This window comes from Zingiber officinale, chromosome 2A, assembly GCF_018446385.1.
Source record: "Zingiber officinale cultivar Zhangliang chromosome 2A, Zo_v1.1, whole genome shotgun sequence".
NCBI lineage: Eukaryota > Viridiplantae > Streptophyta > Magnoliopsida > Zingiberales > Zingiberaceae > Zingiber > Zingiber officinale.
Window position 1 is genome coordinate 170,702,551 of NC_055988.1, and position 72,089 is coordinate 170,774,639.

Below are 72,089 nucleotides of genomic sequence, written 5' to 3' on the forward strand. Positions count from 1 at the left end.
TATACGCCAAGTTCACGAAATATGAATTTTGGCTAGATTAGGTGTCCTTCCCGGGTCACATCATCTCAAAGGATGGTATTATGGTAGATCCCAAGAAGATAGCAGTAAGTAACTGGAAGAGACCTAAGAACGCCAAAGAAATAGGTCATTTAGCAGATATTACGAGAAAGTTTGTAGAGGACTTCTCCGAGATAGCCTCCCCAGCGTGCTCTTACCGAAAGAGCAGAAATTTCGGTGGACGGAGGAGTGAGAGCGACAATGAGCTAAAAAGGAGATTGACCAGTGCTCCCATTTTGGCTCTACCAGACAACACCAGTAGCTTTGACATCTATAGTGATGCCTCTAAGTTGGGACTGGGAGCAGTATTGATGCACAACGGCAAGGTGATCGCCTATGCCTCCAGACAACTCAAGGATTATGAGAAGAATTACCCTACTCATGACCTTGAGCTTGCAGCAGTAGTGTTCGCTCTCAAAATTTGGAGACATTACTTATATGGAGCTCAGTGCAGAGTGTATACAGATCATCAGAGTCTGAAGTATTTCTTCACTCAGAAGGATTTGAATATGCGACAGCGCAGATGGTTAGAGCTGGACAAGGATTACGATATAGACATCCTCTACCACCCAGGGAAAGCAAATAGGGTAGCAGATGCACTTAGCAGAAAATCCAGTGCTACCTTATTATCTCTTACAGCCGTGTCACCGCCCCTACAGAAGGAGATTATAGATTTCGGTCTCGAACTCATCGTTGGACAGCTCTCTACTATGACCTTAGAGTCTACCTTGCTTGGTGATATTCAGTCAGCTCAGGACCAGGACCCTGAAATTCAAAAAATCAAACAAGGGCTAGCAGAATCAGAAGGTAGAGAATTCAGAGTATCCGATAGTGGGGTGTTGTATTTTGGTGACAGACTCTGTGTTCCAGATCAGGAGGAGCTACAGAGACGGATTTTAGATGAGGCTCACAAGACTCCCTATGCGATGCATCCAGGTTCCACCAAAATGTATCAAGACCTGAAGAACTATTTTTGGCGGCCTGGGATGAAGCGAGACATCGCCAGATATGTTAGCATCTGCCTCACCTGTCAGAGGGTCAAGGCAGAACATCAGCGACCAGGAGGAGTTCTGCAGCCTATACAGATTCCAGAATGGAAGTGGGAGGATATCTCTATGGATTTCATAGTGGGACTGCCCAGAACCACGAATGGTTTTGACGCCATCTGGGTAATAGTCGACAGGTTGACTAAATCAGCCCACTTCTTAGCTATCAAGATATCCTACTCCATGGAGAAGCTAGCTCAGTTGTATCTCCAGGAGATCGTCAGACTACATGGAGTCCCACGAACCATCATTTCGACAGAGACAATGATTCACATCACTTCTGGGAGTGTGTACAATCCGTTGGGCACTAAGTTAAAGTTCAGACAACATTCCATCCTCAGACGGATGGTCAAACGGAGCGAGTAAATCGGTACTCGAAGATATGCTCCGCATGTGCCCTAGACTTCAAGGAAGTTGGTGCAAATATCCGAGTTAGCGGAATTTGCATACAACAACAGCTATCGAGCCACTATCGGCATGGCACCCCACGAGGCTCTCTATGGGCGGAGGTGTAGATCTCGATCTACTGGTATGAGAGTGGTGAGCAGAAGAACTAGAACTCCAGACAGATCTAGTAGCAGATACCACAGCAGCTAGAGACAGCTCAGAGCCGCCAGAAGAGCTATGCTGATACACGGCGCAGACCCTTAGAGTTTTCAGTTGGGGATTCAGTGTTCCTCAGAGTAGCTCCCATGAAGGGAGTAATGCGTTTTGGGAAGAAGGGCAAGCTAAGTCCCAGGTATGTGGGACCATACCTTATCAGCAGAAGAGTGGGCAAGGTAGCATATGAGCTAGAGCTACCCCAGGAAATGTCAGCTATCCACAACGTATTTCATGTCTCTATGCTGAAGAAGCATACCCCAGATGCCACCCAGGTGCTTAAGCCTCAGTCGGTACATATCCGCGAAGACCTCAACTACGACAGTTGGCCTATTCAGATAATAGACCGAGCAGTTAAGAAATTGCGGAATAAGGAAGTACCATTAGTCAAAGTCATTTGGCATAGTCACACAGCAGAAGAGGCAACTTGGGAGACAGAAGCCAGCATGAGACAGAAGTACCCAGAATTATTCTAAGTTTGAGGACGAACTTTTTATAAGATATGGGGGATTGTAACGCCCGAAAATTCTCAAAACTATTTTAGGAATATTCTATGATTTTTCTGGAATTATTAGATATTTTTCTGAAATTTTTAGAGTATCGGAAGTAGCAAAAATAAATAGAAAAGTAAAATGGTTTAAGCGGGAATCGAACCCGGGACCTCTCGGGTCCACAAAACCTTTAGTTAGCCTTAGTAACCGGTGAACCCAGCAGGGCCGTGTTGAAAGAGAAGGGAAACATTTATATTTATATTTGAGTTGGGCCTAGTTACCCACTTAATATAAATTAAAAACTTAAGTTGGTTTGGGTTATTTTTTTAGTTTGGTTCGGCAACATCTCTTTCTCAAAAACCCTCACCGCCGAACACCCTCTCCTTCTCCTCTTCCTTCTCTCGGCGCCCAAACAAGCCAAAGCCAACCCTAGGGTTCCCTCCCTAGGGCCCTAAGAGCATCTTTCGGCAGCGATTCCAATACAAGAACGTTCCCCTCCGCGAGAAGAACGTGTTGGAGAGAGGAGATCATCGAAAGGATCGTCTCCACCGGAATTTTAGCGAATAGAGTTGTAAGAAAATTAGCGTACGAGGTAAGAAACCCCTCACCTGCAGTATAAGTAGCTCTCGTGTGTTTTCTTTTATGCATTAGATTAGTTTTATGGAATTTTGTCAGCATATAGTGTGTATTTTAACTCTTTTCACAGAATTAGGGATTAGTGAGCATCTCTAGATGGGCCGAGCACGTGTATCCTCTGTAGATAGGGGTTTGGACGCTGCTGGGTGCCTAGAGGTGGTCTCCCTGATCGAGAGGAGAGTTAGAGAGCGCCAAATGCTCGACAAAATGCCTAGCACAGCCTTATGATACAGTGGGCATTTAGTTGAATGCCATAGAACATGTTAATTAGCATGATCAGTTTTATTTCAGCTTTTATGAGACTAGATGTCCGAATGGGTAGGCTCCCACAGTCGCCTCTAGGTTCAGACAACCTAGTTCTAGGTTCAGATAACCTAGATTCAGCAAAATAGTATTAGCTATTACAGTATTTTACTTTCAGTGGCACTGTACTGGATTAGATATCCATTGGGTTGGGCTCCCATAGTCGTCCCTAGGTTTAGCTAACCTAGTAAACCCTACTAGATTTGGAACTTGCAATCCCGGGTCTAGTTAGGGATGTGCGCACAGCAAGTACAATTGCCGGGGCCCATCAGCAGCATATTTAATATTTTTACTTACTATATGTATATTGTTTTCAACCTTTCACAAATTAGTTCGTGAATTCAGTACAGTCCTAGCAGTAGCTCAGTATCAGCTTAGCTCAGTTTTTAGTATCAGCTTAGTTCTTCATTGATACCTTGTGATTGATATCATGTTCAGCTTTAGATATGCCATGATTGTATGCTTATATGCCATGCCATGTTTAGTTTATCCAGTATACTTAGCATATCCTTTCAAACAGCATGATTTAAAATCATATTTGCATCGTATGCATGTTTTAGTGAGGTAGATGGTTTCTTACTAAGCTTTTTAGCTTACAGATACTATTTTCCTTATACTGCAGATACAGGTAAAAGGAAAATGGACTAGCAGTGGAGGCTGGAGGTCAATGCAGATCAAGATGTGTGTGGAAGGAACTGGAATAAAGATCCTAGGGATCTAGTTTTATTTTATTATGCATTAGAACGTGTTCAGTATGCATTAGTACTTATAGCAAGCGTTATCTTATGTTTCTGTTAGTTAGCAAGAGAACAGTTTAAAACCTTGTTAGTTTTGGTTTCCATATGTTTACATGCCATGAATTAGTATTCTATGCCTTAATCATGTTTAGTATGGTAGCCATTACCTCGTAGAATGTTTCCTTTAGCTTTTATAGTGTTGTGTAATGGTTTTGGCACACATCAGTGCTGAAATCAGACCTTTGGGTCGAAATCAGAAACTCGGATCGATCAACCGATCGATTCGAGGGTCTTCAATCGATCAACTGATCGACTGGGCGATTCAGATCACGAACAGTGGGCGTCTGGATCGATCAGCCGATCGATCCAGCCAATTCCGTCGCGAACAGAGAGCTCTAGGATCGATCAATGTATCGATTGACCAGCTTGGATCGATCAGCCGATCGATCCAAGTTATCGTCCCGGGCACAGTAGCATGCTGGATCAATCACTGGATCGATCCAACCTATGTTCCGCATACAGTAGCCGGCTGAGTCGATCACTGGATCGATCCGACTATTCCAATCGATCCGTGGATCGATTGGGAGGTCTGATAACAGCTGGAAAACATATATTTCAGTTCCTTGACCATAGGGGATGTAGTATATGTTAGGTATACTTTAGATTACACTCCTTAGTACATGTAGCACCAAGAAATGTTAACAGCTTAGCAAAATTTTAATTAGTTCAGCTTCCGCATCTAGTTCTAGAGATGGTCCGGGAATAGTTTAGCACAGCATAATGTGACGATCGACCTTATAGCCTAGTTAGTAGAAGGTGGGTCGTTACAATTGTCTTGATACCTGACCTATGGTCTTCTTTTCCATTTCCCAAAGTGCCTGCATGACGGTCCTGATACCCGACATATGGTCTTCTTTTCCATTTCCCAAAGGGCACCATCTTCCCCGATTTTAGACAGAATTAAATTTGGCGTCGTCTGTGGGAACTTAGCTTGAATTTGAAACACAAAATGGAGGAGATTGGACGGTTCACTATAGTTACTTTGTTGCATGAAGATTTGGAGCTGCTAATAACCGTCCAAGCGCAGAGGCTTGTGCAACAACAACAAGTAGCAGCCGGGGGTATTTTGCCAAATGACCCGACTATGTCAATGATAGACCCTCATACCGAACGAGGAACCTAAGTGGAGGGCCTGACCGGGTTCCAATCGATTCCTCCCCTCCAACCAGATTCATGCAAGCACTTGCTCAACCGATCAACATTCTGCCTATGCACTCTATTGGAACGATACACACGTGAAAGGGGGGGGTGCGATTCACGTGATTTTCAAAAAGTTGTTTTGTCAGTTTTAAAATCACAAGTGTGCACAGTGGAAAATACGTATGAAATAAGAATTTAAAAGACATGAGAAAGACACAAGTAGTTTACTTGGTTCGGAGCCTTCGACGACTTCTACTCCAAGGCACAGGTCCGTGGACCTATCGACGGGTAATCCACTAATGGCCTCTTCCGGTACCTCTAGAAGAAGAAATCGAGTATAAAAGAAAGTTCGAACAAGTGCAACACACTGCACTTGTCCTTTTGTAGTAATCAAGTACACAAATGAAAGGTTACCAACACTCTAGAAATAGAAGTACAAGCACTCGTGTCTTGGTGTCAGTCTGCTGGCCATAATCGGAAGTTCTCGGAGTAGTTGTCGGGCGTAGCAACTTCGCAGCAGAGTAGTTGTGAATTTTTGTAGTAATTCTTTTAGTTCAATTATTTCATTTTTCAGTCTGAAATTATCCTCCTCAAGTTTTGCAACTTGAGTTGAAATTTCAGCTTAAATTGGTTTAGTTATTGAACTTGATTTTAATTGTTCATTAAGTTTGTTATTTTATTTTGTTAGTTAATTTATGCAATTTTTAGAGTTAGTTAATTTCTCATTTAAACATGTAATAATTTTAAAAAATCTTTTGCTTAAAGAAAAATATACCTCATCGGAACCTTCAGAAACAAGTGTGGACTCTGTTGGGGTTGTAAGGTTGCAAACATAGCCCCATATAGAAAACACATGAGAAAGATCATGAGTTTATAAGAGAAAGATATCTCCATTTGGTATGAGGCCTTTTGGGGAGAGTCCAAGAGCAAAACCATGAGGGCTTAGGCCCAAAGTGGACAATGTCATGCAATTGTGGAGATATCTAAATTCTTTTCGATCCTACAATTGGTATCAGAGCCTGGACTGCCAGAAGGTTTAACCGCCAACTGTGCACAAGAGCTGTGATCTGATTGAGCCATGTGGGTACAATATTGACCTTGAATAAAGAAAGTGAGGGCTCCTATGTTCGGATCAAGAGGACTAGACACCAGGCAGGAAGTCCTAATAGGTCAGATGGACCGAGGGGCAGGAAGACCTGGTGGGTCAAGGATCGGACGTGGGAAGCCCGTGGTCCTTTGTTTGAGGGGGGATTGTTGGGGTTGCAAGGTTGCAAACATAGTCCCACATTGAAAACACATGGGAAAGATCATAGGTTTATAAGAGAAAGATATCTCCATTTGGTATAAGGCCTTTTGGGGAGAGCCCAAGAGAAAAACCATGAGGACTTAGGCCCAAAGTGGATAATATCATGCAATTGTGGAGATATCTAAATTCTTTTCGATCCTACAGACTCATGGCTCAATTCAGGTTCGGACCCATCTTCCGATTCTAATTCGTAAGCCATCAGCGCGAGGTAGTTGGTGTGTTTCAATTCTCCACTTTCCGACTCATCTCCGGACGATTCATCCCACGTCACTTTGAAGACATTCTTTTTCTTCATATTCGGGTAGTCGGCCTTGTAGTGCCCTTTCTTGTTGCATCTGAAGTAGGTCACATTCTTGCTATTGGAATTGGAGGAGGAGTTGATCTTTTGCAGGTCCTTTTTGCTGAAATTCTTTTTTCTCCTGGTGAACATCTTTCTTACTAGGTTCACTAGGCATTCTTCATCCTCTGAGTCTTGGCCAGACTCAATTTCAGATTGAGGTTTGGTTCTGGACTATTCTTTTGATGTTCCTGCAATAAAAGCAATATCCTTCTCGATTTTGGCTTTAGTCTGTTCGTGCATCTCTAATTCACAAAATAACTCATCTAATTTTAATTTAGATAAGTTTCTTGAAATCTTATAGGCATCCATGATGGATGCCCATAGTGCATTTCGAGGAAACACGTTTAGAGCATACCTTATTAAGTCACGATTCTCTATCTGATGGCTGATGGTGTGAAGTCTGTTGAGGTTGTCTTTTATCCTTACATGTAATTGATTCACAAATTTTCCTTGCAACATTTTTATGTTAAATAATTTATTTAAATAAAGGTCCCTTTTTGTTACCTTCGCATCGTTTGTTTCCTCATGCAATTCGATGAGTTTATCCCACAACTCCTTTGCATTTTTGTGTGGGTCGACGCGGTTTAATTCTTCCTTTGTTAGCCCGCACTGAATTGTGTTGAAAACCTTGAAGTTGATCTGAGCCTTTTTCTTTATTTTTGGATTTCAATATTCCGGGTCCATTGGAATTCCGGCGTTGTCGACGGGAGCTTTGTAGCCTCTGGATGCTGAACCACTGGTCAAGGTCCGTTTTCAAGTATACCTCTATCGACTTTTTCTATTATGGGAAGTCATCACAGTTGAAGAGGGGAGGACGGACAGTGCTGTATCCTTTGTTTTACGCCATTTCGTAGTTGTAGATAGATAAAAAAAAGAGTGTCAAGACTTGGTCTTGGATTAACAGAGTTTGAGATATATATATAAAAATAGAAGAATTTGAGAGGTATTGTACTAATTTTGAGTTAAAACAAACGAGCAGAGAAAATCTGAATAGGTAAGTTTTACTGAAAATAAGAAAAACTGAAACCGTTTCCCCCCGGCTTGATTGGTGGTTGCACCACTTCAGAGTAGTACCGGCTATGATACCACTTGTTAGATCGATTCACACGTGAGAGTGGGGGGTGAATCACATGGTTTTCATAAACTCATTTTGTTGATTTTAAAATCACAAGTATGCGAAGTAGAAAATACGTATGAAATCAGATCATTTAAAAGACACGAGAAAGACACAAGAAGTTTACTTGGTTCAGAACCTTCGACGACTCATACACCAAGACCCAGGTCCCGTGGACCTATCAACGGGTCATCCACTAATGGCCTCTTCCGGTACCTCCAAAAGAGGAAATCGAGCACAAAAGAAAGTTTGAACAAGTGCAACACACCACACTTGTCCTTTTGCAGTAATCAAGTACACAAATGAAAGGTTATAGACACTCTAGAAATAGAAGTAGGAGCACTCGTGTCTCAGTGTCGGTCTGCTGGCCGCGATCAGAAGTTCTTGGAGCAGTTGTCGGGCATAGAAGCTTCGCAGCAGAGTCATAGCAAGAGCCTGGAGCAGTAGGAAGCTTAAACGGATGCTCAGTAGCTCATATATCAGTGTTATATCAATGTCTTCTCGAGACAACCTTATAAAAGGCATGGAAGGCGCCTTCCATAGCCATGGAAGGCACCTCCAATGAGGCAAATTAAATCTCGAACAGCCCGACACTTATCCATGACTTCGGCCAAAATTTATCCTGCGAAAGACGTACGCCTTCCATAGCCATAGAATGTGCCTTCTATGAACAGTACGAAGACGCCTTCACTGCTTGAGGCCACCTTCGGTACTGTTCATCCGAAGGCAATTTTTCTCCTTTTGTCTTACAAAACAACGTTAGTCCAAATAACTTAGAAAACAAATATTAGGATAAATAATAATTAATAAAGGATAGTAATTAGTTCATGTCCTCCTAGGACCAGGAACTAGTTAAGGTCTCAACTTAGGGATCCCAAATGGACCTAAACTGAATCGACACCTACTGTCCCTTCAACCGGGATACGTCCTCACTTGGTCATTCTCCTCCAGTGACTTACCTTAACTTACCAATTTGCCAGACATCCGGTCAGCCTGTTGACCTGTCTGGACTTCATGCCAACTATCTGGTCAGTCCGTTGACCTAGTTGGATTTCTTGCTAGATATCTGGTCACTCCATCGACCTATCTGGACTTCGTATCAGCTATCCGGTCGGCCCATCGATCTAGGTGAATTTCTTGCCAGATATCTGGTTAGCCTGTCGACTTATCTGAATTTCGTACTAGCCATCCAGTCCATCTGTCGACCTAGCTGAATTTCCTGCACACTTAATCAAGTGGTTAAATCACAACAAAACCTAACTTAACTTACTTGTTATTCATCAAAACCTGAGTTAGACCGTTAATGTAAATTGCACCAATGCGCTCATCCCCAGTCGTGTATCATCAAGCGTTGTTCCGCATACCCTTCTATGATATGAGCCAAGTGGAAAGGCCACAAGGCTCATCTTTTGAAAACACGCCCACTCGGGACATCTGAAAGGGGAAAGCTCCAATGGCTAGTAGCTCTTGCAAGCGAGTCAATATCCCATTCTCCTAGGAAATAATGGAGGACAAATTGCCAAACCACTTTTAACCCTTAACAATCGGTGAATACAGAGGAGCGACCAACCCAGAGGACCATCTACTCAAATTTAAAAATGATGCTATTCTTTATTAGTATACAGATGATGTCAAGTGTCAAATTTTCCTTACCTCTCTCTCTGGTTTGGTGCAAAGATGGTTCAACTGATTCCCGACCGAGTCCATTTGCTATTTTAAGGATTTTTGTAAGGCATTCCTTCATCACTTCGCCAGCAGTCACTGATACCACAAGACCACGCTTAGCCTATTTTCCCTCATGTAAGGGCCTAAGGAGGCGCTGAGAGCGTACGCTAAAAGGTTCAACTTGTAAGTACCCCATCTTGGTTTTGATGCGATCAACCAAGTCAAGTTAGGTTTTGCTATATTTGATATCTTGCGTCTGAGTGTGAAGGGACTTAGGAACACAAGAAGTCGAGCGAAAGATGCGGCAAACGAGAAGGATGACATGAGAATTGAGTCGACGGACTCGGTGCATCCGAGAGACGAGAAGCTGTGAGAAGGGTACGCTGGTGGAATGAGAAGAAGGCGTGTGACGCTTCTGAGGGATGAGAAATTAGAGCGGAAGCCTGCTCGAGGAGAAGACTGGAGTTGGGTTTAGGTTAGCTTAACTCTGGAAGGTCGGAGCATCACCCAAGTGACCAGAGTGGCCGGACAAAGAGTCAAATATGAAGTTGACACTTGTTCGGGCACTTGGACCAAGTCCAGGCGTCCGGAGTTGGTCCAAGCGCTCAAACCAGTTTTGGTGTTGAAGAGGTGTCCGTTGCTGTGGATCATCGCTGTGGCCATGTCAGCAGAGGTCTAGGCGCTCAGGAGTGGATAAATTCTTATTACTTCACCGTTATGTAGCCGTTGCGTGGAGATAGAATTTGCCTTGCTAGGGGTGCCTAGAGAGGGTCCAGGGGCCCGAATTGCACCACATCAGCAAACAATTACTTTAACCAGTGAGCCTATAACAAGAGCCCTGGTGCTTTTCATTTTAACAACACTTTCTGTATTCAAGTTATTTTACTCTGTTCTTCAAAGTCTGAGCTATAATGTCCTGTATGAGGCTTCTCTGCCTCCGACTTGTGTCGAATAAGGAGTCAAGTAGTTGAGCTTCATTTGCCTTATATTAGCAACCTCCCCGGTTGCAAGCCAAGTAAATCGTTTGTGTCTCATACTTATTTTATGTATTTTTAGTTTCCTTTTAAAGTGTTTTTTTTAATTAAAGTCATAAGCGAGCAGGGTCACATGTTTTTTCAAGACAATTCACCCACCTCTTGCCGACTGCACGGGGACTTACAAGTGGTATCAGAGCGAAGACGTTTCAGAATAACTAACGGGTGACCGAAGTATATAAAAAATGGGCAGACCAAGCATCTACCCGCCTATGTTTAAGGGGGAATTCATGACTTGGAAAAAGAAAATGGAGGTATTCTTCAAAACAAATTTCAATTTATTTTTAATTATGAAATATAGTTTTGTAGCACCTAAGGATCAACAAGGAGCTAACAAAGAAGAATATCAATGAACGAAGAATAAGCAAACCGACTTCGTGGAAAACGACAAGGTAGAAATTCCATCTGCTGAGTATTTTACCACTACAAGAAGTCAACAAGATCGGAACCTATGAGTGAGCCAAAGAGTTTTGGGAGAATTTCCTAGAACTGCATGAAGGGATCTTGGAGGTAAAACTCGCAAGACGAGCCTACTCCAGAATTAAATCAGTAACCTCCGAATAGAAGAAAGTGAAAGAGTAGCACATCTACACTTGAGGATCAAAGATCTGATCACCAGACTCATGAATCTCGGAGAAAAGATAACAAAGCGGGATTCATTAAGATATACTTTAAATTCATTTCCAAGAACACCCGAGTGGACATCGATAGTCGACTTTTTCTACATCTCTAAGGACCTCTAGGTTAATACCTTAAAAAATTTATTTTCTACTTTTGAACTTCACGAATCAAGATGTGCAAGCCTAAAGAATAAAGAAGAAAAGACAACCTAAAACGTAGCACTGAAAGCTAACCAGAAAGGCGAACCAAATTCAGACACATCACTTGACGAAGATGAGGCTGCATTTATGGTAAAAAATTTTGCTAAATTCCTTAAAACTAACAAATTTAATAAGTCACAGGCTAAGAAATATTCATGAAGCAAATGAAAAGTCTGATGTTATAACTGTCAAGAAGAAGGGCATATAAAGGACCACTACTCAAAGCTAGAGGACAAGGAAAAGAACAAAAGATCGACTCGAACGTAGCACAAAAGTCTAAAAGCGACATGGGATGGAATTGTAAGAGGATCGGTGGCCGGCTTGAAGGGGGGTTGGATAGCTAGGTCACCCCCAATTCGATTCTTCTCTACAAGGTTAGTTACGCAAGCGGAATACGAAAACTAAAGCAATGAAAATAAAGAAGTAAGAGCAAACACTAACACAAATCCTTTACGTGGTTCGGAGATTGCTTGCTCCTACTCCACGGCGTGTCCTTGAGGTGGACGAACCCTTGATCCTTCGGTGGATCAATCCCCGGCAATCTCTGGCTAGCTCTTACTCCTTCTCGGTGGAGCAAACCTCTCACAAGGCTCTCTTCCTCTTACAAGATGAACTTATGTTTAGGAGGAAGAGAATATGACTTGGAAGCTTTGGACAAGGAATAGGAGTTATTCAACAATCATGAGTAACCTCATTCAAGCCCCAAAGATTCCTATAAATAAGAGGAGAGAGTTGATCATCATATCAACTCATCTCGGCACCAGTCAACTGGCAAAACCATCAGTCGACTGGTGTTACCGTTGGAGGTAGCCAATGGCTACTTCGCAGCACCAACAGTATGCCAATGGTCATTTACCAGTCGACTGATAAAACATGCAGTCGACTGGTGCATGCGACTGTTAAAACATGCAGTCGATTGATCCACACTGACAGAACGAACAGAACCATTCTGTTCGCACCCAGTCGACTGCGCGGTCAACTACACCAGTTGACTGCTAAAACATGCAGTTGATTGCTAAAACATGCAGTCGACTGCTAAAACATGCAGCCGACTGCTACAGTACTGCTATGGTAACGCTACAGTACTGCTACAGTAAAACCCTAAAACTAGGATTTTACTCCAAGTATAATTTCTCATGCACTCGTACCCTCACCCTTACGACTCATTTGACACTTCCTTTGTAGCTTTAACCTCTTGCCTTCAAGCCTACTTCTTTTTACTCTCGTCCCTCGGATGCATTTAAGCCCGCGGCTTGTCCCCAATGTCATCCTTCGCGTATGCCTCGAAGTCGCTTCCCTCGGCCCTTGTCCTCGCTGCCTTATCCACGGTCTCTCGGATGCTTCATCCTTCATCGAACCCGAAGCCATCAACCTGAGTCGCATGTGTATCCTGAAAACCTGCACAACTCAAATACACATATCAAATACAAGGGTGAACCTAACTTAAACTCTTTGACACACACATCAAAACTATGATCGTACCGATCAAAACCTAGGTCGATTGCACCAACAATCTCCCCCTTTTTGATGTGTGACAATATGTTTAAGTTAGGCATAAATATCAACATAAAAATTAGAAGTAATATGTAAACATGAAGCATAATACCCAAGCTCCCCCATAACATATGCTCTCAACCATAATTTTCAAATTTTGCACATAGTTGCACATAGTTAGGTTTCTAACTTAAACCATCGCATTTCTCCCCCTTTGACACCATCAAAAATTGTACCAAATATATACACATACTATTGTATCAATGTGGACTTAAAAATACCCAAAATCAGCTCTTGAAGGTGCTGGAAAACATCTACCAGTCGACTGCTATCTGTCGCAGTCGACTGACACAAACCAACCCAATTTTCAGCATTTTAAAGTCAACTTCAGAAATGCATAGAAAATTCAAAAAATCATGAAATTTTGAACACACATTTATTATAATGTTCTTTACCAAGGAAAAATATGTTTTCATGAAAATTTATCATATTTTTGAAGTTTTGATAAAAACTCAACCACTTTGAAAATCACTCAAGGTGGTATCAATTTGAAACCTTGTTTTGCAATAATATGTTTCAAAATAGCAAAATCACAGTAAATAAAACATAAAAATGTTTTCAAAATATTTAAAATGTCCAACCATGATCTTTGCGCAAGATGCTCATTAATTAAACATTTGCTTTCCCCATAGTTGGCCTATGATCACTAAAACTTGATACATTTCATAACTCATCAAGATGCCATAAGCATAAGTGAATTATTTGTATTATCCTATCATCTCACATTTAAGGTTAGAAAATAATGCAAATCATTGTGAGATGAAGATAACTTCTACTTAGCCCCCTTGATCATGAATTTCTATCAAGGCTAAGTGCTCCCCCTTAAGGTCTCAAGTCAACCATTTTTCAAGGATTTGAACTATGATTTTAATGATTGACTAACCTAAAATTCTCTAACCCTTGAGGATTGATTTTTGCACTCAATAGAAATTCTTTCTAATTGGGTTAACCAAATATTCCTTGGGGATCCATTTTCTATCTACAGTCTTGGTTTTTGATTGGCCCCTAACAAGTAGACAATGGTAGGTCTTTTCATTGTTGGGTTCCTTGTATCCTAACCCATTTTTCTTAAAACTTGCCCTTTGACTCCCAATAATCATGTTTAGGGTTTTAGAGCCAATTTCAAATTTTCTAAGAGCATTGGTAAGGTATTCTACCTTTTCCCTTAAAGCCTTATTTTCTTCTTCTAAACATGAATCATTTGAGTTTATAGAAGAAGCATGCATATCATTATCCTTAATAATCATAGATTCTAATTTTTCCTTAAGCATGCAAATATCATTTTTCAAGGATTTGTTCTTTCTTTTTGCCTTAAACAAATCATCATTTGTGCTTGAAATAATTTTAATTAAAACATGAGGAGGAAGCTTATGTACCTCACTTATCGAGATGTCCGAATCCGATGTTTGACCTCCCCCTTCACTTGAGCTCCCTTCTTCGTCTTCACTTGAGCTCTTTCCCTCTTCATTTTTGGATGAAGTGGAGGCTACATCATCAATTCCCATTAGAGCAAAATTGACTACATGGTGCTCTTCTTCCTCCGATGGATCATCCCATGTTGCTTTTAGATTTTGAGCCTTCTTTCATTTTTCTTTTGTCTTCTTCTCCTCCTTCTTCTTCCCTTCCATCTTCTTCAGGAGAGGACAATCATCTCTTATGTGTCCTTCTCCTTGACAATTATAGCAAATGACCCTTCTAGTTCTACTTTTGCTTCTTGAGCTTTTCCTAGCATGAGATTTGTTAGTTGAAAACTTTTTAAATGCCCTTCTCATTTTCCTTACCATATACGCCTCTTGATCGCTATCCATTGAGGCGCTTGATTCTTTGGAGTCGGAGGATGGTGAAGATGAAGATTTCTTCTTCTTTCCCTTTCCCTTGTTTGCCACAAGGGCTACTCCTCTTGATCTATGAGTTTCTCCATCTAACCCTTCAACTCTTGTTTCGTGAAGCTCTATTGTTGAGAAGAGTTCATCTAGAGAAGATTTCTCTAGGTCCTTTGATATGTAGTATGAATCTACAATGGAGCTCCAAGTTGTGGTTCTTAGGAAAGCATTTAGGGCTTTCATCATCATGTCTCGATTTGAAAGTGTCTCACCTACACCTGTTAGTCCATTAAGAATTTTCTTAATTCTAGAATGTAAAATTGATACATTTTCTCCTTTCTCAAGCTTGATATTGTTGAGTTGAGTTCGAAGGAGGTCTCTGTTAGGATCCTTCGTACGGAGGCTAGAGAGGGGGGTGTGAATAGCCGACCCCAAATTCGCTTTCTTTCTACAAATCGAGTTAGCAGCGGAAATAAAACAGTAGAAAGGAAACGGTGAGAAGATCAAACCTCAAACTCGATGGATGTAACGAGGTTTGGAGATGAACTCCTACTTCTCGGCGTGTCCGTAAGGTGGACGAAGCCTACCAATCCGTCGGTGGATGAGTCCCCGGAGAACCGGCTAATACAATATACTCCTTCTGGGTGGAGAAACCTCGCCACAATGTTTCTTGCACAAGCAAGATAGGAGTACAACAGATACAAGAAAGCAAAAAATGAAATGAAACACTTGCTTGCCTTTCTTGTTGACTGGAGTGATGAAGCAGCAGCTTCACACCAGCAGCAGCTGACGAGAAGCTCACGCGAAGCTTCAGCTGCGAGGAGCTCAGCAAAGCTCTGATAGCAGGTAAGAGCAGAAGCTCTAGAGCACAAGAACAGAAGTTCTAAGGAGGAAGCAGCTACAGCAACGAAGCCCTGTAGCTTCTTTTATACCTGCGAAGAAAAACACGAAGGAATATAGCCGTTGCGTCGCAACGGCTAGTGCCCTGATCGGTCCACAGACCGATCAGGAGTGTGCCTGATCGGTCCATAGATCGATCAGCGCTTTCTCCCGAACTCCGCTAGCTACTGATCGTGCTCTGATCGGTCGTGGGGACCAATCAGGGTATGGCCTGATCGGTCTGCTGACCGATCAGGGCTTATTGAGTGCGGTTCCTCGCACTCCTCAAGATCGTCACCTGATCGGTCGGCAGACCGATCAGGATATCGCCTGATCGGTCTTGCAGACCGATCAGGCTCCATGCTGATCGGTCCCCAGACCGATCAGTAAGCTCACAGAATCGATGCGTGCCTTCTGTTTGTTATCTGATCGGTCAGCAGACCGATCAAATACACAAGCGTATCACTGGATCGGTCTGGTGACCGATCCAGAGCTTGGTTTTTGCCCAAACCAAGTCCCAAGTCTCCCAAACCAACATCCGGTCAACCTTGACCTGTTGGTACATCATGCTTAGCATCCGGTCACTCCCTTGACCTGCTAAGACTCCCTACCAAGTGTCCGGTCAATCCCTTTGACCCACTTGGACTTTCCTCTTTGTGTCAAGTATCCGGTCACTCCCTTGACCTACTTGACCTTTTCAACACTAGATGTCCTGATCACCCTTGATCCATCTGGATTTTCCCTTGCCCGGCTTCACTCACCAGGACTTTCACCTAGCTTCACTCACTAGGGTTTTCACCTGGCTTCACTCACCAGGATTTCCAATCTGCCTGGCTTTACTTACCAGGACTTTCAAACTGCCTGGCTTCACCAGGACTTTCCCGAATGTCTGGCTTCACTCACCAGGACTTCCACTTTCACCTAGCTTCACTCACTAGGATTTTCACCTGGCTTCACTCACCAGGATTTCCCGACTGCCTGGCTTCACTCACCAGGACTTCTCCGACTGCCTGGCTTCACTCACCAGGACTTTTCCCCGTGCCAAACTCCCTGTTTGGACTTTCCCCGTGCCAAGTCTCCATACTTGGACTTTCCGCGTGCCAAGCTACCTGCTTGGACTTTTCCCCGTGCCAAGTCTCCGTACTTGGACTTTTCCAGTGCCAAGTCTCCATACTTGGACTTTTCGCGTGCCAAGCTCCCTGCTTGGACTTTTCCCGAATCAGGTCAACCAGGTCAACCTTGACCTAAGGTTGCACCTACAATCTCCCAAACACCTATTCTTGTCAAACATTAAGAATACAACTCTCTTCTCGTCAAACATCGTCAAACATCAAAACACAACTCGAGTCAGGTCAACTCGAGTCAGGTCAACCAGGTCAACTATGACCTAAGGTTGCACCAACAATCTCCCCCTTTTTGATGTTTGACAAAATCCAAAATCAAGTTAGGTTAACTCGATAACCTAACTTAGGTTTTCCAATGTTCTTCCTTGAACATTCTTCCAAAACCTACACTCTCCCCCTTGGGACATCTCTCCCCCTTTTTGACACACATCAAAAAGAGGGAATCAAGGTCAAGAGTTTCTTCCTAATGAAAGTCCCATACCTTTCATTGAAACCCTTAATTTCCCCCTTGATACTAAACTCAACACTCAACTTAGTGACAATCCCATATCACTGATCCTCAAAAGTCTTAAAAACTCCCCCTAAAAGTCAACTCCCCCTTGACCATTGCACCAACAATGTCTTGGAGAGTTTCAAACCTTTAGAAACCCGAAACTCAACTCCCACAGCTGAAATTTCAGACCACAGTCGAAATTCAGCAAATTCAGCACTCCTGATCGGTCACCGGACCGATCAGGACCCCTCTGGATCGGTCCTCAGACCGATCCAGCCTTCCCTGGATCGGTCCAGTGACCGATCCAAGTTCAGATCAGGCGGTTTCTGATTTCTTCTCTCCCGAAATTCAGAAACTCACAACAAATTCTAGAAAATTCAAAAAATTGTGAAATTTTGAGGATACATTCCTCATACCATATACTGTCAAGGAAAAATAGTTTTCTATGAAAATAACTTCCATTTTTCAATCTTGATACAAAGTTCAAAAGACTTTGAAATAGTTCAAAGTTAAGTAAACTTTGTATCACAATGTTCAATGATGAATGCTATCACTAGAATGGCTTCATCAAGGTTTCTCAAATCAATTTTGAAATGATTTTTAACCCTTTAATTTAGGACCACAATCTTAGGGCTAAATGTACATGACTTGTACATAGGCTTTCCCTATGATCCTCAATTTCTTGAATTAGGCTCATCTAGGTACAAGAACTATGCATCTTGATCCTAACTCATGATCCTAATATCTCACACACATCTAAAGTGTATCAAACACATCCAAGTCAATTTTGATGTGAGATATGGGTTTAGGTCATCTTAGGCTAAGTTCTCATGCATTTTCTAAACACCAATTTGATCTCAATATCAAATTGTGTTTCTATCCTTAAATCAATTTAAATTGATCATTAATGTAAGAGATGATGACATGACATGAAATAATATCATAAATAGAAGCATGTGCCAATGTCATGATGTCATGGCATAAAGTTTGGAACTTAAATAAACATGACATAAAACTAACCTAAGCATTATCATGACATTTCAAAAGATAAACTTAAATATGATGCCATGACATGTGAGGGCAAACAATCATGGCAAAATTTAGCATGAATAAGACATACCTAGATTACCTATCTAAGTATCTTTAGCCTTAGCTAATACTTAAGCTTTAACCCTTGATTGCCCTAATATGCCAAAATCCTAATTTTGACACTTCTTGAACTCTAGATTCATTCATGCCACTTAAAGATCAAATTTATCCTCAAATCTTGGCATGTTTCATTTTTCCTCAAGAGTTCTCTAGATTTTCCCAAATTGTGCCAATTGAAATTAACATCATCATTTTCCATGACGGCACATTTTACTCTTCCAAGGAGTAAATATTCCATTTCATTTTCAAAGGTTCCCAAAAACCTTGAAAATGCTCCTTGAGCGTCAATTTCCTCAAAGTTGAGTTAACTACCCTTCTAATCGGAGTTGACACTCTCTAACCCATCTATGGGGTAGAGAAGATGCTCCTAGGAACCCAATACCTATTTGAGCTCATTGGGTTCACTAAATATTCACTAGGGATAACTTCCCTAGCAACCCTCCTAATGACCCTCTTAGGCTTTAAAGCCTTGGTCATTTGGGACTCATCAAGATCAACTCTAGGGGTGACTCCCCTTGTGACCTTGGTGATGGTCTTCCTAGCCCTAGATTTTGTTCCATAATCGAATGGAACATTATGATAAGTGGGCTTGACCACTTGGGACTTAGGTTTGTGACCCAAACCTTTCTTGTCCTTGGACATTGGTTTTTGACCCTTAAACCCTAGAGATGATTTCTCCAAGTTCTTAAGAGCCTTTTCCAAAGTATCAAGTCTTGACCTCAAGACTTGATTCTCCTTCTCTAATACCTCAAGTTTTAATTTGTCATTGTTCTTTGAGGCATTCCTAGGCATGTGTCTAGTTGATTTGGGATTCCTACCTAGGTTTTCCTTAGCCTTAGATGAGTTAATTCTAGGGTTGGCTTTCCTAGTGTTATCCTTATCTAAGCTCACATGTTTGGCACCTAAGCACATATATTGATTCCTAAGATTATCATGCTTATCATTCTTGACAATTGCAATAAAACTACTAGCATGAGTCTTATTATTATTGCAAGAATGTGCCTTAAATGTTACCTTAGGGTTTGCCTTAGCTCCCCCTATCGACGTGCTCGGTCTCTTGTCCTTGTGAGATTGCCTCCCCCTCGGACATTGACTCCGATAATGTCCCCTTCGCTTGCATTGAAAGCACACCACGTGCTCTTTGCCTTTGCATATTGGGACTCCGGCTTTCTTGACCTTTGGCGCCGGTGGAGACTTCCTAACCCTCTTTGGACACTTACTCTTGTAGTGCCCAAATTCCCTACACTCAAAGCACATTATGTGTAATTTGCTAGAAATTAAAATGCTTGAGTTACCTAGGTTTGAGGATGGATGAACGCTCTCTCCTTCATCCCTTCTGGAGGTAGAAGCTTCTTCTTCTTACTCCGAGCTTGAAGAAGAACTCTCCTCTTCTTCTTTAGATGTTGAGTGGCCCTCAACTTCTAAATCCATTCCTTCATGATGTGAACTCCTTGGCTCACTTGACTCCTCTTCATGACTTGAAGTGGAGTTCTCCTCATGGAACTTTGCCAAGTTATTCCACAACTCCTTGGCATCGTTATATCCACCTATCCTACACATAACATCATTAGGTAAAGAGAATTCAATGATTTTCGTTACCTCATCATTGATGGTTGATTGGTGGATTTGCTCCTTGGTCCACTCCTTCTTCTCTAGGGTTTCTCCTTTCTTGTCCATCGGAGGCTTGAAACCTAATTGAACACAACTCCAATTTTCAAGGTTAGACATAAGAAAATACCTCATTCTTACCTTCCAATACGCGAAGTCGCAGCACTCGTAGAAGGGTGGAAACGTAATGTCTTCTCCGAGTCGATCCATTCTCTAGCTTGTGCTCCCACGGGTGTTAATCCGACGAAGAGCGCGCCTCGCTCTGATACCACTTGTTAGGATCCTTCGTACGGAAGCTAGAGAGGGGGGTGTGAATAGCCGACCCCAAATTTGCTTTCTTTCTACAAATCGAGTTAGCAGCGGAAATAAAACAGTAGAAAGGAAACGGTGAGAAGATTAAACCTCAAACTCGATGGATGTAACGAGGTTCGGAGATGAACTCCTACTCCTCGGCGTGTCCGTAAGGTGGACGAAGCCTACCAATCCGTCGGTGGATGAGTCCCCGGAGAACCGGCTAATACAATATACTCCTTCTGGGTGGAGAAACCTCGCCACAATGTTTCTTGCACAAGCAAGATAGGAGTACAACAGATACAAGAAAGCAAAAGACAATATGAAACACTTGCTTGCCTTTCTTGTTGACTGGAGTGATGAAGCAGCAGCTGACGAGACAGAACCTGACGAGACGCGAAGCTTAAGCTGCGAGGAGCTCAGCAAAGCTCTGATAGTAGGTAAGAGCAGAAGCTCTAGAGCACAAGAACAGAAGTTCTAAGAAGGAAGCAGTTGCAGCAACGAAGCCCTGTAGCTTCTTTTATACCTGCGAAGAAAAACACGAAGGAATATAGCCGTTGCGTCGCAACGGCTAGTGCCCTGATCGGTCCACAGACCGATCAGGAGTGTGCCTGATCGGTCCACAGATCGATCAGCGCTTTCTCCCGAACTCCGCTAGCTACTGATCGTGCTCTGATCGGTCGTGGGGACCAATCAGGGTATGGCCTGATCGGTCTGCTGACCGATCAGGGCTTATTGAGTGCGGTTCCTCGCACTCCTCAAGATCGTCACGCATCGATCAGATATCGCTGATCGGTCTTGCGCATCGATCAGCTCCATCGATCGGTCCCCGCACCGATCGAAGCTCACGTAATCGATGCGTGCCTTCGTTTGTTATCCGATCGGTCGCCAGACCGATCAAATACATAGCATCATCGATCGGTCTGGTGACCGATCCAGAGCTTGATTTTTGCCCAAACCAAGTCTCAAGTCTCCCAAACCAACATCCGGTCAACCTTGACCTGTTGGTACATCATGCTTAGCATCCGGTCACTCCCTTGACCTGCTAAGACTCCCTACCAAGTGTCCGGTCAATCCCTTTGACCCACTTGGACTTTCCTCTTTGTGTCAAGTATCCGGTCACTCCCTTGACCTACTTGACCTTCTCAACACCAGATGTCCTGATCACCCTTGATCCATCTGGATTTTCCCTTGCCCGGCTTCACTCACCAGGACTTTCACCTAGCTTCACTCACTAGGGTTTTCACCTGGCTTCACTCACCAGGATTTCCAATCTGCCTGGCTTCACTCACCAGGACTTCCAAACTGCCTGGCTTCACTCACCAGGACTTTCCCGAATGCCTGGCTTCACTCACCAGGACTTCCACTTTCACCTAGCTTCACTCACTAGGATTTTCACCTGGCTTCACTCACCAGGATTTCCCGGCTTCACTCACCAGGACTTCTCCGACTGCCTGGCTTCACTCACCAGGACTTTTCCCCGTGCCAAACTCCCTGTTTGGACTTTCCCCGTGCCAAGTCTCCATACTTGGACTTTCCGCGTGCCAAGCTACCTGCTTGGACTTTTCCCCGTGCCAAGTCTCCGTACTTGGACTTTTCCAGTGCCAAGTCTCCATACTTGGACTTTTCGCGTGCCAAGCTCCCTGCTTGGACTTTTCCCGAATCAGGTCAACCAGGTCAACCTTGACCTAAGGTTGCACCTACAATCTCCCAAACACCTATTCTTGTCAAACATCAAGAATACAACTCTCTTCTCGTCAAACATCGTCAAACATCAAAACACAACTCGAGTCAGGTCAACTCGAGTCAGGTCAACCAGGTCAACTATGACCTAAGGTTGCACCAACAGTCTCTTTTTGTCAATTTTGCTTCCGATGTCCCTTCATGAAGCTCTACTAGCTTTTCCCATAATTCCTTGGCGCTTGAGTAGTTTCCAACCCTTGTTATTTCTTGTTGGGGAAGAACATTGTGTAGATGATGTATGACTTTAGAATTCGCTAAATGTTCTTCCCTTTGTTTCTTGCTCCACCTTGTTTTCTCAAGTATCTTATTGTCGTGATCCCTAGGCACTTCAAAACCATTTTCCATGATTAGCATTATGTCAAAATCGGCTTCAAAAAATACCTCCATTCTCTTCTACCACCAAGAGAAGTCCCCTTCGAATTTGGGTGGATAAATGTTTGAGTCGACCATTTTGATGAAGTGCTCTTCTCGGCGATTAGTCCATTGAAGGGCGTCCTCACTCTGATACCACTTATAAGAGGATCGTTGGCCGGCTTAAAGGGGGTTGGATAGCTAGGTCACCCCCAATTCGATTCTTCTCTACAAGGTTAGTTATGCAAGCGGAATACGAAAACTAAAGCAATGAAAATAAACAAGTAAGAGCAAACACTAACACAAATCGTTTACGTGGTTCGGAGATTGCTTGCTCTTACTCCACAGCGTGTCCTTGAGGTGGACGAACCCTTGATCATTCGGTGGATCAATCCCCGGCAATCTCCGGCTAGCTTTTACTCCTTCTCGGTGGAGCAAACCTCTCACAAGGCTCTCTTCCTCTTACAAGATGAACTTCGGTTTAGGAGGAAGAGAATATGGCTTGGAAGCTTTGGACAAGGACTAGGAGTTATTCAACAAGCATGAGTAACCTCCTTCAAGCCCCAAAGCTTCCTATAAATAAGAGGAGAGAGTTGATCATCATATCAACTCATCTCGGCACTAGTCGACTGGCAAAACCATCAGTCGACTGGTGTTACCGTTGGAGGTAGCCAACGGCTACTTCGCAGAACCAACAGTATGCCAATGGTCATTTACCAACTGACTGATAAAACATGCAATTGACTGGTGCAGTCGACTGCTAAAATATGCAGTCGACTGATCCACACTGGCCGAACGAACAGAACCATTCTGTTCGCACCCAGTCGACTGCACGCTTGACTGCACCAATCGACTGCTAAAACATGCAGTCGACTGCTACAATACTGCTACAGTACTGCTACAGTATTTCTATAGTAAAACCCTAAAACTAGGATTTTACTCCGAGTACAATTTCTCATGCACTCGTACCCTCACCCTTACGACTCATTTGACACTTCCTTTGTAGCTTTAACCTCTTGCCTTCAAGTCTACTTTTTTTGACTCTCATCCCTCGGATGCATTCAAGCCCGCGGCTCGTCCCCAATGTCATCCTTCGCGTATGCCTCGAAGTCGCTTCCCTCGGCCCTTGTCCTCGCTGCCTTATCCATGGTCTCTCGGATGCTTCATCCTTCATCGGACCCGAAGCCATCAACCTGAGTCGTATGTGTATCCTACAAACCTGTACAACTCAAATACACATATCAAATACAAGGGTGAACCTAACTTAAACTCTTTGACACACACATCAAAACTATGATCGTACCGATCAAAACCTAGGTCGATTGCACCAACAGGAATGTCATCATCAGAATCAAAAATCGAAGCCTATGTTGGACTTGCACTGATGGCAAGTCTCCAAGAAAATGACGAAGCGAGCTCATCCGAAATGAGCATCGACGAAGAGGGAGCCACTTTAGAAGGAAGCAACAATATAGGGGGAGCATCAGATAACGAGATTGACAAGGTAAGTCAGGTACGATTTGCACTCTTGATAAATTATATAAGTTTATAAAAATACTTTCAAAAAATTCTTGTCAGTTAGAAATTGAAAATGATAAATTTAAAAAAGAAAATGTAGAATTAAAAATAACTTTAGCAAAATTTTCTCGATTAGAAAATTTCGACAAGTTAAAAATTGAAAATGAAAAATTAAGGGAACAAATAGAAAAATTTGGAAAGAATCAATTTCATATTTATAGGAATTATCAAGGGCTAAATTGGTATTTCAAATATCACAAGAGTCAAAATAAAAAAATAACAAGAAAACTTATTCCTAGAAAGTATCTAATTAATCTAGTAGGTAGGATTATATATTGGATTCTAAAATCATCCTTATGTTAATTTTTCATGCATGAGATAATTTTAATTTTACTTAATGGTTTATTTTCATGCTTAAAAGGGTCAATTTTTTTCAAAATTTTTTTGATTACTTTCACCTTGAAATTAATTAAATCAGAATTTTTCTCTCAAAAAGTATTTTATTACTTATATATAAGAAATTTTTTAAATTTTTTTGACTGATATATTATCTTTTATAATTTTTTTAACAAAAATTATATCTTTAAAATTAAAATTATTTCCTAGAGTTATTTTTGAATTTATTTTTTGATAACATATTATGTTCTCTATCAAAGGAAATATCTTCAAATTTTTTTACTATTCACTACAAGAATTTTTGCATTCAACAACACCCAATAGACAACGCTTTTTAATAAAAACGTTGTTGTTCTTTGTTTTACAACGCTTTTAGTGAAAAGCGTTGTCTATGGTATTTACTTTTTACTAAAGACAACGATTTTTAATGAAGTGTTGTCTTTAGTGTTGTTGTTTATGGTCAAAGACAACATTTTTTTAAAAAACATTTTTTAAAGTGTTGTGTATGTTTCCCCTAAACTCACTTAAAATAAATTCGCAGCCCTCGCTTTGCTAAACTCTAAACCCTCAATGCGCGCGCGCCTTCTCCTCACCACTCCTCTCCACGAGTTCTCCTCTCCACTCCTCTCCACGAGTGCCTTCTCCTCTCCTTCTCCTCTCCACGAGTGCCTTCTCCTCTCCTTCTCCTCTCCACGAGCGCCTTCTCCTCTCCACTCCTCTCCACGAGCGCCTTCTCCTCTCCACGAGCGCCTTCTCCTCTCCTTGCCGCGTGATCTCCTCTGAACCCTAATCTCGACCCAAACTCCTCACGCAAAACTCCTCACGCCGGCCCAACTCCTCCAAGTCGAGATCCCTAATCTCGCATTTCCCCATCTCCTCAATCAAAGTCAGCTTACCCTTCCTAATCTTCTCACGGCTCCTCAACTCCTCTGAACCCTTCGATCTTAGTTCCTTCCTCGCAGAGCAGATTCGAGAGTAGGAGGAACGGAAGAAAGAAAGGTAAAATTTCTTCCATCCCTCTAGAATAAGATTTTGTTTATTTTTGATTATTTTCTGAACTAGCCATTTTGCCGGATTCATACTGCATCAATTTTCCCCCTCCCCTGATTCCTATGATCTGTTTCTCCATTGACTGATGCTTTAATTTCTAATTCAGTACCCACCTCTGCATGGGATATATATATATATATATATATATATATATATATATATAAAACTAGAGTGTCATTGAGCTTTCAGTAAGATCGCAGATTGTAACGTTGTTGGTCTGTATTCAGAAAGTTATATGCATTAACTTTTCTGTCCGTGATATTCTTCAGGTTTGCTAACAGTATGCGAAGTGCTTGCTTATCAGAGCATGTGTTGATCTTTTTTAGCAGAGCATTTTTATGTTTACCTGGTAAAAAGGTGAAGCAGCATCACATGAATGAAGGCACAGTCCTAGACTTGATTTTGAAACCTGTGCATGACACTTCACTGGTTTTGCAGTTATATATATGTAGCTGGAGCAAGAGGGGGAATTAGTTCAAGCCATTTTTTTCCCCCTGGAAGGAGAGCCCGGGTGATGCATTAAAGCAGATCAAAAGTTCGTCCGAGTTAATTTTATTACTCTTACTCACTTGCAAAAGGTCCACTGAAAACTTTAGCTTAGATGCCAGATACAAGCTGAACGGTGAGTGTTTTTGTTACTTTCTGAGAATTGTCTGTATCTTATCTCGAAAGCAAGGGCTGCTGAACACTACTTTCTACCACCATTTCCAAAGAACATTAAGCATCGTGGCCTTGATGATTCAAGCTGCAAATCAATTTTTAAGTTTAATTATGAAGATCTCATCGTAATCGGCTTCTTTGGATCTTAATATTCTCGTTCAGCCCATCAAGTGTACACATCCTATGTTTCAATTTGTACACATTATGATTTCATTGACTCATGCCCATCAAGTGTTTGATTAAATGTCTCTTCCATTATATAGATTTTAGTTGATACATTTTCTTTAGTTTAATTCCATGTAATGCTTGTTAGTTTAGTGATTTATGTTCCTATGATGTTTGTTCTTTATTTGAAACTTAGTTTACTTATAAAAGTACATCATATAGGACCATCCAGAATTGAATTAGTGGAGATTTTTCTAAATATTTGTATCAAGGGTCTACACTCTAGTACCATAAGAGCTAATGGACTACTTGATACCGGTAAAATAATTATGGATTTTGTTTCCATAGTTAATATGCGGTTAAATATACTTAGTGATGTTAAATGCAGCATTTTTTTTTATCAATTAATATTGAGAGTGAAATTTTAACACGGATTTCTCTGATTGCTATTGCAAATGCATAACATCCATTTTTAACTTATAAAATTTTAAAGGAAATTTGTTTGATTATACATAATTGAATGAAAGTCCTATGCTTCTTTGGTAGTATGTATTGAAGTTGGTTAGCTGTATGATATTAGAGAAAAGGCATTTTTAATCCACGATATAATTCTATGATTATTTATACCTCTGGCCTGTTCATCAAGTCCTTGAGAATCTCAGGTGTTCTGATATCACTAGCAATTAATACATAAATATTTTCATTAATTAGAATATCTTTTAAGGTAGATGCAGATTAGATGAGCCGATTTAATCGATATCGGTTGATAAGTAATGGTTCTATTTTTTTAGGATGAAATCCGATGGGATTAGATATTGGTAGCCTAGCCAGGTGAAGATCTGATGATTGTTGAATCAAATTTTTGTAGCAAATTAAAATTGCAATTAAGGTTAATTAATCTATATCAATGCAATTTTGGTTGCTGCATTGGAATCAATGCAATTTTGGCCCTTCATACATTGGATCGTAATCGGTATAATCCTATGTATTTGCCTAGTTAATTTCCATTGGAATCTTAGTGTTATTGAACCTTACAAGGATGCTATTTACCTGCTGGATTCCCTAAGTTGCCGCATTCGCGATGATGATTCAAAATACGTAATGAAAATGTGAGTTCAGATTTCTTTTAGTAAATATTTATTATAATAAAAATCTTATTTAACAAATATTCTTAACGTATGAAGGGCCTTAAAATTGTTTAATTCAACCAAGGGAAGGAAAGGTAGGAAAAATGTTAAGTGGGAAGTAGTTAAGGTATGTGTACTTTTGTTTAACATATATTGTAATGTGTATAATTTTCATTAACAATTTGACTCTAATTACTATATATAGGCTCCTCAATCTCCTCTCCTGCGAAACAATGTGGTTTTTTTGTGATGCGATTTATGAGAGAAATTATTGAAGAAGTTGAGACTATTGAGAGAGATTCGCTGCAATCAATAGTAACATTATTTAGCTTATCTCAAATTATTTGACATAAACTATTTAAAATTGCAAAGTGATCAGTGTTGATTATTTTTTCCATTAACATAAATTGTGTATGCTCACAGTTCACAAAAATAGGGTACTCTCGTGAACAAATTGATGAGGTTCGGTCCGAGTTGGCGGAGTGCATACAAGATCATATTTATGAATAGGTATGGAATGATAGTTGCCATAATTCTATTTAGATTTAAGTTCATGGAATGGTGGTTTTTTTTGGTAATGGAATCATAGTTAATGCCAATTTTTTTGATGCAGTGCATAGTTACCAGATCGACCTTGAGCAGTTGACCCCAAAGAAAAGTTGTCACTGAAGTTTAAAAACTTGTGAAAATTTTTAGTGAATGATGATGTTTTGTGAATGATGATGTTTTGGAAAAATTGTCACTTAGGTGAAAGGATGTTTTCTAGATTAATATGCAAGTACAAAGCACTGTATTATATGTTATTCTGTAAAGTTCTGTCAGTGTAAATTATCTAGTTTCTTTATCTAGCTTTTGTTCCACTATTGGGTTTGTTTTTCTAATAATTACTCGTGCAGCAAAATACTGAGCAAGAAGCTGTAGATCTTATAATCAGGTAAAGTAGAAAAAGTTAACTACTTCATTATGCTTTCATCTTAGTATTTGTATATTTGATTTGTCTTCTTTGAACCAGCTTCAAGTCAAAAAGCCAGATCCTCTAGATAGCTATTAAAAATAAGGTATTATTTGGTTTGTCAGTGATCTTAATATTTGGTAATATTTGGTCTTTGATGCTCACGACAGAGTTCCAACGCTGCATGATTACCTTGTTCAAGCAGATTGCTCGCTGCCTCAGTAGCTCGTATTTTCAGGTTTGTTTCATCATTGATATTCCTTCTTTTTAGTGTTCTATATTAAAAGGAAATACTAACTGTCGATGAGATTGTTATCCTCTTGCTTGAACATGAACCAAAGTATATAAATTTGACCTTTTGATCTGAAAGTATAAAAAAAGTTAATTGGATACTAGTTTTTTATTTTTTTTTTGCAGTTGCATTTGTTGTATTTTCATATGTTTCTCAGTGAACTTCTAAACAATTCTTTTTTCATTAATTTATTAAGGCTTATTATAAGTTTCAGTTTGATGGTGCAAATTGTTTTCTTTTGTAATCCATCTGTTTCTTCTTTGGTTTAGGAAAGTTGAAGTGAATCCCTTGATAGCTGTTTCATAGGTTTGTTCCATTATTTTCCAGTACGTACTGGAATCACTATCAATAGCCCTCAAGGACTGTTTACAACCTTGCAATCAAATTAATTGGACTTATAATCTAATGTATGGTCATCTGGAGCATGAATATTGGAGGATTCATGAATGACTCTTTGGATGATGAATGTATGTCATTTAATATTGGTTCATGTATTTATTTAGATACATCTTGAGTATTCCCTATAAATACCCTATGTATTTAACAATTCAAAGATGAAGAAAATCAAGTAGTTGAACACTAACACTTGGACGCCAACATTTTTGAGTTGGCGCCTAGATTTGACCATCTAACAGACACGGCTAAAGGATCAACTTCTATGAACACCCTTAATAACTTATACAGATATTTGTGAACAATTAGGTTGGTGGCTATCATTTATCCTCCCTTTTGTTGTTTTTTCCATGTACCCAATGCAACTTTCATTTCAAAGGTTCCAAGCTGATGAACAAGGATGGGTGGACACAATCAAGTCAGTGCGATTTGGAGGAGCTGTCAGGATTAGTACCATGGATTGGCTTGGGCAATCTCAATATTTGCGTCAAACTGTCTTCTGGCCTTCCCTATCATCTGCAGTATCTGAGGTATACTATGCACATTTACCGTGAATTTTCCTTATTGAGCTTCGGCTAGTGACGGTTACGAATGTATTTTATTTCAAGAACCGTATAAGCAAGTGTTCGTGCATCTAGTTTTATAACAATGCACTTCGTATCTTTGATCTAAAAAGCTTCTGAAACAAGTCATCTTCTCAAAGCATGCCCTGGTCAACATGCTAGTCACCTACTAGAGTCATTTCCTCGATGGCACGGATGAATACCTGAAATCCATCCTCTACTCCACCATTCTTTGCCACTCCTCAAGCCGAAACAACTGCAAAGGTAGAGTCAACATCAAGTATTACATTGTGCCTGGCTACAAGAAGACCGGGGCCGCAAAATCCAATAAAGACAGGTCAAACATCAATATATAAACACACTTACGGTATGAAGTGCATAATAAGTGTAGAATACAGATTACAGAACTCTTTGCATAGCACATAAACTAGCATCATTATAGGGGATCCCTTAGAAAAATATTAATGGTAGGAACTTGTTTCATGATGTTCTTAATATTTATTTTTGCTACCAATGTTTGGATTTCTTAACCAGTTCCTTAGTTAACTTTCTCTATTATTGAAACAAAGTTGAGTTATGGAATTCTTACATGAAATAAAAAATATCAAACTTGGCAGTATGTAATGAAGTTATGCTCAATAAAAGAATTAGTTTATATTGGTTTGGTAAATCATGTTAAAATTTTTAAAGAAGTCATCCCTTATTGCAGTTACTTGTGATTTTTCTTGTTGATAGATGTAATTTATATTTTTAGCCCATTGTACATCCAGTCAAAATGTCTCAAAATCTCAAAATCGTTCAATCATATCATTTTGCTACATTTTAGACAAAATAATAATGTGTGATGTCATTCTCTATCTCTCCCTCTCTGGCTTTGGAATGTTTATGATTTAGCTAATAAACCGTTAGACTATGGTTTTTCCCTGATGCTCACAGATTGCAACAGCATGTGCTCTCACAGCCTTTAAGTTGCGTCATCCAATAAAGATGTACCTTGATCGTAGCACGGATATGGTAATGGTAGGAGGAAGGCATCCAATGAAAATAACCTATTCTGTGGGTTTTAAATCCGATGGAAAGATTACGGCCTTGTACTTGAATTTGTTGGTAAATGCAGGCATATCAGAGGATTATAGTCCACTTATTTCACATGCCATTATAACTTGTCTAAAAAAATACAACTGGGGTGCTCTCGCTTTTGATATTAAACTATGCAAGACGAATCTTACAAGTAAATCATCGATGCGAGCACCAGGGCAGGTACAGGGATCTTACATTGCTGAAGCTATTATTGAGCGTGTAGCATCTTTCCTGTCCTTGGATGTCGATGTTGTGAGAAAAAGAAATTTGCATACATATGAAAGCCTGAAGTTTTTTTATGGAAGTAGCAGTGGAGAAGCTCCGGAATATACTTTACCTGCTATAGTTGATGAGTTGTTTACATCTGCAAGCTACTTCAATCGTCTTGAAATGGTATTGCATTTCAATAGTTGCAACAAATGGAAAAAACGAGGGATTTCTTGGGTACCAATTGTATATGAAGTGGAACCAATGCCAACACCAGGGAAAGTATCCATTCTAAATGATGGTTCAATTGTTGTTGAAGTCGGAGGAATTGAAATAGGCCAGGGACTGTGGACAAAGGTGAAGCAAATGGCTGCATTCGGTCTTGAACAGCTATGGGATGAAGAGAAAAAATATCTTTTGGATAGGGTTAGAATCATTCAAGCAGATACTCTGAGTTTGGTTCAGGGAGGTTTAACTGCTGGAAGCACCAAATCTGAAGCAAGCTGCGAAGCAGTTCGTCTAGCATGCTCTATTCTAGTCAGCAGATTAAAGCCTCTTAAGCAAAGTTTGGAAGAGCAAATGGGATCAATTTCATGGGACACCCTTATTACCCAGGTGTGTAATTACGTCATTAATCAAATGTACTACTGTTTATTTATTGGCAAGAAGCTAAGCTTATTTCTGTAGTCTGTATGTGTTAGCTAGCTTATGCAAGTGAAGGACAGGATAGCTTATATGCATTCACTTTTAGGGATTTCCTGGGCTTTTTTATATTTTGGAAATCAAAGCAGTTACTTCCTTTCATCCATTATGAACTAGTTACCTTACAATATACAGGCAAATTTGCAATATGTGAACTTATCAGCGAGTACATTTTGGGTTGCTGACGATACTTCATCATATCTAAATTATGGGGCTGCTATAAGCGAGGTAACCTCCTTTGTAGATCATTCATATGATTGGCTTGTAATCACATTGCTAGTCTGTTTTCTTGATTTTGAAAATTGTGTGCATTCTAGGTAGAAATTGATGTTCTCACTGGAACTACTACGATATTGAGAGCAGACCTTACATATGACTGCGGACAGAGCTTGAGTCCTGCCGTGGATCTAGGACAGGTTTTTTTTTTCATCTGTCCTATTGATTTTATAATCCTAAATCACAATCAGCCGTATGTTCATATACTTATATCTGAGTGTTTCTGTAGGTTGAAGGGTCTTTTGTTCAAGGAATTGGATTTTTTGTCCTATTGATTTTGTTCAATATATAAAGAAAACTTGTCAGTTACGATATAAACACACTTACGGTATGAATTACATGTATATATAACATTGACATATTATTTAGTACGAGATTTACATGTATGAAAGTTTTCATACAAAATTTCTTGATTGCCTACAACCCAGGTGTGCTGATGACAAGTTGAAGAAGATGGCTCTAAGAGTGATAGCTGAAAGCCTTTCAGAAGAAGAGATTGCTGGACTTAAAGAAGCAATTCCATGCGATGGACACCAACAACAGCGGTTAGTCAATGATGAGGTTTTGTAAAACTTGTGTGTTTGAAAAATTATTGTCATGAAGTTAAGGATAACTTGTATGATACAAATTTAATTTGTGGATCAATATGTATACATTTTGTTTGTATAATATAAAGTTTTATTTATTTGTTAAATAGTCTTATTATAAAAATGATTGTGGTTGTGGATATTCAATTATATGTAAATTTTGAGTATTTTTATAATTTTGCTATTATTTAGAAAAACACTATTTTTATAAATTTAAAAGACAACGTTTTAAGTAATAAAAGACAACGCTTAAAAAACAATGTCTTTGAGACCAACCACAACGCTTTTAAAGCGTTGTCTTTGATATGTGCATTTTTACAACAGCATCTTTAACAACGCTTTTTAAGAACGAATAGACAACGCTTAAAAAGCGTTGTCTTTGTGACCAACCACAACGTTTTTAAAGCGTTGTCTTTGATATGTGCATTTTTACAACAGCATCTATAACAACGCTTTTTAAGAACGAAAAGACAACGCTTAAAAAGCGTTGTCTTTGTGACCAACCACAACGCTTTTAAAGCGTTGTCTTTGATATGACTTTCTACAACACCATCTACAACATCACTTTTTAAGTACATACGACAACGCCAAAAAAGCGTTGTTGTTTAGCTTTTTTCTTGTAGTGATTATTTAATTTTCTACGAATTTTTTATCAAAATATTAATCTTTAATATTGAAAATTCTTGAACATTCAATTTTTAAAATTTTTTATAGATATAATTCTTATTTTATATACTTAAAAAAATTTGTAAGAATTTTATAGCTCGAAATCTATTTAATAAGTATTTTTCTTTGCAAATATATCTCATAATAAATTAATTTATTATTACTCATATTAAATTTTTTTAGTTGTGAAAATTTTATCACATTTTGGATAATTATGTTTTAACATGAAAAAAATTAGATTTTTTTAACAATTAAAACTAATTTTAAAATTATTTCTTCCAAAATATAAATATCATAATTTCTCTAAATGTTAGCCACTATTTTTGTATTCCTTATGATTTTTTACCCTTATTTTTAATGTGATTAAAGAGAAAACAATAATAGATTAAGTATAGGGGAGGTACATTTTTTTTTTGCATAATAATTGTTTTAATATTGTATATTTATTATTTGCATTGCATGTTTATTAATTACAATTATTTTACTATTCTTTTTAACCCTAACTTAACTTGAGTTGATCATATAAAAAAGGGAGAGATTGTAAATACCCCGTATTGATTTTGATGTGATCAACTAAGTTAAGTTAGATTCTGCATTATTTGATGCCTTGCGTCTGAGTGTATAGGGGCTTAGGAATGCAAGAAGTCGAATGAAAGAAATGACGGACGAGAAGGATGACACGAAAATCGAGTTGACAGACTTGATGCATCTGAGGTAGGAGAAGCTGTGGAAGAGTACACTGATGGAGCGAGAAGGACGTGCACGGTGCTTCCGAGGGATGAGAAGCCAGAGCAGAAGTCTGCTCGAGGAGAAGGTTGGGGTTGGGTTCAGATGAACTCAACTCTAGAAAGCCGGAGCATCACCCAAGCGACCAGAGGGGAAGGCCGGACAAAGAGTCAACTCTAAGGTTGGCACTTGTCCGGGTGTTTTGACCTTGTCCGGGCACTTAGATCAGTTTTGGTGCTGAAAAGGCTCTCGTTATTATGGATCATCGCTGAGGCCATGTCAGCAGAGATCTGGGCGCCCGGAGCAGGTCCAGGTGCTCGGGAGTGGATATATTCTTATCACTTCGCCATTGCATAGCCATGCGTGGAGATAGATCGAATTTGCCTCGCTAGGGGCGCCTAGAGAGGGTCTAGCGCTCGGACTGTGGCGCATCAGCAAACGGTCACTTCGACCAGTGAGCCTATAAAAGGAGCCTTGATGCTCTTCATTTTAACAACACTTTTTGTATTCGAGTTATTTTACTTTGTTCTTCAAAGACTTATTTTACTTTGTTCTTCAAAGACTGAGCTATCAACATCCTATACGAGGCTTCTCCATCTCCGACTTGTGTTGAAGGAGTCGAGTAGTTGAGCTTCATTTGCCTTGGATTAGCAGCTTCCTCGGTTGCAAACTAAGTAAATCGTTTTTATCTCGTACTTATTTTATGTATTTTTAGTTTCCTTTTAAAGTGTTTGTTTTATTCAAAGTCGTAAGTTTCGAAAAGGGCATACTTATTTTTTTAGGACAATTCACCTCTCTCTTTCCGACCACACGGGACTTACACAACCAAGTGATTATGGACGTCCCTTTGACCACCTCAGAGATTCTAGTGAGTACTTTTTTCTAAGGACTCACAGATGGGGGCTTCTTTCGGTCTCTGATCAAGAAACCCCTGAAGATTTCGACCATCTGCTTAGGAAGGCGACCAAGTAAATCGATGTAGAGGAGGTACAGTTTGCTCAGAAGAAGGAGATCTTCACGTTTGCTCCTGTCTCTACCCCTCAATGCTGAGCCCCTCCTCCTCCACTACCACATAAAGGATCTCGATAGAACCATCCCTCACATCCCCACGAGTAGAGGCCAAAAGCAGTCCAACATGTAGAAGCCAAGCGGACGCGATTCCCTGAGCCCTACAGATGGACCTTGCCGTTCTGTACATTTTATTAGTCGAGGACACACAACACTGAAGACTATTATCAACATAACAAGGAGATGCGTCGGACGACCAATCAAGGGCCTCGCAAGCGCTCATCGTCTCCATACCGTTAGTGATACCGCTGATCGAACGAACCCTAGGGAGGGGCCCTGAAAACATCGATTGGAACCGACAACCCCATCAACGAAATAATCGAGCCCCAATTCAAGCCCCCTGCTGAACCGACACATAGACATTGTAAAGGGATCATATAAAAGAGATCAAATTAGCTATGGTAGGAAATGATTTGAGTCTCATTCAATCCAATTCATTCTTTCACTTCATCTCACTATCTCTCTTTCAAACTTGTAACGAAAGTTTAACTTAAGCATCAGAGGGAGGGGTTTTATTGAACATATCTCTCAAGCTTCATCATTGAAAGAGGTGGATTTTGGACGCATCAACTCCCAACAAGAATAGAAATATCAAACCATTTTATGCTCGCTAAACTTTTCATCATCCTTAAACAACCTATAAACTTTGAGACTATTTGTTTAGATCATAAGTGCTTTGATACTATTAGAGGTTTTTTGCAATTTACTGTTTGTTAGATTTTATTATATCAAATCAAATAGTAACAAATCCAAATCTAATATCTCTAGAATATAGCCTCATAAATCTCAGGATGGATTGTTGTCTCTAAATAGAATAACATAAACATACAAATAAAGATACCAGAACATTTTAATCTTTCTTAAACTTCTCTTCTGTATCTTATAGATTTTTAGGAAAAAAATCACAATCGCATTTATTCATCTTTATATTGATTATTTCATCAATTCTTTTCGGATGATATAAGATATTTTTACTATATAACTTAATACCTTATTAATAAATTAATTTCTATTAATTAAATTTTTTATAAAATAAATCATACTAATATTAAATAATATTGCTTAATTAGTAAATACTTTTTTTTACTATAATTGTTGGTTAATTGACGTTATAATAGATGTAATAAAAAAATAAAAATAATGAACTAAATCTAATAACCAAATCTTCTCATAAGATTTATTTCTGTCTATTTTCTCGTTAATAATAATAATAATAATAATAATAATAATAATAATTTTATATGAAATCAAATCAAAGTTAAATTAGATAAATCTTCTGTTCTGTTTAGACTTTATATTAAATCCTTCTTAAACTTCTTTCACAGTTAATATTAATGGAGGAAAGTGAATCTGATTAAATTAGGAATGGATAAAAAATTAATAAGTTTTAGAATATATTTTTACTGGTTAATAACCAAATCTAAAAACAATAATAAAAATTGATAATTTTTCTAGTAAGATTTATGCTATTTCAAAAGATTTAAAACCGTATTTTATTCTGTATTATATTTATTGGATTTGTTAACAAAACTATATAAATTTCTATTTTTTCGGTAAGATAATTAAAACCGCCTGCCACCGCGTTTAAATAGGCCTCGTGGGGCAGGGACACAGTTCGATACCGGCGACGGCTATGCTCGCCTGATGACGGGCCATTACCAGCGCGCGCCGGAGGACCGCCTCACTTCCCTTCACGACGACCTCCTCAACTCCATCCTCTCCTTCCTCTCCATCAAGCAGCGCGTCGCCCTCTCCGCCGTCTGCACCCGCTTCAACCGCCTCCTCCCCTGCATCCCCCGACTCGACACCATCCGCCTCAACGTCGGTCATTCCTCCGGAGGCTCTCACATCCACCAAGAGTTCACCTTTCCCCGTGTCCTGATCCGCCAATGCCACGTCGTCTTCCGCGACGTCGCAGATTTGCCCAACCACCTCGAGCAGCTGCTAGTCGAGTGCCTCGTCGAGTCGGGCGTGCAAGATCTCATCCTCGATAACTCCGAGGGCAAGGGATGGTTGAATCTCAGAGGCTGGGATTGCGGCTTGTTCGGCATTAAGTCGCTGAGGAGCCTCTGCTTGGACAGAATTCGGGTGTCGAAATACTCCGATCGCCGCCCCCTCTCGCCCTTGGGCTGCGCTCTCCTCACCACCTTCAGAATGGAATATTGCGTCCTTAGCCATGATTTCCTGCGCAACCTCCTCGCCTCCTGCCCCTTCCTCGAGACTCTGCAACTCATCTTTTGCTATGGGCTCACGCACGGCATGGACAGACTAAACATCCACTCCGCCTCCATCAAGCATCTCGTCCTGCTCTGCATGATCCCCGAAATGAACACCATCGACGTCCATGGTCCAAAGCTCGAGTCGCTCGCGGTCGGCGTCGTCAATGAGCTGCACATCGAAGCGCCCAAGGCCCAGACCGCGTCATTCTTTCTCGCCTTCATGCCGTGGAAAGATCCTTCAGTTGCATTGAAGAATCTTTTCAGAGCCCCTTTCCCAAAGGGATTCGCTCACCTCATGCTCAATTCTAGCACATCCCCAAACGTGAGAAAATGGAGAATCCATCCATAAAGCTGACTTTCTTTAATTTTTATGAAAGCATGCATAACCTAATTAATTTGCTTTGATTGACAGGGGCTGACACGAATTGATGAATTTATTTGTCCGGGATTCAAAGAGGACGATGGCATGATCTTCAACTTCGACTTCAATCTGAAAGATCAGTCGTCGACTGTGATATTGACCGAGTTGCTCAAGAATTGCAATAACTGCAATACTAAATTTGACATACGGACAGATTCTACGCATATAGAGAGCACCGCTGAAACATCAAGGGACGACGAGCACTTGCTGCATGGCTTGACAGGATCGGAGCTGATTAAATTACGAATGGCAATGCCGGAGGGGAGATTTGAAGGGTTTATCTCAAATAAGAAGAAGTTGAAGAAATTAAAACGTACGGGATTGAAAATGTTGAGAAGGCGCACCAACATAGAGCAGTTCATGAATATATTAGCATCCCAGGAGTATCTGTTCCAAGTATCTTCCAGTATTGCTAATTATATTGAAATTAAATTTTAGTGTTTTATTCTTTATTCATTTCTGAAAGAGTAATTTTGGTTTTCTGTATAAATTTATTTAGTTTTACTTAAAAAAAATCAATGTATAAAAAAGGGATTAGGATGTATCTATTAGTTGCACGAACAATTTAAGAGTTATTTTTTTTTTAATTTTGAATATAATGTCAAATCCAAATTCTTTCCAAAACAAAATTGCATAAAACTAAGTTTTCTACCGCCTCTTAACTTTATATTTTCTCCTTTAGCATATGCATGATGAGTGATATTGTATGAAAGTGGGAAGGTGGAAATTAGTTGGAATGTGACGGATTCATTGATTGATTATAGGTCTTGCTCTGATCTGTAAAATAAACAACGTCAGTGCTGAATCAGGGAAAGGATCTCTGAAGTTGGCCCTCCGACGCCCAGCCTGGTTAATCATTTGTTTTGGTAGGCAATATCCACGCTTCTCGAGGCATGAGCACGTTATCCAATATGTCATATGAAAGGATTTATTAAGAAAGTACCTCTGACAACATACCTTAACAGAGCATGCATATCCCTGATGAGACAGTGGAAGCTTCCGACATACGATCCGCCTGTCGACCATGTCTAGTGTCAGCGACACTATCTTTCAAAAGGATGTCGAGAGATACTGTAGTGGTCTCATTGCTTGGCCGAGCGGGATAGTTGCTCGGTTGGGATATCGCTCTGTCCACGGTCAGGTCCCGTTGCTTGGCCCAGCGGAGTAGCCGCTCGGTCGAGAGTCATCCGCTCTAGCGACCTCCATTGTTCTTCCGTGCGATGACTATTTGATAATTGTTGGTGTAATCGATCTCCAAAGTTTTAATATCTAATAAATATGTTTAATGGAGCATGATCATGGTAAGTTCTAGTCATGGCTAGGCAAGGGTGAGAAGTCAACCGAGTGACTAGTCCTAACTGTGGTTAGGCATGGAAAGTCCTAGTTGTAGGTTAGGCAAGGGAAATCTCGGTAGATCGTGGAAGCTAGGTGGATAGGTATGGAGGACCTGATCCTTGGGTAGCCGAATACTGAGTCTTGGTGAGTGAAGCCAGGTGGAGAAAATCTTAGGGGGAGATAACCTTAGGTTCTAGTGAGTGAAGCCAGATGGTGAAAATCCTAGGGGGAGATAACCTTAGGTAGCGAGCAGTCTTGGAAGAGTGAACTCCAAGTAAGGTTGATCGCGCGGTCGACCGGACCAGCGGATCTTGGTAAATCTAAGTTTAGTTTTATCATAGTATTCTGTATTACTATTATTGCTGTTGACTAATGTAATATTATAGGAAAGACCTTAGTCGATCAGGTGATCAGACACTGAGCAAAGAAAGTCCAAATAAGTCTGGAGGACCAATGTTTGACAGGTAAGTTGAGGTAAGTAACTGGAGGAGCGACAGCGAGGTCGTGTTTCTGTTAGGAACAACCTAAGGTCGTTAATCCAACTAAAGAAACCAAGAATATTTCTAAGTTGAGATCAAGACAGTTGAACTGTCTATTATTAATACTCATGCATTTTATATATATTACTGTGCTAATCTCTATTTTGTAAGATTATACTGTTTAACTCTGTTTTGCATGTTCGGCTTGATCGGTCGACTGAACAGGAGGATCGGTTGACCGAACCAGGCTAACTCAGAACAGACACAGGTTTAGACCAAATCCGATCAACGCTTGGTCGGTTGACCGAACCCTGACGATGTGGCACAAATCAGTTCGGTCAAAAACAGAGAAGGAAGCTAAGCTGATCAGTCTACCGAACCAATAGATCGGTTGACCGAACAATACCTCATCAATGTAGCATTAAGTGCGAATCTTGATGAATAGGGAAACTCTCTGTTCGGTCGACCGAAAAAGGTGATTGGTCTACCAAAAAAGGTGATCGGCCGACAGAACACTTTAATGACAGTAAATGCTGAAGGTCGAATCAACATTAGATCTTAGCGAAGATGGAAGGGAGCTGGTTCGGTCGACCAAGCCTGGCGATTGGTTGACCAACGTCAACAACTCTTATAAAACAGAGCTTGAGGTCCGAGGCTGATACACGGATTCTGGTTGATTCAAAGATCATCTCTGTGAAATTTGCTTGTGTTACTGCTACTACAACTCGCAAGCAACTACATCATTCAAGTGCCGACCAAGCTTCAACTTTAACATACTGTCGGTATACTTTTATTTTATTGCTTGCATTGTACTTAACTCAAGTAAGACAGTAGGTTGTTACTATCATACTCATTTTCTTGTACACATTGCTTCTTTCTGAGGTTTTCAGAAAGAAGAGTTTTAGTGATTTGCCCATCGGTGCGATCAAGGATTGCGGGCCTTGGTGTAGGAGTCGACCTAAACTCCGAACCAAATAACCGAACCTGTTCTCTACTTTTCTGCTGCACGACTTTGTTTTAAACGAGTAAAAGAAAAGTTTTTAAAAGCGCGATATTCACCCTCCCCTCTATCGTACTCATTCGACCCTACAGTAATATGTCCTCCCCTGTTCGGACCAACTATCCAATCTCCCTCGGCGTCTTGCTACTCCGTATTGAGCGTTGGTTGTCTTACGTATTATCCCGAGCAGGACTGGAGTTCTACTTGGACATGTCTCCCGTTGATCAGGCTCTGACTGCCCGACCGACCATTGTAATTGTCCTTCGTTAGGCCCTTTGATACCCGGGTGTTGGCCACCTTTACTTTGACCTCCACCCTGACAGTTGATTCCATGCCAGGTAGGCCTCCCTCCATCGCTGCATCATAAACCTCCCCCTCAGGTCTAGTCGAAAGAGGTTGCAAGTCCGACTAACTGGACAAGTAGCGTCCTCGGTGGTTTACATAACCAATCAGACCCTACATGTGATCCCCAATTTCTGATCGGCACAGGCATATAAACCATTCAGCTGCGTTTCGTCAATCTGGGTAAATAGTTGTCGCTTAGATCATGCCTCTCCCAGCAGATGGTGCTTCGGCCATTCGACAATGTGCAAGTCCATTATCTACGCCCGGTCGGGATGATGACCGACAACACTTGGTGAATTTTCTCCTTTCCTAGAGCCTCCTAGGCTAAACGTCCTGACGTCATCTAGATTTCTTGAAGACCGTGTAAATCTTCGATCATTATCGCTGAGCATGCGACCATACCTTTTAATTAAGCCTCATTAATGACTCCCGGTGGCTGCGCACCATGTGTCCTCCTTTCTTCCGCCACACATTTGACGTGACAAGCGGATATCCACTGCAACATGACAGGTGCCTTTTTATATTCAATGGCTGGATCTTCTCCTAGTTTTTCGTAACCCTAGATCGGACGGCTCAGGTCGATCGACCGCGAGGTTTATAAACTTCGCGTACGTCGCCGTCTTCTTCATTTCGCGTGCCTTCATCTTCAAGCTCCTCCGGTACGATTCACCTTCTCTTCTTCTCCGACGATCTTTTTTGTAAGCTCCCTCTTTTTTTCTTGTTCCAATCTATCCGTTGTTCTTCGCTGAGTCTGTTTTCGATGGCCGGTTCCTCACAACCCCTTTCTTTGTCCTTGGACTCTAGTATACTTTACCGAGTCTAGGTTCGACGGGGACGACGCTGAGAGTTTGAAATCCACTTATAAATTCCCCCTAGATACCAAACTGGCATCCCTTCTGCTTTTGACCGACCACATGAACCACCGCCAGGTTTTTTATCTTTCTTTAGGGACCAGTTCACCGCCGGTCTGTGGTTCCCTGTCCACCTTTTTTTCTCGGTAGTCTGTAAATATTTCCGTATGTCCCTTAATCAATTAGTGCCAAACTCTGTTCTGTTGCTGTACGGGGCAGTAGTCTTGTTCCACCTGCATGACATTCCTTTGATTCCTCTACTCTTCCATTACTTCTATTATCCGAAACTATCTGAGCCAGGGACTTTTCCATTCCAAGTCTGAGTGGGTTTAGTCTTCTTTGATAAGATGTCGTCCTCCAAAAGCACTGGAGAGACCACTAGTTCTTCGTTCGCCTTCCCGAGTGACCAAAGTTTCCGACTAGCTAGTAGCTAGAACCGGCGAACCCTCCACCGCTCAAGAATTATAAAAGCCAATCGGATTATCTCCAGGTAACTTCAAGTTTGTCCAGTCAGAAGTACTATATCCATAAGTTGCTACTGGAGGCGTCCTCTACGTGTTCAGCTTGAGTCCAATCCGCACGAAGCTTCCGTCCACCCTAGGTATGCTCCTTCTTTCCCCAATCTTTGAATCTAACTAATTTTTCCTCCTCTTGCGCAACTCGAATCATGTTGCGAGCACGTCTGGCCGACAAGTGCAAGCTTGCAGATGCAAATATCAACACTACGGCCGTGGGCAAACTGGAGGGCCATGACCTGCGGCCGGTCGGCTCCCATGAGGATCTGCTCGGTGACGAGGAGGGAACAATAGCGCTGGGGAGTGGAGGGAGAGCCAGCCATACGGCTGCTAGCGGAGCAGCAGTACAATGGACCTTCTACCCGAACAATCGTCGATGATTCTGATTGCGGTCACTTTGGAGTCAGCTACTTCCGACGAACCTCTGCAATAGCGCAAGAGACGCCGCGCGGAAGCATTCTCCCCTTTCACAACTTCTGCCTTGCAGACACCAACATCGGTCGTCTCTTGACTCTCCTCCAAGCCGGGCAAGACCTCCATTTGTCCTCTCGAGCAGGGAGTCGCAGAGCTTCCGGCCTCCATGTCCTCCAATCAGACACCCTCGTTGTCCATGCTACCTCAGGGGATAATTTGTGTGTCGTCGGTCGCCTTCATGCCACCATCTTTGCCAACGACCCAAGTATTCAGAATCCGACAATAATGGAAATCATCCATTTTCCGACCGACGAGTATCATAGTGCGGACGACCCAACGCCCCTTATCCCTGAGCACTAGATAAGGATCCAAGGGTCACACACACAAATATGGACTGATGCCCGAGCCTATGCGACGGTCATTTCTCCGAGGGAGCTCACCAACAGTCACACCAAGATGTCCATTGGGGTATGTACGCTATTTTTGTATTTACTTTTTATCCATTCGGTGCTTACCACTTTTCCTATTATTGTAGTTCTGGGTAAAGAGTCTGGCCATGTACCACAGGTTCACCTATCTGGAGCACGAAGTCCAACAGCTACGTGCCCCGAGTGGCCAATCGACTACTTCCCAGGAACGCATGGAGCAGATGAGCACTGAAATGACCCAATTAAAGGCTGATCTAAAGAGGAGCTTCGATCTGATGGAGGCAGAAAAGGGAAGAGTGCCGAGTAGGTGACGTAGCTGGCGAGGCTCAACAATCAGGCTACCTCCTTCGAAGCGAAGGTCCACTCGACCAACACTCGGAAGCTCCGAGCTATAGAGCATCTGAAAATCAAGAACAAAGAGTTTCTAGTGTTGGCTTAGAACTTGAAGGAATCGGAGGCCTCCTTGACTATCGAGTGGGAGGATCGGTCGACCGAGTGGTCTGCAACGAGGGCCCAGCTCGACGCAAAGGATGAGGAGCTGACCAAATTGAAGGTGGACATGGAAGCATCCTGAGCGACCCTCGAACCTTATTAGGGTGCAGATTCTAGCCGGTTCAAGCTCATGAAGAGGGACTACCTCTGCTCGGGCGCCTTCAATGAACAGCTCACCGACCGGGCACTCCGTCTCTTTAATCTTGTCATTGATGGGATGCTCAACCAACTGAAGGGCAGCAGCTATATCCCGATCACTCTAACAAATAAGGTCATTAGCCGAGACAAGATGACCGAGTCGCTGCCCGACAATGTGCTAGATTACCTCGAGTGAGCCCACTCCTGCGGTGTCGGCCTCCTTTTTTTTGTATTGCTCCTTAGAATTTTTATAAGTGGTAATGGAAAATCGTCCATTCAGCATTCTTTTCCTTTTATGAATTGATCTCTACTCTACTTGAATGAGACTATGAACCACTTACCGTTTTTGCGAAAAATTTCTTAAGTGTAGCCCCATGGACTATCGATCAACGATGTCATATTCGTCGATCATCTTTATTCATAGAAGCCTTAGCTTTAAAGCGGTCGATTAGTCGTTTCTCGTCGTGGCCTCGGGTTTAGAGTCGCTACTGAACTATTGATGCACGTAAACACGAGTTTAAGGTCGTCGCTTGACCGTCGATGAAGACAAGGGTTTAAGGTCGCCCCTCGACCATTGACGACGATAAGGGTTTAAGGTCACCCCTCGACCATTGATGACGACAAGGGTTTAAGATTGTCGCTCGACCACTGTGTTGGATTGAAAGCGCTAGAGGGAGGGGGTGAATAGCGCTCGTGGCTTTCACTATTCGTTTTCGGAAATCGTTCGAAAGTAACACAGCGGAAATGATAAAATAACAAACACACAGAAGACTCCAAGAAGTTACTTCGTTCAGAGTCTATCTCGACTCCTACTCGAAGGCCCGCGGTCGTTGACCACTTTTAGTGGATAACAACTATAATATCGCAAATCTTTTACAAGTGAATAACTACAAGTATTAAACTTTAAAAGATTATACCGACAAAAATAAAGATGAATGAAGCGGTTGTCGATTATCGGAGTAGCAGAGTCGAGTTGAAGCTTTCGGAGTAGCGTACAAGATCACAAGTTCTTCTGTTCGAGTTGTATTATAAGCTACACCCCGAGGCCTTCTTTTATAGCTCTGCAAAGTCTGATTTAGATCCCCAAGTCTCGGGATCAGGTTTGACCCGAGGTGGATCGGTCGACCGATCCCAAGGTTCGGTCGACCGATCAGGCGATCCCTCCCATCTGATCCGCCCGATCTTCTCGCTCCGCTTCGATCCGGTCAAATTCCATCCGAGGTTCGGTCGATCGATCACCATGTTCGGTCGACCGATCAGCTGTCCTGACTCTGTCAACCTGGCCTGATCCAGTCGACGTCCAACCCTGGTTCGGTCGACCGATCCCAAGGTTCGGTCGACCGATCCCCTGGTCGAGTCTCGTCCAACCTCTGGAGATCTGATCTGCTGGCTTGTGGGTTCGGTCGGCTGATCCCAAGGTTCGGTCGACCGATCCCAAGGTTCGGTCGACCGATCCTGGTCAGTCCTAACCCTGCACCAAAAAGATTAGTTTCCTACAAAGCAGAGTTAGAACAAAAAAGATAATATATAGAAATAAATTTGACAGTCACCGGACTGTCCGAGTCTGACTTCGAGTTTCCTACCGGAAACCCTAGGTCGACCCGATGCCTACTGTTCCCTCTTCCGAGGAACGCATCCTCACCTACTCCTCTCAGGAGATTTACCTGTTGCTAGTACGATCCTCCAGATCGACTGGACTTTTTCTCAGCGTCCGATGCTTCCGGTCTTCATGTTGGATGTCCGGTCCTCGACCCATCCAGACTTCTACCTGGTTCGAGACACCAGGATTTTAACCTAGGGTTATCACCCCCTTGGATTTTTGCCCGAAGTGTCGACCCGCCAAGACTTCCCGCACAGGGTTACCACCCCCTATGACCTAGGGTTACCACCCCCTAGGGGTTTCCCTTGCCTAACCGCAGCTAGGACTTTTTCCTAAGTACCACTTAGGACTTTCTTGCAAGCTCCATGAACCTTATTAGATAACACTGCAACTTAACTTTGAACCCTTTGCCATAATCAAAACTCAGGTTCGATCATCTAGTACTCACTGCACCAACAATCTCCCCCTTTTTGATTATGGCAACCTTGGTTCAAAGTTAAGTAAAACATGACATTAAATTAGGGAATAAATAACGGAAGTTAATCATGAGCATCAATTCATAAATAAAATTTAAAGCTTATGCTATGCTCCCCCTTTCATTATGTTTAAGTTCTTGATTTCTTAACTTTGACTTTTTTCTCCCCCTTTGACAAAAATCAAAAAACGATTAAGAAGAGAGAAAAATATTCTATTTAATTTTAAGCTCCCCCTGAAGGGTAGCATAGTTAAGTACTTAGATTTTGAAAAAAAAATTGATTAATTACTTAGCTTAAAAAAGGATTTTGTCATACAAACATAGTCAAATCCTTTTCTTAAAAAAAAAAACTTAGTCAAATTTGAAAAGCTAAGGTTGAAATTCTTTGAAAAATATTTAACTAAATTTGAAATGCTTTTGAAAAATACTTAGCTCAAATTATAAGGCTTTTGAAAATAATTGTTGTTTTGAAAATTGTCTTTTTGAAAGGATTTTGATAAAACACTTAGCCTTGCTAGAATGAACCTTCATGTAAAGCTTAATTAAAGTGGATTTGCCTTTCATGTAAAGCTTCATGTAAAATTGCCAAGATGAACTTTACGTAGCTTTCTGAAAATAACTTTGTTCTAACAATAGTTTTAAGTATAAGTTAATGAAAGGTTTAAAGCTTAATTAAAGTGGATTTGCCTTTTCAAAGGATTTTTAAATAATTTTCAAATGATTTTTAAATAATTTTCAAATGATTTTTAAAATAATTTTCAAAGGATTTTTAAATAATTTTCAAAGGATAAGGATTTTTAAAATAATTTTCAAATGATTTTTAAAATAGTTTTCAAATGATTTTAAAAATAATTTTCAAAGGATTTTAAAAATAATTTTCAAAGGATTTTTAAAATAATTTTCAAATGATTTTTAAAATAGTTTTCAAATGATTTTAAAAATAATTTTCAAAGGATTTTTAAAATAATTTCCAAAGGATTTTTAAATAATTTTCAAAGGATTTTTAAAATAATTTTCATAGGATTTTTAAAATAATTTTCAAAGGATTTTTAAAATAATTTTCAAATGATTTTTAAATAATTTTCAAAGGATTTTTAAAATAATTTTCAAATGATTTTTAAAATAATTTTCAAATGATTTTTAAATAATTTTCAAATGATTTTTAAATAATTTTCAAAGGATTTTTAAATAATTTTCAAAGAATTTTTAAAATAATTTTCAAATGATTTTAAAAATAATTTTGAAAGGATTTTTAAAATAATTTTCAAATGATTTTTAAATAATTTTCAAAGGATTTTTAAAATAATTTTCAAATGATTTTTAAAATAATTTTCAAAGGATTTTTAAAATAATTTTCAAATGATTTTTAAATAATTTTTAAATGATTTTTAAAATAATTTTCAAATGATTTTTAAATAATTTTCAAATGATTTTTAAAATAATTTTCAAATATTTTTAAATAATTTTCATTGATTTTTTGTTTTTTTTAAAGTTTTGTTAAATCGATTAGATTGATCGATTATAGACTAAGTTTAATTTAGATCCATCTCATCCGATTCTAAGTTATCAATCAGGTAATCTTAAGTAATTTTGTGAGATGGTTATCTTTGATTTAAATTATTTTTAAGGATTAATTTACATTTGAATTAAACTTAGGTTTTCCAATTAGTCAATTAAATATGTCTTTCTATGATTGATTCCCAAGTCAGGGCGAGGCTCTAGGCCTTCTTGGGTATGAGATCATCCACCCCTTCCTAGACAGAATCCCTCAAAGAAATATATATTTAATTTTCTTTTTGAAACTCATAGATTTAACTAGCAAGTGTAAATTACGTCTAGATCCTTAAGCTATCCAGTCTAAGCATGTATATTGCAAGGAAAATAAATAAACAAGCATCAATCAGTTCTATCTATTGGTAAAGATGGTCTTTCTATTAGCTCCCCCTGGATCATAGCCTCGACATGGTCTATCAAGGTAATGGATCTGATCCTTGGGGACCCAATATTGTCCAAGTCTAATTTGATTAACCAAGTTTGACTTGGGGACCCATGCTTGAATTATGTTTCTATTATTTCTTTTTACCAACGACAAATATGATTTATATTTTGTTTTGGTTTTAAATTCAAGTCCGGATTTGTTGTAAACGGCTCGCTGTTTTCCAAGAATCAGATCCAGATTCCTAGAACCCAAAGTGAACCATTCCAACGTGTCCTTGAGTTCTTTAATTTGAGTTTTCAAGTTGAAATTTTCTTCCTCAAGTTGTTGGACTTGAGTTGAACTTCCAATCTGAACTGGCTCATTTAAAGAACTCAAGTTAGTCGCTTCCTTAAGGGCTATTACCTCCTTTTGGAGCGACTTAACCCGGATGTTGGATTTAGCCAACTTTTTTACTAAGTAAGGTACTAATTCATGCAATTTATCTAATTGAAATTCAGCAAGTAAGGCACTTACAGTGGTGTTCGGTCATTCGGGAATGGATGCGGATCCGTGGCTTCGCTCGGAGTCAGTTTTCGACTCGCTCTCAGTTTTGGACTCGAATTCGGACTCAGTTTCGTCAAGGTCCACTTGTACTGGCAGCGCGAGGAAGCTTGTCAGTTCTTCTTTGTCGGACTCGGATTCATCTGACGACTCGGACCAGGTTGCCTTCATTGCCTTCTTTTTACGTTGTTTTTTGTTTGGACAATCCGACTTGTAGTGCCCCTTCTGGTTACATCCGTAGCAGGTGACTCCAGATCTATCCCTTGGGTCCGTCTGAGTTGCCCTTTTTGACTTGCATATTTTTCGCACGAGCTTTATCAGTTCGAAAATAACTTCGTCTTCGTCCTCTGCGTCGAATTCATCTTTGGACTCGGGTTTGGATTTGTGCCTTGACGTCGGTTCGCGCGTTCTGCTGGTACCTACAACCAAAGCAACACCTTTCTCGACCGGGCGTGCATTAGTCTGCTCATGCAATTCTAATTCGGAAAACAATTCATCTAGTTTTATTGAAGATAAATCCTTGGAAACTTTGTAAGCATCAACCATGGATGCCCACAAAGTGTTCCTTGGAAAAGCGCTTAGCGCGTACCTTATTACGTCGCGGTTTTCCACCCTTTGGCCGATTGCATGAAGCCCGTTGAGCAGGTCCCGGATGCGCGCGTGAAGCTGGGTCGCCGTCTCACCTTCCTGCATTTTAATATTATATAATTTATTTAAAATTAAATCGCGCTTACTTACTTTAGCATCGGAGGTGCCCTCGTGCAGTTCGATCAGTTTTCTCCATAGCTCTTTGGCGCTTGAGAAGGGTCCTACTCTGTTGAATTCTTCTTTTGTAAGCCCGCATTGTAGCATGCGAGTAGCTTTGGCATCGACTTCAACCTTCTTCCTTATGCTGGTATCCCAGTTGGTGCATGAAACGAGTTTTCCAGCGTCGTCACGTGGAAGTTCGAGACCGGTCTGGATAATAATCCACATCTCGACTTGCGTCTTGAGGTGGTATTCCATCCGGTTCTTCCAATATCCAAAATCGTCTCCCGTGAAGAGTGGGGGTCGGGCTGTACTGAAGCCTTCTTGGAGGGCCATGAAAGCAGAATCTCGCGCACAGAGAAAAGCAAAAGAGAAGAATGTCCTAGGACTTAATCCTGGATTAGTAGTGCGGGAGAAAGATAGAAATATCACGAGCTCGAGTGATGTTGCACCAACTTCGAGCAAACAACCGATTCGTTAAAATGAATTAGAATGTAGCTATTAAGCTAGATTCTAATTGACTCCGTAAAATTGAAAATACCATGAAAAAATTGTTTTGAATGGTGGTTGCACCAATTCAAAACGACCCCGCTCTGATACCAATTGTTGGATCGAAAGCGCTAGAGGGGGGGGGGGGTGAATAGCGCTCGTGGCTTTCACTATTCGTTTTCAGAAATCGTTCGAAAGTAACGCAGCGGAAATGATAAAATAACAAACACACAGAAGACTCCAAGAAGTTACTTCGTTCGGAGCATATCTCGACTCCTACTCGAAGGCCCGCGGTCGTTGACCGCTTTCGGTGGGCAACAATTATAATATCGCAAATCTTTTACAAGTGAATAACTACAAGTATTAAACTTTAAAAGATTATACCAACAAAAATAAAGATGAATGAAGCGGTTGTCGATTATCGAAGTAGCAGAGTCTAGTTGAAGCTTTCGGAGTAGCGTACAAGATCACAAGTTCTTCTGTTCGAGTTGTATTATAAGCTACACCCCGAGGCCTTCTTTTATAGCTCTGCAAAGTCTGATTTAGATCCCCAAGTCTCGGGATCAGGTTTGACCCGAGGCGGATCGATCGACCGATCCCAAGGTTCGGTCGACCGATCAGGCGATCCCTCCCATCTGATCCACCCGATCTTCTCGCTCCGCTTCGATCCAGTCAAATTCCATCCAAGGTTCGGTCGACCGATCACCATGTTCGGTCGACCGATCAGCTGTCCTGACTCTGTCAACCTGGCCTGATCCAGTCGACGTCCAACCCTGGTTCGGTCGACGGATCCCAAGGTTCGGTCGACCGATCCCTTGGTCGAGTCTCGTCCAACCTCTGGAGATCTGATCTGCTAGCTTATGGGTTCGGTCGACTGATCCCAAGGTTCAGTCGACCGATCTTGGTCAGTCCTAACCCTGCACCAAAAAGATTAGTTTCCTACAAAGCAGAGTTAGAACACAAAAGATAATATATAGAAATAAATTTGACAGTCACCGGACTATCCGAGTCTGACTTCAAGTTTCCTACCGGAAACTCTAGGTCGACCCGACGCCTACTGTTCCCTCTTCCGAGGAACGCGTCCTCACCTACTCCTCTCAGGAGATTTACCTGTTGCTAGTACGATCCTCCAGATCGACTGGACTTTTGCTCAGCGTCTGATGCTTCCGGTCTTCATGCTGGATGTCCGGTCCTCGACCCATCTAGACTTCTACCTGGTTCGCGACACCAGGATTTTAACCTAGGTTACCACCCCCTAGGATTTTTGCCCGAAGCGTCGACCCGCCAAGACTTCTCGCACAGGGTTACCACCCCCTAGGGTTTTCCCTTGCCTAACCGCAGCTAGGACTTTTTCCTAAGTACCACTTAGGACTTTCCTGCAAGCTCCATGAACCTTATTAGATAATACCGCAACTTAACTTTGAACCCTTTGCCATAATCAAAACTCAGGTTCGATCATCTAGTGCTCACTGCACCAACACACTGATGTTGACAAGGGTTTAAGGTCGTCGCTTGACTGTTGATGACGACAAGGGTTTAAGGTTGCCGCTCGATCGTTGACGTAGATGAGGGTTTAAGGTCGCCGCTCGACTACTGACGTAGATGAGGGTTTATGGTCGTCACTGATGACGACAAAGATTTAAGGTTGTCACTCAACCGCTGATGATGACAAAGGTTTAAGGTCTCTGCTCGACCGTTGATTTGTATAGATGAGGGTTTAACGTCGCCGCTCAACGGACGGTGAAGACTAGGGTTTATAGTTGCCACTCGACTTTTAACATGATCGATTAGCTCAAGAGTTTGGAACACTTGCGATTTTATTCATATTTATCCTGGATCTAAAAGCCATACATGCACTTATACAGGTACATTTATATTTATTCACGCACCTTTGACTTGAGCCTATAGGGTTGGAGATGGTTTGCGCTCTACGGTCGCTCAAGTCGTCTCCCGTCCTCGTCCTCCAGATAGTAGGCTCTCGAGAGAAGCTTTTGCATGACCTTGTAGGGTCTCACCCATGGGGCTTCGAGTTTGGTGACATCACCGACCGACTTTATTCTCTTCTACACCAGATCGTCGACCTAGAAGGACCTCGGGATCACACTTCGATGTAGTTCTTATTCATCCACTATCGAAATGCCATCAGCCGAACACAGCCTTATCCTGCACCTTATCCACCAAATCAAGCTCCATAAGTCTTCGCTCGGCATTCCCCTCATTGTAGAGCTGCACCCTATCAGATTCTACTCCGACTTCCACAGGGACTAACGCATTACCGCCATACACCAGATGAAATGGCGTGACACCGATCACCTCCTTTAGAGTCATGCGAAGGGCCCATAGGATGCTGGGGAGCTCGTCGACCCAACTGCCTCCTGCGTGGTCGAGTTGATCTCGTAGACCCCTGAGGATCTCCCGATTGGTGACTTTCGTTTGGTCGTTGCTATGGGGGTAAGCCACTGAGATGAAGGCTTGCTGAATACCATAGCCTTCACACCACTCCTTGAGCCTCTGATTGGTGAACTGCCTATCGTTGTCTGAGATGAGCTGGCGGGGGATGCCAAACTGACACAAGATGTTCTCCTAGATGAATTTGATGATCATCTGCTCTGTTATTTTTGCTAACATCTCGACTTCCATCCATTTTGAAAAATAATCCACGGTCACGAGCAGGAATCTTCGCTGAGCAATCGCTATTGGAAATGACCCAATGATGTCCATGCGCCATTAGTCAAATGGGAAAGACATCGTGGACGCCTTCATTTCTTCCGTCAATCGGTGTGGGATATTGTGATATTTTTGGCAGGATGGGCAAGTAGCCACTATCCTAGCGGCGTCCTCTTGAAGTGTGGGCCAAAAATATCCAGCTAGAAGGATCTTCCGGATCAGTGAGTGGCTAGTCGGATGACTTCCGCAGAAGCCTTGATGTACCTCTTGGAGGATGTACTCTGTGTCTTTTAATCCAACACATTTGAGCAATGGCCTCGAGAAAGCTCGTTTATAAAGTTGGTCCCCGATCAACTTAAATTGTCCGACCCTCTTTTTCAATAGACAAGCTGCTTCCTGATCGGACGGTGTACTTCTTGATCGTAGGAATTCAATCAACGACGCCCTCCAATCGTTTGGAAAAACTATTCCCTCCATCTAATCAATGTGGGCCACTAATGAAACCTGCTCGATTGGCTGGCTTATCATGACCAGGGATAATGAACTAGTTAACTTAGCCAGCTTGTCCGCTGCTTGGTTGTCTGACAGAGGGATCTTATGTATAATGACTTCTGGAAATTTGCCTTCAGCTTCTCGAAGGCTTCTGCATAGAGCTTGAGTTGAGAGCTGCTAATTTCGAACGTCCCCGATTGCTGTTGAGTGGCTAACTGGGAGTCCTAGTGGATGAGGATTTTTGTAGCTCCGACGTGCCAAGCTGCTTGTAAGTCGACTATCAATGCTTCATATTCAGCTTCATTATTCATTTCCTGATAAACAAGTCAAGCGGAGAGTTGCATCCAGTCCTCTTGGGGTGAAATCTATAGAATGACAATCCTGCTGCCTTGCCGAGTGGACGAGCCATCGACGTATATTTTCTAAGTTGCATCTGGCTCGGTGTTCTAGACCTCTGTGATGAAATTAGTCAAGTCTTGGGCTTTAATCGCCGTTCGAGGCTGGTACTGAATGTCAAACTCACTGAGCTCGGTTGTCTACTTGATCAGTTGTCTGGATGCCTTTGGATTTAGGAGGACTCTTCCCAGAGTGTTGTTGGTCATTACGACGATCGGGTGAGCCAGGAAATACTGGCGAAGTCTCTGAGCGGCTAACACCAATGAGTATGCTGACTTTTCAAGACAGGTGTAGTGGTACTCTACATCTTTCAATATAAATATACAGGTTGTTATTCATGGTTGTTCTGCTTTACCAATGAAGAGTCGACCACATACTCGATGGATAATAGGTAGATCCAGAGCGGCTCGCCGACGCTCAGCTTGACCAATATATGTAAGGAGTTGAGATATTCCTTAAGTTCTTCCAGCGCCTTGTCACATTCTGCGTTCCATTGAAATTTCGTAGCTTGGCGCAGCATTTTGAAGAACGGATGACTCCGGTCGGATGACTTGGAGATAAACCTTGATATCATAGTGATATGCCTCGATGCCCCGTTCAGTGACGATGTATTCAAGGAAGCAGTCACTCTTCGTGCCGAACAAGCATTTGCTCAGGTTCAACTTTATCCCATATACACTTAAGGTTCGACATGTTTCTTCAATATCTGTACAAAGATCAGCAGCTTGGAGGGATTTTTTTAATATGTCGTTGGCATATACTTCCATATTATGGTCAATCTACTGACGGAACACTTTATTCATCAGCCTCTGGTAGGTAGCACTAGCGTTCTTCAATCTGAATGGCATCACGTTGTAGCAATACGTTCCATCGGCCATAATGAAGTTGACCTTCTCCTGATCCTGCTGGGTGAGTGACACTTGGTGGTACCCTTGGTATGCGTCGAGCATGCAGATCAACTCGTAGCCTGCCGTAGAGTCCACCATCTGATCGATCCTTGGCAGCAGGTAGAAATCCTTCGGGCACGCCTTATTCAAGTCACGGAAGTCGATGCAGAACCTCCATTTGTTGCCCGGCTTGGAGACCAGTACAATATTCCCGATCCATCTCGGGAATTGAACTTCCCGGATGTGTCCAACCTCTAGTAATTTTTCGATCTCCACCCGGATGATCAGGTTCTGCTCCGCACTGAAGTCCCTCTTTTTCTGCTTCATGGGCCTATCATCCGGTCAGACATGAAGCTCATGCTGAGCCACACTCGGAGAAATCCTAGGGAGCTCATGTGTTGACCAAGCGAACACGTCATGATTTTGTCTGAGACAGGCGACCAACTCTCCCTTCTTCTCACTTTCCAAGTTAGCAACTATGAAGGTAGTCACCTCCGATTGGCTTGGGTGAATTTGCACTTCCTTCTTCTCATCATAGTCTAGCGTAGGAGGTTTCTCTGTGATAGCATTCACCTCCAAGCGCGGGTTCTTACGAGAGTCCTTGCTTTAGATTTGACCATCTTGACGTAGCATCGCCGAGCGACTAACTGATCACCTTTGACTTTGCCCACCATGTCGTCTATCGAGAATTTGATCTTCTGGTAAAAGGTGGATACTACCGCTCGAAACTCGTTGAGTGCTGGTCAACCTAGTATGATGTTGTAGGTCAATGGCGCGCCCACCATAATAAAATTTGTGGTCCTTGTCCTCTTCAGCAGCTCCTCCCTGAGCAAGACGACCAAGCAAACTTTATCGATCGGTAATCCTTCGTTGCATGTGAATCCGTAGAGTGGAGTTATCATGGGCAGCAAATCACTCTGATTGATTGGTAGCTGATTAAACGCCTTCTTGAATATAATATTCACCGAGTTCCCTGTGTCAACAAAAGTTCGGTGAATAACATGGTTAGCGATTACCACTCGGATGATCAGCGCATTGTCATGAGGGATCTCCACTCCCTCTAGGTCCTTCGGGCCAAAGTTGATCTCGGGCCCTCCAACCCTCTCCTTGTCGCAGCCCACGACATGAATCTCAAATCGCTGAGCATGAAACTTCCTCGCCTAGTTGGAATCACTGTCGGTCGGTCCACCAGCGATCATTCCTATTTTTCCCTGAGCGGCGTTGCTCCTATTCTCCTCCTCTTGTGCCGAAGGCTTGCCCCGCTCGACGGATGCTCGGGTGGACTTGGGTTGTTCCTTTGGCTGGTGGTGTCGGGGCTCGTTCGTCATCCTTTCTTCTTCCCTTCGCTCGGCTGATCGATGCTTGTGTCGCCAATCAGGAGATGGTGATCGACGATGATACCTCCTTAGGGCTAGCCTACTGACTATCGACATCAGGTCATAGCAGTCCCGGGTGTTGTATGTTGCCGACTGATGGAAGGAACAAAACATCAGCATCCATACTTTGGCTTTTGCAACCTTTGGGTGACCGACTGCCACATGCTACACGACATGTGGCATGGGCTCATGGTGTGGTTGGGCTCCTCCCGATCGAGGCCCCTTAGGGGGTTGATGGCTGCTCGGGCATTGCCGCTCAGATGCTCCAGCGGACTCGACGGGCGTCTCCCTCCTCCTTGCCGCTTGGGCTTCTTCTATGTTGATATACTCGGTGGCCTTCTTTTGCAGGTAGCCGAAGACCCTGGGCATCTTTCGAATGAGCGATCGGAAGAATTCGCCCTCAATGAGCCTCTGGGTGAAGGCGTTTACCAGCACGTCTGAGGAGACTGCAGGGATGTCCATGGCTACTTGATTAAAGCACTGGATGTATGCCCTCAATGCTTCCCTGGGCCCCTGCTTCAGCGATAATAAATTCACGCTCGTCTTCTGATGGCGATGGCTGCTGGCGAAGTAGTGAACACTGCTTGGAAGTCCTTAAAGTTGTGGATTGATCCGTCTAGCAACCTTTTGAACTAGCGTTGTGTTGACTCAGAGAGAGTGGTGAGAAAGACCCGACCTTCACTCCATCGGTGAACTGATGAAGTGTGGCCGCATTGTCAAATTTGGCCAAATGGTCGTCCAGTTCGGTAGTTCCGTTATACTCTCCGATCGCTAGCGACGTGTATTTACTTGGCAGAGGATCGTCCAGAATCTGCTGCGAAAATTGTTGATTGATCCGCTGGAGTGAATCATTCTCCTTGGGTGTCTTCCCTTTCCTTGCGTCCCGAACGAGCGCATCATCTGAAGAAGACCCCCGGTCCTTGTCCGCTCGACCCTGTTCCTCCGATGGTATCCTGAACAATGCTCAGTGGAAGGGGATAGGGGCATTGGGCTCTTCCCCATACTTGTCAGTCGGCTTCTTGCTATTACCCCGATCATATATTCGATCCGCTCGGTCACCGTGTTTAGCTGGTCGACTAATGGCTGATGCTACGGGCTCTTGCACTTGTCGTTCGACCAACGCTTGTTGTTGTTGCTGCTCCACTATCATTGTCGCTCGAGCTTGTACCAACATGTCGAGCTCCTCTTGTGTCAGTGTCACCATGGTGAATCGTCTAGAATCCTCCATCTCCTCGTTCGGATGCAGGCTACATTCCCACAGACGACGCCAAAATAATCCTGTTCGAAAGTGGGAAGGTGGAAAGCTGGGGATGTGGCAGATTCGCTGGCTGGTTGTAGACCTCGCTCTGATTTGTAAAACAAACAACATCAATGCCGAGCTAGGGAAGGGGTCCTCGGTGTTGGCCATCTGATGCTCAAGTCAGTCGCCGGAAGTCTAGAAAAGTGGAGCAACTGTAGAACTATGCGCAAACAGTAGATCGCGTACCTCCGCCGGTGATGAACTCTCTTTATATAGAGACCTGGTAGGCAATATGCACGCTTCTCGAGACATGGACATGCTCTCCAATATGTCCTATGAAAGGAACTATGAAGAAAGTACTTCTAACAACATACCTTAACAGGGCATGCATATCCTTGACAAGACAATGGAAGCTTCCGCCGTACGATCCGCCTTTCGACCATACCTTATGTCAGCGATACTATATCCCAAAAGGATGTCGAGAGATACTATAGTGGCCCCGTTGCTTAGCCGAGTGAGGTAATCGCTCGGTCGGGATATCGTTCCGTCCACGGCCAGGTTCCGCGGCCGAGCGGGGTAGCTGCTCGGCCGAGAGCCCTCCGCTTTGGCGACCTCCGTTGCTCTTCCGTGTTATGACTACGTGGTAACATGTCCTTCCCCGTTCGGACCAGTTGTCCGATCTCCCTCGGCATCTTGTTACTCCGTATTGAACGTTCGCTGTCTTACGTATTATCCCGAGTTGAGCTGGAGTTCTTCTAAGACATGTCTCCCGTCGGTCGGGCTATGACTATCCGACCGTCCATTACAATTGTCCTCCTTTCACTCTTTGATATCTGGGTATTGATCATCTTAACTTTGACTTCTACCTTGATAATTGATCCATGTTAAATAGGTCTCCCTCCATCGCCGCATGAATGAGTAAAAAAATTTAATTCTCAAAAACAAACTACGATGGAGATGCAAGTGGCTGAACGAGAAAAACTTTCCTACATTATTGGCAAAAGTGCTCCATCGACTATGCCTAACAACTTATATGGAAAATGACATGCAGAAAATCAAAATATAAAAAACATTGGCTTTGATGTCCATATCTTCAAATATTATAAAATGTTATTTTCATATACCCACTCCATTCGGCACCTTATTTACTTATCTTATTATGGGATGAGAAACACTCTAGGTAAGTAAAATCACCTTGTTCTTCATAAAATTCTCTTTCTAATGGAAGCAAAGTTCAAATCTTATGCGTTCATTTCCTTTAGGGATAAGTTAAGTTCCTCACCTAGAAGAGCGTTTTGTACAGTAATTTACCTTCAATGAAAAGACGAGTGTTATCATCTTTTTTACATCACATAGAATACTCTTACTAATGCTCCCGAGGTTTTGGTGTGATGATAAGACATGTGACAGATTTCCTTGACAATGAAAGCTTAAATCTCATCGATGACATATTACAATTTGGGAGTTGAAAAAATTTGTGATGCTAGACTATTCGTCAAAACTCATTTATACTTTTCTCCAAAGTTTATCATGACGTGATAGATGATCATGATGTTGGAGTTAGGAAGGTGAGAAGGTGCCCCTTCCCCTTCCTCTTCCAATCCAATCTGTTGTACTCTGTTGTTGTTTTGATATGATCAAACAAGTTAAGTTAGGTCCTGTTTGTTATTGATCCCTGTGTCTAAGTGTGCAGGAGTTTAGGAGTGCAGGAAGTCGAGCGGAAGACGTAGCTAGTGAGAATGATGGCATGGGAAGGGAGCCGACGGGCTCGGTGCATCTGAAAGACGAAAGAGCTGTGGAAAAGCCGACAGGAGTTTAGGAGTGCAGGAAGTCGAGCGGAAGACGCAGCTAGTGAAAATGATGGCATGGGAAGGGAGTCGACGGGCTCGGTGCATCTGAAAGACGAAAGAGCTGTGGAAAAGTACACTGGTGGATGAGAAGAATATGCGCGACGTTCGAGGGACGAGAAGCCGGGAGGAAGCCTGCTCGAGGAAAAGGCCAGAAATTAGGTTCAGGTGAACCCTATTTCGGTTGGCCGCAATCACCTAAGCAATCCGGACTTCGAAAGCTAAAGTGAAAATGAAGAAATGCTGGAAAAGCAGCTAGAGGCGCCCTCAACAGTTGTTGGAGGCGCCTCCACCCTCATTAGATTGAGGGTGCCCTCAATAGCATTGAAGGCACTCTCAACAACATTGAAGGCGCCCTCAATGCCCTTGAGGGCGCCCTCGACCTGACCAAATTGGTCGTTGGCAAGGGAATAAAACTTTATCCACTTATCCTCTTGGAGGCACTCTCAACCCCTTTAAAGGCACCCTCAACACTCGAGATAGAATTTTCAGAAGCTATGTAATGACCCTTGGAGGTAGGAAATAATCAATCAACTCTTATATTTAATTCCTAGCAACGTTTGAGCTTTCTTAGTGTATAAAAGGCTTCTCTGTCTTCAGAGAAGGAGATTGTTTCTGAGCTTTTCAATCGCCTTGGATTAAAAACCACCTATGTTGTAACCAAGTCAATCTCTTGAGTCTTTTCTCTATTTTCTGTCCTTTTATTATTTTACTGTTGCATTTTTAGAGTTAAAATAATGAGGAGGGTATTTCTTATTTTTCAGGCAATTCACCCCTCCCCTCTTGCCGACCCTACAAGCCGAGATGGACGATCCCAACTCCGAAGCGTCGATCGATGAAACTGAAGCGACGCTATTAGTAAGGAAGTTCAATAAGTTTATTAAGACTAATAAATTTAGATTACAGTCGAGAAAGTATCAACGCAACAGAAGGACGGTCCATTGCTACAATTGCAATGAAGAACGGTACATCAAGGATGACTTCCCAAAAATAAAGAAAAAGGACAACGAAAAGGAGAAAGGAAAGTACAAGCCAACATCCTCCAAGTACAATACCCTAAAGGCCATGTGGTCAGATTCGTCGTCCTCCGAATCCGAAGTCGACGCCTTCTCGGGATTAGCACTGATGGCCAACCATCCAATTGAAGAAGAAACCAGCTCAGAGATGACCATAGATGAAGGGGGAGAATCATTAGAAGAAAGCTGCGATAAAGGGGGAGCATCAGAAATAGAGGTAGGTGAGGTACGTACTCTAAACCTGAAACAGTCTTTTCATTTTATCAAAGTTCTTACAAAAGACTTAGTAAAATCAGAAAAAGAAATTACTGATTTAAAAATACTGTTAAATAATTTACAAACAGAAAATGATAATTTGAAAATGCAAATTCAAAATTTGAAAACTGATGGATGCTTAAAACCTAACAACTTTCAAAAATCAAAACTTAGAGTTTATGGAAAGTTAAGTTGGTATATTAGACATCATCAGGGACAACTTAGAAAGATTTCTAAAAATATGTACCCCTAAATTTTTAGTTAATCCAATAGAAAGAAACCTATATTGGGTTCCTAAGTCTTATTTAGATTAAAAAATTCTCTTATGTTTAGGCTTTCAGAGAAATTAAATGTTTATATTCCTTAAAAGACTTTGTCTAGAAGTTGTTGATAATCTAATAACCAAGAAGGCCTAGTGTCTCGCCACAGCCTGGAAGTCGTTTATTGAATTGAATATTTAATTGACAAACTGATAAGTATGAAAATTAATTTAATGCTTTTAAATTCTTGTCAAATATTAGAAAAATTCATTTTTTAAAATTGTTTTGAAAATGTTCAATTAACTTGAAAAATATTTTTAAAACTTGACCATTTGTACCTTTTTTTGATGTGATCAAAGCGAGGAGAGATAGATATAAGTCTTGGGGGAGTTAATTTTTTTTTTACTGATAGATTTGTTTCAATTTTAGTGTTAAATTCTATTATTGCAATCTTTATACTTAAAATGTTAGTTTAGTAATTGCTTTAAATTACTATTTGTCTGTTTTTACTCTAACTTGAACTTGGGTTGATACACATCAAAAAAGGAGAGATTGTTGTACCCCGTGGTTGTTTTGATGTGATCAACCAAGTTACGCGAGGTCCTGTTTGTTATTGATCCTTGTGTCTAAGTGTGTAGGAGCTTAGGAGCGCAGGAAATCGAGCGGAAGACGCAGCTAGCGAGAAGGACGACACGGAAAGGGAGCCGACGGGCTCGGTGCATTCGAAGGATGAAAGAGCTGCGGAAGAGTACACCGGTGGACGAGAAGAACGTGCGCGATGTTCGAGGGACGAGAAGCCGGGGTGAAAGCCTGCTTGAGGGGAAGGCCAGAAATTGGATTCGGGTGAGCCCTATTTCGGTTGGTTGCAATCACCCAAGCAATCGGGACTTCAAAAGCTAAAGTGAAAATGAAGAAATGCTGGGAAAGCAGCTGGAGGTGCCCTCAACAGTCGTTGGAGGGACCTTCGCCCTCATCAGATTGAGGGCGCCCTCAATAGTATTAAGGGTGCCCTCAACAACATTGAAGGCTCCCTCAATGCCCTTGAGGGCGCCCTCGACCTGGCCATATTGGCCGTTGGCAAGCGGATAAAATTTTATCCACTTATCCACTTGGAGGCGCCCTCAACCCCTTTGAAGGCACCCCTCAACACTCGAGATAGAATTTCCAAAAGCTATATAATGACCCCTAGAGCTAGGAAATAATTAATCAACTCTTGTATTCAATTCCTAGCAACGTTTGAGCTTTCTTAGTATGTAAAAGGCTTCTCCACCTTCAGAGAAAGAGATTATTTCCGAGCTTTTCAACCGCCTTGAATTAACAACCACCTAAGTTGTAACCAAGTCAATCTCTTGAGTCTTTTCTCTATTTTCTATCCTTTTATTATTTTACTGTTGCATTTTTATAGTTGAAAGAACGAGGAGGGTATTTCTTATTTTTCAAGCAATTCACCCCTCTCGTCTTATCGGCCCGCTACACCAACACAATCACCTTCCTCTATAAATGAAAGAAGGGGAAGAGACCTTCGACACCTATATAAGGGCATCCAAGAAATCTAAAGGGAGAAGGAGCACAAGAGAGAAAGGAAGAGGGGTTTTGCTGTGTGTGAGTTTTGTGCAAAGTCAAAGAGAATGGATTCGTCCCATATGAAAGGTCTCTGTGCAAGGTTCGTCCATGTGCACAAGATTGAAAGAGGCATGAAGAACATTCAAAATTGGTTTGTCTAATCTCGAAAGAGGGATTTGGTTTTTGAACCATGAAGAGCTTTTCGATTTGTTCATGATCGCTCTTCCGACAACAAGTCCGAAGATTATATTCTGTTATCGATTGTGGGTCTGCGGGAGATCGCTGTAAGTGTTTATAGTTTTCGTATTTCTGTATTTTTCATGCTTTAGAACTATCAACAATGGTATCAGAACATTAGTTTCTGAATGCATGAAACTTGTCTCATCATTTGCTGCCGTGGGTCGCAATTTGCTATCGTTGTCAAGCCCTGAGAGGTTGCTGGCTATCGCTTCCGTGGCCGGAGAGTGCCGGCGACCATGTCGGGAGGCCGACGATTGATAGTCGCGACAACCGTGTTCGTCGCGGTAGAAGAAGAGAGTGTCACAGTGACGACAGAGAAGAGATAGGGAAGTTTAATCGATTAAACTAATCGATTAAAATAGATCTTAATCAATTCAAAATCTATGTAATCGATTAAACTGACGAAGCAAGTAAATCTGCATAATTGATTCAAGTACAGGTGTAATCGATTCAAACAGATTTTTAATTGATCTGTGTAATCGATTTGAGTAATCAATTCAAGTCAAAGTTTTTTTTGAGAAAAAAAGCTACTGCATCGTTTTCTCTTTGTCACCGAAACTGACGCAAACATTGATGAGGGGCTGATGACCGATGTCCATGGCCAGTGAGGGCCAGCTATCGACTTGAAAGGTCGGCAATCGGTGACCTGCGTGTTAGTCACATGAAGAAGATGCAACAGTTTTTATTTTTGATGGTGTCATGTTTTTAATCGATTAAACAATCAGGGAATCGACTAAACTGACGAAGATGAATGGTATGGATTTAAACCATTAGTTGATTTAAAGAGATCAGTTTTGGTTTATTAAGACATAATTCTAGTTTAAATCATTGGTTGGTTCAACCAGATCAATTTGATCCGATCAGACCAAGCACTTGTTCAAATCATTAGTTGATTTAAACAGACTAGTTTGATCAAATTAGTTTGGTTCAATCTGACTCGGTCTGTGATTTAAACCATTAGTTGGTTTAACTAAACTAATTAGATTTGTTCTAATGTGTCAGACTTAATCTAATAGACATTGGTTTGATCAAATGGACCTGAGTTTGATCAATAAGTCTTTGATTGGATTAAATGAGCTTGGATTAAACAATAATAGAGCATAGGTAAGAAATCCCTGTCTAATTAGATTAGTTCTAACGAGAACATTGGACAGAGTTCAGGATCTAGATTCCCAATCGACCAATCAAATGAGTTAGTCGATTTAGACTCCTGAAAATCAAGAAGATTTGTTTTTCTTGATTAATAATGTTGGTTCTATGTCTGTATAAATTAAATTAAGCCGGTTTTGTACTGGTTAGTTGGTTTTGTACTAATTTATTTAATTTCAATTTAAATATGACACGGATAATTATTAGTCATGGAAACTTGAATAAGAAGAGTTTCCAATCTTGGATAATTACAAGATCTGGGTGTTGATCCGTTCATTGCTAGAGAATTTTAAGGTGGCAGCACACTAGATATGGAGGCTCTCCAAAGGGAGAACCTTATATGCATAGTTGTGTGTGGAGCTACTTCATCATGAGTTCCTAGAGGAAGATCCTGAAGAATTTGAGAAAGATCCAAAGGAGGATCCTAAAGATTCTAAAGAGGATTTTGAAGAAGTTTCGATGATACATCAAATTGAAAATCTTAAAGTTGGTCTATCTGAGATTGCCTCAAATGAGTCCAAGTTGAAAGGGATTATGTTGGCCACTGCACTAGTGTCTGTCCTAATGGGAGTGGTGTCAACCTATCTAGTTTGTAAGAGTTCTGTTATTATTACCATCATTATATATGAATAATATTAGTCCATTTAGTTCATGTCCGTTTGTTATATGTTAACAATATGCGACATGTTTATATGAATGATATGTTCATTCATATGTTAATTACTCTACATAATACATGAAAAATGATGAGTTTATTTTATTAAATAATTAGTTCATTTAATTAAAGAAATCATGATAGAAGATTAGTTCATTTGTTGGGATGTATGTAATAGTATTGATCAATGTTGATTTGATTGAACCATACAAATGATGAGTGAAAAATGTAGTTATCACTTGATTTTGTAAACCAACTCAAATTAATATTGAATTAATCATAAATTTCATGCATATGAATTGCATTGAATACTAAATAATATGTTTATTTATATTAGATCATGATAAATAAGAACATCATAGCTAAACTCAATAATAGAGAGAAATTATATGAGGATAACTACAAAATCTAGCAACTCAAGATATAATATGTTCTTGAGGAAAAAGAAGTTCTTGAGGCTATAAAATAGGTTATGGAAGAACTTGTAGATCCCATTACACAGAACAGAGATCTTGATGCCTATAAGACATGGAAGAAGGACTCTACTACTAAGGGAATATTAATTAGTTTAATGGTTGATGACCTAGTTTTTTAGTATGAGTTGTATCTTACGGCTCATGCAGTTTAGGTAGCCCTTAAGAAGAAATACAGTGGAGTAAGTCTGAGCAAGCTTCGATAGCTAACGATTAAGTTTGATAGCTACATTAAGCGTTCGAATCTTTCAATGGTTCACCACCTCAGGGAGATGTCGAACATGATTCAGGAACTTAAAACTGCTGGTCATGAGTTGATCGATGAACAATAGGTTCAAGCAGTTATTCATTCCCTTCCAGATTCTTGGGAGACTATAAAACAAATCCTAACTCACAATGAGAGTATTAAGACTTTCATTGACATCTCACGCCATATAGAATTGGAGGCGAAGAGAGTTGAATCCGCAAGGATTTCTGGACTAGCCTATGTGGCTATTGGTTCTGTTGGATCATATGGATCCAAGAAAAAGAAATAGTTCAAGAAGGAGAAGGGAAAGAAGAAAAAAGTTGCTGTTGTGGGATAAGACCCAATCAAGAAGAAAGGAAAGAAGACCATATTGAAACAATGCAAGTGTGTCTTCTTTTCTTGAGCATTTTGTTGCTAGTTCAATGTTGTTAGCTGATTCTTATCGTTTGTGGATTATAGATTCAGGAGCAACCAACCATGTCCCTCGGGAGTGAGTTACATTTGTAGAGTGCCGATGGATACCAGCTGGCAACAAATGGATTTATGTAGAAAATAATGCAAGAATTGAAGTCAAAGGAGTCAACACTTGCAAACTAAACCTCCGTGGTGGTAGTGGTTTGTTTTTACACGATGTCCTGTATGCTCCTAAAATTCGACGGAATCTTGTTTCCGTTATAGATCTTCTTGATTTAGGGTATTGTATTAATTTTTATAGCCGGAGTGTTGAACTTAAGATTGACTTAGTGTCAATCAGATATGGTTTTTTATCAAATGATTTTATGGTTCTTAATGTAGAACTAGATATCAATTGTGCTATTGATGGTTGTTTTTCAAAAATTGCTCTAACTAGTGATGCGAATATAACTAATGAGGTTTGACATGCTAGATTAGGACACATAAGACAAGAACGTATGAATCGGTTAGCTAGAGAGGGTTTATTGGACACTCGAGCAACGATTCACTTGTCTATATGTGAGCATTGTCTTGATGGAAAAGCAACTTGGAAACCATTTGGTAAGACTATAAGCACTGAATCATCATTGCAATTAATTTATTCAGATATCTGTGGTCTAATGAATGTGAAGGCTAGACATGAAACTTCCTATTTCATTACATTTATTGATGATTTCTCTCGTTTTGGTCATGTGTATTTGATTTCTCATAAGTTTGAAGCATTAGATTGCTTCATTCGTTAAATGGACGAAGTTGAGAATCAAACGGAATGTAAAGTTAAGACTTTACGCACTAACCGTGGAGGAAAAAATTTGTCTCATATGTTCAAAACAATATGTAATGATAGAGGGATTATCAGACAGCTAATAATCCCAAGAACTCCACAGCAAAATGAAGTTGCTGAAAGAAGAAATATAACTCTTCTAGATATGGTTAGGTCTATAATGGCGCAGAGTAATTTACTAAGATGCATTATTAGTTGTGGCCTATATACTTAACAAAGTGCCTTCAAAGTCAGTTCTATCTATCCCGTATGAATGTTGGACAGACAGAAAATCAGATTTAAGTAATTTGAGACCCTAGGAGTTAGCTACTTATGTTCATGATAATTCTCACAAGTATAAAAACTGGGACCTAGGGGTAAGAAATGTATCTTTATTAGATATCATGAGACCTCCAAAGGTTATGTTTCCATAGGTGAGCAACTAGATGGAATCATCTCCAAAATAGATTTGAGAGCTGTAATTTTTCTCGAAACAGAGTTTCTAACTAGAGGTGATGTTGATAAAAGTGTTCCTCTTTGAGGGGATGAGATATTATCAATAAAAGAGATGTCAAAAGAGATGCCTAAGTCTAGTCAACCCAGTGGGAGTGATTTGCCAAGTCCTAAGTTGACTTCTCAACAACCCAACTTACGAAGAAATGATTTGATATTGAGAATAAGACATTAATAAAACTCTCAGTTGACGCAATGAACCTCGAATGGTAGAGGAAGCATTAAGATGCTCTGTTAGAGAGAAAAAAAAGGGGGTAAGTTGCAATGGATGAGGAAATGGATTCAATGAGAAAGAATTAAATTTGGGATTTAGTCGATCTTCCTCTGGGCTGAAGGGCTATTGGATATAAGTTAATTCTCAAAATCAAGAGGAAAGTGAATGAATCGATTAATCGATACAAAGTTTGACTAGTTACAAAAGGATATACCCAAATGAAGGGTATTATTTTTGAAGAGAAGCTAAGTACATCTTCGGAGTGAAGATCATGTAAGATCGATCAAAAAGACTTTAGAGTTTGTCTCAAGAGGCTTATATCACTAAGATGTTACAACACTTACTTGCAACATTGTATCCCAAGACTCCTGAAGAAATAGCCGAAATAAAAAAAAAATCATATGTCAGTGCTATTGATAGTTTGATGTGCACTATATTGTGTACTTATCCTGTATAAGTTATGGTGTTGGCTAAGTTAATCGTTTCCAGTTAAATCCAAGATCGAGACACTGAAAAGTGGTGAAGAGGATATTTAAATATCTCAAAAGGACAGCAGATTATGTATCTGTTTTCAAGGATCTAAGATGAGCTTGACTGGCTACACAAATGTAGATTGGATAGGAAAACTTGATTACAGAAAATCCACATCTGGCTACATCTTCTTGCTAAATGGTGGCGTCATCTCATGGAATAGCAAGAAGTAGGTTTACGTAACCGTGTTGACAATGGAAGATGTGTGGCTTGGCTTGTGTAGCCTTGTCAACAATAGAAGCTATATGGTTAGGCTTGTGTAACATTGTCAACAATGGAAGCTGTGTGGCTTGCGCATCAGTTGTGCAACAATCTGTCTTGTTGAAAAGGTTCCTGAAGCATTTGAAGATTGCTGAGGACAGTGGGAGTCCTGTTATAGTGTACTGTAACGGTCAAGCTGAGAATCCCAAATATCACAACATATAGAATTAAGTATAATTTTGTAAGAGATATTGTGGTGAAGAAAATGGTAATTCTTGAGTATATCCCTGCACGTACTATGCTTGCAAATCCTTTTACTAAGTCATTGACTAAAGAGTCATTTCAAGGATACGGGAAGTCTTTGTGAGTTCGTAAAATGTAACACATTGTAAAAAGTCATGATCTATTCAGTGTATATATTGTTACATTTTGAATTAAAGTCTCGATGAGCATGTTGGAAGATTGAGATTGGTTCACTCACATAAACAATCATCTCTATTTGTTAAATATAAATAGAGGTAAGACCATTACTTATGAGACAATTTATGTAGCTGTAAATAGAGACATACCTATAAGTTAAGGTCGCCTTGATAATTGTGTCAAGATGAGATTATTTATGTAATGATCGGAGTAAATGTGCCCACCATTTACTGAATCTGTTTAAGGCTAGATTGGAATCACTACAACAAAAACCCTCATAGACATCAGTGGAACAACAACGATTTTAAGCAAAAACCAATGTCTTTGAGTATTTTACACCGATTTTTCCAAAAACCGGTGTCTATGAGCGCAGGTTTTCGCTCATAGACATCGGTTTTTTAGGCGATGTCTATGAGTGCCTTTTTTTTGTTAATAGACACCGATTTTAACATCAATTTTTTAAAACCCGATGTCTATGAACCAAAATAAAATAATATAACTTTTCCACCAATACTTAGCTAATTTGCAACACTTCACTCTTCCCTCCAAACCTAAATCTATATCGCCGCTGGCCATCTCTCTCAGCCTCATCTCCCTCTTCTCCTTCTTAGATCGACGCCCCTTCCTCTCCCGATCAGGATCGACGCCCCTTGCTTCTCCGTCCAACCATACCGCATCTCCTCCAACTCCTCCCTTTGGGTGAGAAGAGGAACCCTTTTTCGCATTCCAGTGTCGACGCTACCGTCACTCTGATAGGGTTTTTTTGGATACGAGGAAACCTTCCTAACTATTGCTACTTTCCATTTCATTTTCATTTTCCAAGTATTAATCCATCTCATGCGTATTCCGATCCATTCTCCATTATTTTACCTCTTTTTGTTTTGGGTTTTTTTCGTTGCCTCTCTCTCTCTCTGTCTTTCTCTGTCCCCATTTTTGTGCGATCCTTTGCAGGTTAAGCTCATTTCCTGTCTCCTTTGATCGGCCGTCAACCTCTGACAGGTTCGATCTCGCGCCTGCTTCTTTGCTCCGAGGTTTGGACAGATCTTTCCCCCTTATCCGCAGTACGAATTGTATCTTTCTGCATGGGCTGTAGGGATTTCAACTCAGGGGTTTGCAATAGCACAAATGCTGTTCCTTTCAAGTAGGATGGGAAGGTGGGCATGCTCCCGCGTGGGGATGCTAGATCTGAGTGAATGTGAGCTTAAAAGTTCATATTTTAGAGGGTTCTGTGGGTTTTGGATTTTACTGTCTATTGTTCTTAGGTGGATCTGAACGCGTGCTTTTTAGTTATATAGTCACTTGACCTGGACAGAATTTTATGGAGGTGAAGTTGGACAATTACGCAGGGTGGTTGTGGAAATTATTGTTTTGTACTTGGATTTTATAGCCCGTCTTCCCTCAGATTGAACTGCTTCTGGATGATCTGGTTTGCCAGGAATAATTTGAAAAAAATATCTTGTTTTGATGAAATGACTGCCAGTTATTGTGATAATAATTGCATGTTTATAGCATTTTTTTGTATCTTAAAACATCTTTATCTAGTTTTTTATCATCAAACAAAAACAAACGTGTGCCATAGAGATGTCTACTAATGGATACCCTATGAACTTTCTTTTTTATCAGTGACCGCATTAATAGACTTGATCACAAAGTTTTATGTGTAATCCTTGATTTGGAGAATTGACTTATTTATGGACAAATTTATAATTACACTAATTTTGTTAATTAGATTCTAGTCTTGGCTGCAGTATTTTCTACTTTTACTTATCTGGTCACCAGGGCTTTCCTTATTTTAGTAACAAGTTAATGATTCAAGTAGTTTGTTACTCTCTATGCTGTGACATTATTGTGTAGTTATTTTTTTATCTTCATAAATTTGTTTGATCCCTCTAATTTAAGTGGTTATTTCTCTTTATTTCAAGCCATATAGACAGATCTGTGGGGACCCTTGGCACTCTATCATGCTTGTATTCTGTTATTTCAAGCTAAGCTTGGCAATGACGAGAATGTACTGGAAGAAAATGACATCGTTAAATGTATATGTTGATTATCTAGATTGTTTTGTGACTCTCTACGATTTAATTCTTCTGAGGTTTTTTGGCAATATCTTCTCTGTGTTGTAGTGACTTGGGGTGTCATATTGATGGGTTTATTACTGTGGTGGCACACACTCATGTTATAAAGGAAGGACCAGTGACTGGTAGAGCAGCAAATGTGATTGTTGCTGCCAATACAGCAGCAAAAGTTGCCTTGCGCCTTGTGAGGCCAGGAAAAAAGGTGCCTTTATATTTGACAATGATGAAATTGTTAATAATCTTTCCTAACTATGTAGAGGGATTTTGAATTTAGTTTCTAATATATGCATTGCGAAGACGTTACAAGACTGCTCATTGTTCTAAGTCAACACTTCAAGCCACATTGATGTTAATTCCAACTTCAATATTACCATCATCTGGTGCGTATTTGACCAACTCAGTGTTGTGTCTTGCTCATGGTGACTGACGTTCAACCAATTTGCAATTTATGAAAATTAACTTTTACAAGCAATTGGTGTGTTAACTCTTGAAGGCAGTCGGAATAGCAAGGGAAATTGGGAATTTTCTGTTCATTTATGTCATCCTACACTTTCTGTTTTATATTTTCTCACGCTAATCGTAATTTTTTTGTTTGGAGAATGTGATAAATTCCCTGTCTCATGGATGAATGTCATACGACATCTTCTTTAAGATCTTTATCATTTTGATGGTTCTTAAATTTTATTTTATGATTTATTTATTTAAGTTCTTATTTGCTTATCAAAGAATCTAATGGATCAAAGGTTCGTTTAGTGAACATTGATATTTAAGCGATCCATCTGAAATAATTAGCACAATCAATTTTCATGTCAACGTTTACCTTGTTTCTATGCCATTAAGTTTGATACTTAGAAGCTGCAAATTGATGGCTGGGGTTTTCCTGGTTTAATCTTAGTTTCAGAATCGGAAAATTGATTGCTAATGAAATCACCTAAGAAATATTTCTTTCAGTTGTAACTGGCTGTAGTACAATTTGAACAAGACCTCTTAATACAATTGAATTAAATCATTTTCATCAAGAAATATAACAAAAGCAAATCAACCTTCATACATGTGGGTTGCTTCAATTTGAACCAAATAATTAAAATCATTCATTAAAGTTGTTCTTTTGAACACTGAATTAAACTATAGATATAGTGTGGTAATTTTCAAACTGAACAATGCAAAATATTCTGTTGAAAGTGTACAGAACATGTTTCATTTTTATGTGTTTTCTGTATGAATTGATAATATACACATGTACTTGTTGGGAATTCCTGAAGGACATGATGGCTTGGACTTTAATAATTGATGGAATGACCTCTTGGATCTGATCCAGTGTCTTTCATAAGTTTTTTTTGGCTTCTTTTCTTACCTTTGTTGAAAGTCATGTAGAAAGATCTGCTAACACCAGATTCATCTTCTCCAAGCTCTGGAACTTGTAGCTCTGGACCACCTCCTTCAGCAAAAGATGCTACTTGTTATATGAGCAATACTCAAAGCAGTCCAGTTGATCAAGATGACAAGGATGGCTCTGGTCCTGAAGGTCATGTTACAGAACCAGCAATGGAAACGGTATAATGTTTGAGCTCCTTTAGTACTCTCTCAACAAAAAAATTGGTATAACTCTTTGTTTTTTACCAGATGGAAGATAAGTTCCTCAATCCAATCCAGAAACAGGACGAAAATAGGCTAACTGTACATGGTAAGTTAGTTTTGATTTCAGCTGTAAGTATAATTAAACTTGCCTGAGATCTGGCTTTCAGGTGGCTTTACAGGTCCGCAAATTTCCTCCTCCAGATGTAAGCCATTTTTAACATCACACAAGGAAAAGACGTCCCACCAGGCAACGTCTGTGGTCAACGAGACAAGAGTGTCTACAAACAGAAAAGTCATTGTGAGAAGCTCATACTTCAAGCATAAGCCATCAGATGTCAATAGTCTCCATCGACCCAATGATGGTGCCACAAATGGTAATGAAAATAACGATTGTATTCCTGGTGGCTACCCTGTCAAGAAAAGAAAACTATCTGAGGACAACGAAAATCAGCCACCCATCTTAGTAATGAATCAGGAAAATCTGCCATCAAGTAATGCGAGGATTTCAGTTCATCATGGAGAAGGTTCGAGCTACTTCTTTCATAACCAAGTTTATGTTCTTCACATCAGTTGATGATAAAGTTGTTATGCTTGCAATACTCTATAACGAGCGAAGGAGACAGTAATCACAGTCAAAAGGTTTATGCTAAATAAAACTAATGATACCGGTACTCTGCAGATAATCAAGTGTCTCGTTTGAACAACAATGGCGCCATGGTAAGGGAAGGAGGAAAATTCGGTTGTGACATTTCACATGTGAACAACTACACAACTGTAGCGGAGAGATCAATGGACAGATTTGCAGCGCTCATGTCATCTTTCAGATACACTCAATCAAGTGCCCGTGCAAGTGTCCTCCGTGCACCTCTAAAAGACGTTCAAAATTCTTCTTCCTCTGCAAGGTATTTTTATCATCTCAATCTATAGTGTTTCTCAATACTATCCAAGTTTCTGTTTTATCATTTCCGAATAGGAGGAAAGCTGTGCCCATTGCCATTGAAGAATTCACATATACATTCCAAAAATAAGGTTGACTTGGGGAGTTTCTAGTCAGCTAAATTTTCACAATTTTGTATGTATGCTCAGTGGCCTTTGCCATATATACATTTTGGTAGGCCTCTAAATTGCATATTATATGCATATGTATAAGTATATGTGTATCGGTGTGTATGCGGATGCGCGCAATTATCCTTCAATGAATTAAGCATTATGAACAATAGTCTTCCACAACAGCCTTTAAAAACTTAGTATTCTATTTTATTTGATACATGTACACATTTATTTTAGTTATTTGACATATGGTGGATTATTGGGTCCTGATCATGAATTAACTTTGTATAAAGTATTGTAGATTATCT

At 40.8% G+C, this 72,089-nt stretch overlaps 2 protein-coding genes across 13 annotated transcripts in view; both read left to right on the forward strand.

Moving 5' to 3' along the window:
- The first annotated feature begins 23,701 nt into the window (after window positions 1–23,701).
- LOC122044259 (indole-3-acetaldehyde oxidase-like) lies at window positions 23,702–32,038 on the forward strand. Its single transcript, XM_042604776.1, has 5 exons — window positions 23,702–23,869; window positions 30,418–31,383; window positions 31,606–31,698; window positions 31,788–31,886; window positions 31,976–32,038. The coding sequence occupies exons 1-5, from the start codon at window positions 23,702–23,704 to the stop codon at window positions 32,036–32,038; spliced, it is 1,389 nt and encodes a 462-aa protein (XP_042460710.1).
- A 35,631-nt stretch (window positions 32,039–67,669) lies between these two features.
- LOC122043255 (exonuclease 1-like) overlaps window positions 67,670–72,089 on the forward strand; it is a 4,757-nt gene continuing 337 nt past the window's right edge. The window contains exons 1-10 of one of the 12 annotated variants that reach the window (XM_042603793.1): window positions 67,670–67,900; window positions 68,030–68,109; window positions 69,001–69,114; window positions 69,202–69,355; window positions 69,451–69,533; window positions 70,563–70,707; window positions 70,777–70,837; window positions 70,899–71,255; window positions 71,411–71,633; window positions 71,705–72,089. The exon at window positions 71,705–72,089 is cut by the window's right edge and continues 205 nt beyond it. In XM_042603793.1, coding sequence (XP_042459727.1) covers window positions 70,618–70,707; window positions 70,777–70,837; window positions 70,899–71,255; window positions 71,411–71,633; window positions 71,705–71,759 — 786 coding nt within the window. In that variant the 5' untranslated portion in view covers window positions 67,670–67,900; window positions 68,030–68,109; window positions 69,001–69,114; ... (1 more) ...; window positions 69,451–69,533; window positions 70,563–70,617 and the 3' untranslated portion in view covers window positions 71,760–72,089. Of the gene's footprint in view, window positions 69,115–69,201; window positions 69,356–69,450; window positions 69,534–70,562; window positions 70,708–70,776; window positions 70,838–70,898; window positions 71,256–71,410; window positions 71,634–71,704 lie in introns of all 12 variants that reach the window. The other 11 variants (XM_042603796.1, XM_042603795.1, XM_042603789.1 and 8 more) reach the window with 11 other exon arrangements.

Bases quoted from the DNA above. Each gene is read 5' to 3' on its own strand.
- LOC122044259 (XM_042604776.1), top strand. From the start codon at position 23,702: ATGTCATCATCAGAATCAAAAATCGAAGCCTATGTTGGACTTGCACTG. The intron at 23,870-30,417 runs GTAAGTCAGGTA...TGATGCTCACAG, and splicing joins CAGATAACGAGATTGACAAG to ATTGCAACAGCATGTGCTCT. The intron at 31,699-31,787 runs GTAACCTCCTTT...TGTGCATTCTAG, and splicing joins ATGGGGCTGCTATAAGCGAG to GTAGAAATTGATGTTCTCAC.